The following is a 71270-nucleotide window of genomic DNA, read 5'->3' on the forward strand; positions in this document are numbered from 1 at the left end:
GCCTGCGCGCAGCCGGCGTCCATGAGCGTGAAGTTCTCGGCTGGGTTGTAGGCGAACGTGACGCGGTTGGCAAACATCTGCCGGCAGAAGGTTGGCGACTCCGGGTCGCAGCAGCTGAAGGGCACCTCGTTGAAGAACAGCTCGCAGCGTTTCCGCGAGGTGGCCTCGGGGTTGTCGAGCTGGGCCACCAGCGCGCGTTGCGCCATCGGCGAGCCGTAGTGAATCAGCTTGTAGTAGGACTCGTTTTCGGCACTGAGCCCCAGCTGCTGTCGCCCGAGCAGGTTCATGTAGTACTTCTGCTTGTAGGTGCTTGGCCGAAGCCAGTCTGTGAGGTACCAGTCGGAGAACCCGGTGGCGCCGCAGCAGCGGAACTCCTGCTGCACCGTGTCGATGTACTCCTTCAGCGCCGGATCGTACAGGTAGTCCCACATGGCGCTGGCGAACGCCGCGCGGTACTGACGTTCCAGGCGGCGGCCGGCCGCGCGCGACTGCTGCTGCTGCGCGCGCGCGATGAGCGCCGCCAGCAGTGCCAGCGTCGCCAGCTCCGCCACCACGTACACGTAGCCGAAGGCGACCGCACGGCGCCGGTAGCGCCGGTTGTGTGAGCGCGACAACACACCAGCCAGCAGGCCGAGCGCGCTGCTGGCGACGGCGGCGCCGCCGGCCGCCGGCTGCGTGGCCAGCGCGGTGTCCGGCGCCGGCAAGGTGACGCCGCCCGGCGCGCGCGCCAGCAGCGGCGCGTGGTCGACGGCTGGGCCGCCACCAACCAACGACGAGCAGACCAGCAGCAGGCCCAGCTGGCTGCCGGCCAGGCTGAGCAGCACCGTCAGGAAGGCCAGCAGCTGACGCCGGCGCTCCGATAGTGTGATGGACGGCAGGCCCAGGCCGACGCGGTACTCACTGTCGGTCGCCATCGGGTGTGGAGGGGCCGCGGCGTCTCACGACCAACTTAGACGGCACCTGCTCCGCGGCTACTCGCTCGGAATGCTAGTTCGTAAGCTCATTTTAGTAGACTTGATGAACTGTATTCGTCTACGCTCTCTGTCAATGCATAGACACTGGCCTCGTTGGATGGCTGGCTGTTCTGCCAAGAGCCGCGTAAAATCCTCGTTGAAAAAACTGTCTCGATCATTAGTGATGATTATACCCACTCATGGTCCACCAGCTCTACATATATATCACTCGCTGGTACAACCAGGATGATATGATATTGCATGAGCTGTCAAAAATATATAATGTGAGTTGCATTTTCGCTTTCCTGTTGATTTTTCATCGTCCGTTTTGAGCTTTCAGACATTCCACGTGCATAACGTCGTGTTGGGTTCGATGTTCTAATAACGCCGAAAATTTTGACACATGTTAAGGCCACTAGGACAAAGTAAATATGGTGCATACGGTGTTTCGATTTGTAGTCCTTGCCGTTATGCACCCATGTAATAAAGGTCGCTTTTACGGTTACATCCGGAAAAGTGAATGCCCATCTTATAAACCTCCACGTAGCCGTCATGAGATCAAATATTGGCCCACGTCGCAGACTTCAGACTGTTACCTCACGCAACGACCATGCACGAATGACCTGTCACGCAGACTGTCCCCCCCCCCCCCCACACCCCAAGGACAATAGAATGTACAATGGTTGGATACGAAACCCGCTCTCAGGAAATGAGCAACCTATGTTCAAATTGGCTGAATGTTCGACGATGCGGGTGCCGATCAGAGCGCCAGTGACCACGCCGCCCGTCATCGAAGTTTGGGAAGTTTTCTCATGCGCCGGTCGCCGCCGCCAACCCCGGCCGCCGGACCCCGCTCGTCACACCCAGCAGCCGCCGCGCTGCCCACACACGATTGGCTCAAGTAGCTGCGATTGATATCGACCGTCGATCGCAGCTGGCACCGGCATCGTCCGCTGGTGCGTCGCCGTCGACAGGACCACGGGCCGCTGGTGAGGCCGGCAGCCACCGCTACCCGACCACGGATCACGCTCGCCATGCTGAAGACCACCGCACCGCCCAAGTCCCCAACCGACACCATTGGCTGAGTGTCGCCGACTGGTATTGATTGGGGATCGCAGCTGGGAAGGCGAGGCAGCCACTTGCAGTCGGAGCTGTACTGGGCTCCGCCATGATTCGGTCCTTGGGTTCGAATTGCCCATTACAATCATGACTCGCTGCGGCATCCCCACTCTCGGCCGCCGGTCCGGTCAGGAAGCTCCATCGCCGTTGAAACGTGGAAGCCTGCGCCCAGACCAGCTCGTGTTGGGTGCCCGGGGTATGCAATCATTAATGCCGTTTTCCCCCTTTGAGCTCGCTGGTTTCACCCGTTTGAGCTTGCCAGTCTGAACCCTTGAACTAAGCCGTTCTCTAGAAGTGTATATAAACATTATAAATGTCTTCTATACCAGGCGGTCTGCGTGTGTGTGTGGGTGAGGGGGATCCTGTTATGCCCTCTCCGTATTGGCATTTACTAGGCGGCCTATCTTTGGTTCTTGGTCTATGTAGGCGGTCTCATGTCTGTTTTACGAGACGGCTATTCATTACTTGTGACTGGTGATCTCTGTGTGTGTAATGTGAGAAGTTCGTTTAGCTCAGGTTGCTGACATACATATCTGTGCCTATAAGTAATCTAACTGAGATGAGAAAATCCCTGCTGGAAGGAGCTCTAATAGCATGTGCTCATAAAGGTGAGTCCGTATAAGCACGCAGAGTATTGGATGTCAACGTCGTACCGATCCGGATAGACCCGTTTCGGACGTGCGTCATTCGTGTGTCACGTGGCGCGTGTGCTTCTGAGTAGACCAATGGTGTGTGCCGACTCGCGCACCTCGTGTCGCACACGGTTATCCAAGGATGTCTTTTAGATTATGATAGTTGAACTCAGCCACGGTGTTAATTAGCCTTTGTTACGCTTTGTAAGGTGATTCAGTCCACTTCGAAGTCACCGTGGGCGCTAAATATTCTTTCGCCTCTTCAGATGACGTGTTTTATATTTCGCTCGCCCTTTTGTATCGTTTCACCACGTTCTGGACGGAGCTCCTTCAATTGTATTAATTGCTGCGGACCATTGGCCTTTCATTGCGCGTAGCAATTGTGAATTGACATGGCGTCGGTCGACTCCATTGCTGTCAATGTACCGTGTGCTGAGAACGCCTCTCTCTCTCACTCGCCAACCAATCTTGTCACTGATTCGGAAACTCAGTTGTCAATCCTCCTGGTGAACATGCCCCCGACAGCGCTATCAGGACTAGCAACGCTGCAGCAGCGCGTCGCACAAACATTTACCATGGAGAATAGAAAGCAGTATCACCAGGATCACCCGCAACTAAACACAGCCTGACGGACTTATTAACTGATTAATATGAGCGGATTTGCAGCACAAGATCTGCGCAGTTCGAATCGCTTTCTGCGGCTTGTTTCCTGCGGCAAGTCACCTTGCGACGGGTCAAGAAAGAAAGCAACCGTTGCTGACATACATGTATTGTCAATCTCCACAACACGGCACAGGATAATGAACATTACGCACCACAGGAAATAACACGAGGCGACGATAAGCACAAGGTCCAGGAGAGCCCGCGGCCGGCCCCGCAGAGCACCCTCACAATGAATGTTTCTCGATGGCACCTGCGCTGGTGCAGGAGGCGCACATCACACAGCTGGCTCCGGCCAGCGGGCTAACGAAACTAGGGTCGGGGTCCCGAACCCAGGACCCTTAAGGGTCGTTTTCAAGTCCCGGCTCGGGTTTTTCCTGTGAAATACGCACAGCCCGTCCGCGCACGGACAGAGCCAGCGGCGCTGCTGCGACTGGAGGCTTGGGGGCCGAGGTAAGGTGATAAGTTCTGTGTTATTAAATTAATGTCGTAATACCTGAAATAAAGTTTATACCGCAACACTGCTAAGAATCTGCCGAAACGAAGAACATCAATGTCATCTGGAATCCAAATCGCACGTGCATGAGTGATAAGTATGTGTGACTGCACTAGACACGTTACGTAACTCAATAACGTGTGTATAGTCAAAGTTAGAGGTATAACGTGTGTAAAGTCAAAGTCAATAACGTGTGTAAAGTCAAAGTCAATAACGTGTGTAAAGTCAAAGTCAATAACGTGTGTAAAGTCAAAGTCAATAACGTGTGTAAAGTCAAAGTAAGTAGAGTTGATAGGCAGAGGTGAAGGAGCGTTTGCAGAATGATTGTGAGTCGACGTGTACAATAACCCTGAACGCGATACACCGAGACCACGTATGACAGCGCCGCCTGCCCGGCAAAAACGTAAGCTCCAGCTACACGCAGAGGGCACTGCCGTCAGCCGCATGTCAGCCGACTCCACGGGCCGCCGACAGACCCGGTCCAGCGGTGCTACCATGCGGGGCGCGCGGCGAATCGTGATGGTCCTGAGATGACCCAAGTCGATCGTCTGTCTTTGTGGCGCAGTCTGAACGAGGCAAGAGGAACCTAACGGGGAGAATGCCTGACTGCCATCCCACCTCCCCATCCATCGTCATGGAGAGTCTCCACTGGACTAGATACATCAGCTTCCCGGGTGATATATGGAAGAATACGAAGCATGATCTGGCAAACATCCATCATACCAGAGATCGGCCGCTATGGACAAGTCTAGAACACTACGATAAATACAACGTCTTAAACATTACGCCCGCCACGGATTGCTACCCCCATCTACAGCAGAGCGCGGCAGGCGGCGGGTACTATGAGAGTTGAAAACTAATGTCGCACCTTCCCCGGGGAATGCCAGTACAGCCAAGGCATGTCTCCACAACAGTGATGGACCCCGCCACAACTGTTTCCACTCGCTTCGTCATGCACGGCACTAAAATACTTGCGATCACATGAAGCCCGTCCGCTTTCACACGCTCCCACCCCCAAGCTCGTCGGCAGCCGTCCAATGTCATGCCCATCTACCCTGAACCTACGTCGCCTGCTGCAAGCCGGCGAGGCCCCCCGCCACCAGAAGATCACAGTATGACGAGTGGCCGGACGTCCATGTGTGCTGTGACGAACTGAACACAGAACCCAGCCAAAACGCGCTGGGCCGCGGTCTCGCACTAGGACAGATGCGGCGAAAGAGCCCGGACATGCGGAAGACTGTCCAGGAAAGCACGCTTCATCAGGTCATTCACTTTAAACGCAGCGCGCTGGTGTGGACGAGTTGCTAGCTGACTGACGCAGCCAAAACACTGCACTGCTAAGGACGCTGAACGGAAAGTGTGCCTTTCTGCTCCACTCGGCAATGGAGAGACTCTAATGGAGATAGAGAGACAGAAATGGAGAACTCTAGTTACCTGAGCGAGGCAAACGGGGTCCTTCCTCACTTACATGCCGTCCAGGGGAACATTTGTCCCCCGCGTCCGTACGTACGTCCCCCGCGGGTACACACTGCCCTGGATTTCAGAGAACTGCAGAGGCGTGGGAGAGCCCGCGGTCTGCCATCTGCTGGGCATGAAGAGTCGCAGTTCGTTCGCCCCACAGCTCACGCCAGCCGAGGCAGCGTTAGCCACATCCAGCGATTGCACATCCCATCTGACAAGCCTTGAGAGCCGGGAGCTGACCTCAGCCCTGCCAGAGATTCCGTCTGACATCGGCCGCGCTCCGGTGGTACAGCTCCGGCGCAGCTCCAGCTCAGCACCGGGCAGCTCCCGCGCTAGTGCCGATGCCAGCACCGGTCGCGCTTCGGTGGCGTAACTCCAGCGCAGCTCCCGTCCAGCACCGTCTAGCTCCAGCGCCGTCTCCGGTCGGTTACGCCGTGTCCTCAACAGCCGTGCACGACTGGCCCTCGCGGCGCCGCCGCGAGATGGCGCGCATCTCACGCCGCAGCACCCAGCCCAGCGACTGGAACGGCCGGCGGCGTCAACGGCGGCACACCACACTCATGAGCGGTACGCGAAGACGCCCGCGGCTGCCTACGATATGTACAATGCAGTGCCGCTGTAATCGGCACACAGTGCAGGACTGTGAAGCAAACAGAAAACACAGACAATGCAGGTAGCGGCCGCACTCGCGCTGACGTAGAATTGGACGGCTGCTCATGGACAAAATAAAGCCAGGCCGCCCAGAAGTGGGTTCAATTCAAGAGCAAGGAAGAGTGACTCCATGCCAGCAACCCCCACACCATACAGGTTACACAGCCCTCCAGGAAATGGCCGTGGGATGCATTAACAGAAGCCTGAACCGTCGACCCGCAGGCCAGATGGCTGCAGTCAGCTGGCTGACCAGCTGAACACGGGGAGAAGGCGCGGGCAGGACACTGACCACGACAGCTATGGCGTCCGAGCACATGAGGATGACGAAGACGCCGGTCCAGTTGTCACCGCTGGAGGCGGCGCCGGCCAGCAGCGGACCGAGCGCGGCGCCCACCGAGCCCGTGCCTGTGGCGGGGTAGCGCTCATAGACCGCTGCGAGGCGGACACCCCCGGATCGGGTACTCGGGGGCTTGGCCAGGAGACCGCCACGCGGAGAAGGGCGCTCGGAGACCGCCACTGAGGGTATCTCACGAGACCAGAATCGTACATCGCCGATCGCACGCCACTTCAGTCGTGTCACTAGATCACCACTTGAAACAAGCTATTCCGTTAAGGTCATTACGAGGCCATTCAATTGATACAGGAATACCGCTCAGGAAGTCACCCGCAGACAGTGAGTTGGAAGTCACACGACCGAAACAGAGGTTACAGAGCATCACAACAGCTCCACAACCTACCTAACACCCTCGCACGACGTACACAGCTTGAACACCAGAGCACGGCTCCTCCGTTGGCGGCACATCTCCGCCGTCACCGGCGGCCGTAACGTGACGTGACGGTGACATACCGTCGATGATGGATGTGACGGTGGCCAGAGCCTTGGCGTTGCCGCGCAGCGAGGTGCCCAGGTCGGCCGACACGGCCGTGGTGATGAGCGCGTACGGCCCGTTCACCAGCAGGCCCACCACCACCAGCAGCAGCATGTTCAGCATGTGGCTGTACGTGGCCACCGCCTGGTACACGAACATCTGGCAGGGGCGGTGGCTCGGTCACTGCAGGAGTCAGGCAGCGAGCGCAAGGGCACATCACGGCGAGGGCGGCGAGTCCAGCGTCGTCCCCGTGCATCCCCTCCATGCACACGCCCAGCGCACAAACATGCGGCGAGCGCCGGAGGTTCCAAAAGAGCAGATGGCGCGCTAGCCGCCCTCTAGTAAACGAACACGAATGTATGAACGGGTACATGACCACGAACATGCCTGACACACGCGGGGACCCAGTTACACCAGAGCGTGAACCACCCACCGCCCAATGTACCAATATCTGATAACGGTCGTATTACACGGTAGTTCCACAAGAGCAGATGGCGCTCTGCCTGATACTGGTCACTGCCTGATATCCGGCCTGTCCTACATAAAGTCCTGATTATCCCCACGAATATCATCACGTAGCATCCCCATTTCGTACCTAACCTTTCATGAACCGATGAGGGAGTGCAAAGGAATCAGCCCAGGAAACGTTCCTCCGGTGGCAGATGTGACGGTGGGAGGTGTGCTTTAGGAATACATGAAGCTGGAATGTCCGGCCAACTGGTCTGACTATTCGCATCATTTGATCACCGGTTTGCGAGAGGTTTGGCTACAAAATCTGGAGAAAGTAGAGCCGCCTTCTCATCGAAGCCAAGCCAGCTTGGCCTCAGGGCCGCCCGTCGACCCAATGGACGCGACCACGAGACGAGACCGATGCGGCACCACCACCCCCGCCCCCCCCCCCCCCCCCTCCCTCCCTCCCGAACGTGCACAGATGTTGCCACCGGTGGCGGCGTCACCGGTGGCGTGGGTCACAGTCACACGCAGCAAGGGGTCGGGCGACCGTGACCGGCGGCCGGGCCGACGGCAGCACCGGGTCCGGCATCTGTTACCATGGGGATGGCGATGATGAGCAGGCAGACGCAGACTATGCCAGGCGCGCCCGTCCAGTCGTTGGCCAGGCCGGCCAGGATGCCGCCCACGATGCCGCCCATGTCGAACAGGGTCGACAGGTTGGCGCTCTGACTCGGGCTGTACTTGGCTGCGGGGTGGAGGACAGTACCGAGCGTGACCGGCTGGCGCGGAGGAGCACGCGAGCCCAGCGGCAGGCGACAGGAGTAAAGCACTACAGGAAATTCGACGTACCCTACTCCTCCGCACGAAATTCATCACGCGAGCCCAGCTGAAACTTGCCTATCGCAGACAACGGGCGTTGATTCGTCCTCGTTAGCTATACAAGGCCAAAAAAGACCGGTACAGAACAGACAGGCCACACCGAAGTGGCGTCCGCCCGACCAGTTCAGCTCGTCGATTAAAGGCAACACAGGCAGTCATTCAGTTTCGTGTTTTCTTGCGTTTCAAAAGCTGGCCGTAATGATACCTCCGATTCCTGGGCGGTAGTGGGACAGCCTGCGCACTTACACCACACACACACACACACACACGGCCATGAGACTGATAGTCGGTGGCACGGCGTCAATGACGCTGAGGACCTCTCAAGGGTGCCCCCCCCCCCTCTCTGACCTTACCTGCCGAGTGTAGGTAGCGCGGCAGCCAGTAGAGGAAGGTGTAGCTAACCAGCTTGGCGAAGAACAGACATATGGCGAATGGCAGCACACCCTGTCAACACGGCTTCCGGTCAGACAGAGTGAGGCCGGGTCACGCTAGGTCACGCTGAGTTGCGCTGTGTCACGCTAGGTCATGCCGTGTCATGCTAGGTCACGCTAGGTCACGCTGGGTCACGCTGAGTTGTGCTGGGTCACACCGGGTCATGCTGTGTCACGACAGGTCACGCTGGGTCACGCTAGGTCATGCTAGAGCGGGCTGAGACAGGCTGAAAATGAAGATGTGGTGGGAAGGGGTTGTCCGCATAAGACTGGACCACGGCAGCTTTAACTGGATTACACCGGATTGGATCTGGCTACAACCGGTCGTGGTCTGCTTGGGTGCACCCTCCATGTACTGCGCGGGCGCTCTTAACGCATCCGCGGGTGAAAAGTGATGATCATGCCATGCCTACTATCTAGTTTGTCTCAGATAACATACCTGAAAAGTATGGCCTGTCCCAAGCCTCATGGAATTCGATCTCACCTCGGATACGTTGGATGAAGTGAAGTGTGCAGCTGAGCATTGCTATTTAAGTCAAGAAACTCTAGGTAAACTTACGCTGCTCATAATAGCAAAATAAGTGTGCACAAAGCTACAAAGATACATTTTGTGAGCGCCGCTGTCCCAGCATGTTTGGCTAGACTTCTCAGCATAGGACGTCGCGCCGAGAACCGTGTCTGAGCGTGACGCTGTTCTCGTCACGCGTCCTTCACGTGACGCTGTTCTCGTCACGCGTGCCTGGCGTGACGCCGCTGACGGGACATCGTCCCTGAGCGAGGACGCACCGGGATCCTGAGTGCCCTGAAGAAGCTGATAGCGGCCTCCGCCTGGGCCGTCGGCGGGTCATCCGGCTGCTTGGCGGCGCCCTCGCCCAGCCGCGAGGAGACGTCCGTCTCGGAGCCGCTCTCCTCTGACGGCGAGCCCTGGGGCAGTTCACACACGGGTCAGGTCACACACGAGTCAGGTCACATGAGGGCCAGGTCATGCAGGTCAGGTCACACAGGGTAAGTCGCACACGGGTCGGGTCACGCACGGGTCAGGTCACACACGGCTCAGGTCACATGAGGGCCAGGTCACGCAAGTCAGGTCACACAGGGTCAGGTCACGCACGGGCCAGGTCTCATGCGGCTCAGGTCACACACGGGTCAGGTCACACAAGGGTCAGGTCATATATGGGGGTCAGGTCGCACATGGGGGCCAGGTCACATGAGGGCCATGTCACGCACAGGTCAGGTGACACACGGATCAGGTTAGGCGAGGTCAGGTCACATGGCCCCGGTCAGGCATGGATCGGGTCGCGACTTGCATGCGCGTATGTTCGGAGTTTATTGCGTTTTGCGTAGGTTTACGGGGCCCAAAACGACTAACCAAAGCATATAGATTGTTTCCGTACCCGCGTGTTTGGAGCACATATAGCAGCATGCATGTTGAAACGTCGGGAAATAATACAATATCATAAGCTGGTCCTACTCAGTCAACGTGTCAGCGAAAGAGTGGCAACACCACCGCTGAACATGTCAGTGCCTTCACTGACATGCCGGGCCTGTCAGCTCAGCTGAGCACCTCAGAGACAGCCCACAGCGATCAGACAAGAATAGCAGTAACAGTCACAGCCATTCGCACGAGCACTCTGAGCAGTAAACTGTGAGACCAAATCCTCCACTCCTAATGTGGGGTGGCGGTAGTGTAGTGGTTAATGCATCTGCGTTAACCAATGCGCGTCTGGAAAACCAGAGGCAAGGGGTTCGATTCCCCGCGGTGCCCACCCTTCTTGCCAGGGTGAGAGGCAGGTGACGCCATATAGCCTCAGCAGCTGAGTGTGTCGTAAAGCCCCAATGACATGACACCCACTCCTAATGCTTCGCTTGACTGTCAGCAGCCAGGCCCCGCACACTCACCTGAAAACGCTCCGCCGTCGGCAGCCCCGCCCCTCACACTCACCTGGCCACGCTCCCCCGTCGGCAGCCCCGCCCCTCACACTCACCTGGCCACGCTCCCCCGTCGGCAGCCCCGCCCCTCACACTCACCTGGTCAATCAGCTCTGCCAGTTCGTCGGCCGATGCGGAGGCAGCCACGGCCCCCACGTGCCGGCACTCGGTGCTGCCGTAGGCCTGCAGCAGCCGAGCGGGCAGCGCGACCAGGCGTCAGCGGTGGATCACACGGCCCACCACACATCGGCAGAGGGACGCACGTCCATCGGACGTCAACAAAGAGACACGTGGCCATCTGACGTCAACAGATGGTCTACGATCCATCGCATGTTTACAGATGGTCACAGGGTCCATCACACGTCAACAGAGGGCCACAGGACCCATCGTACGTCAACAGAGGAACACACTGTCCGTCGGATGTCAGCAGAGGGACACACTATCGATTGGAAGTCAGCATAGAAACACACTCTCTATCGGAAGTCAGCAGAGGGATCCACGACTCCATTCGACGTGAAAAGCGGAACATAAGCAACCTGACATACATGGCAAGACGCAGTTCCTACAGGCTTCCTTATCGGGTCACGATGCATATTGGACGTTAGAAGAGGAACAGACAGGCCAGGCATGGGGGTAAAACCAGGTGTCTGGCTTCGAAACCGAATATGCAGCGCAAGCCAATGAAATGAAACCGAATTTGAAGCCAAAGCCAGTGGTTTTGAAGTTTAAAACTACGATGCCGAGGCCAAAGCAAATGGACTCGTATTTGAAAGACGTGAACCCTGTCGGAAGTCGGTGGTCTTAACGTTTCTACTCGCGAAGCCGAAGCCGAGTCAACGGTTTTGAATTTTGGAAACGCGACGCCAAAGCTGAGCCCATGCATTTCAGTAACCAGACCGAAGCCGAAGGCAAGTCTACTGATCAACAATGTCTTGAGAAACCGAAGCTATTTTTGTGTCTCCGAAAACTGTGTGGGCTTACACAACAGCATCAGGGTTTTGCGGAGCGATTGAAACGAGGCATCAACACTTGGAATGAAAAATTCCGGACACCGTCCTAGTCTTATGTTTTAGTGCGTGCACAACGTTCTGGACAGATAGTACTTCGCCGTTGTCAGGCGTTAGTTGGTCCCAAGGATGGCAGGCTGTTTTCTGGCGTTCACCCACGCATGCGACCCATCCCAGAAAACTTGTGCCGCATATTGGAGCAGAAGTCGTAACTGCAGTGAAAAAGATTCTCTTGACAGAGCCGAGGTCAGAAATTCAACATCGCATGCAGGCGAAGGCGGGCCAAGACTCAAAACCTGCTCTGAGCCGAAGCGGAAGCCGAAGCCGGCTGTCAAAAACGACGCAGAGCCGAAGTTGAAGCCCAGGTCAATATTTAAAATGCTCCGAAAACGATCCACAAACCGAAGCCAGCTGAGAAAAAATGTCCCAAAGACAAAATCAAAGCCAGAGCCATTGAAGGAAAGCCACGGGTTCGCAAAGCCCGAGCTGAGGCCAGTTTTGCTCCCCAGATACAGGCAGACAAGCGGCTGGAGCCCCGAAAGAGGCTAGGATCTAGTAAACATGGAACCATATGGGGTCCGAGATCCACCCTTGGGATCCCGGCACGTGTCTGAATACAGGTCGCCTGGCATCGTCAGCACGGCATGCAACGGCTTCCTCTCGTTACAACTGTCAGCACGGCATATCACGGCCTCTTCTCGTTCCATGGGACGCACGGTACATTGCGCCTCAGAATTGCGCCTCAGCACGGTACATTGCGCCTCAGTATCCGCCACTTCATCAGGCGTCAGCGGAGGGCCCAGCAGTCAAGCCGACATGAGACGGAATGGACGGCGCTCATCAGGCCTATCGCTGCTGCGGCAGCCGGCAGCCGCCGCGCTGTGCGCACTGCTCTTAGTCGCACGCCGACAAACGTGACCGGACAGGACGGCGGGGGGAGGGGGCAGACATCATATACTTGCCACACCACACGCTGTTGCAAGTACCGCACTTAAGGGTACATCTGTGTAACTTTCTCATAGGTATATATATACATATACATTGTGTGTGTGTGCGTGTAAGGTGATCGTAACGTTCATTACGCACTGAAGATTAGCAAAATAGCAAAGGAACGATGCGCAGATTGAAAACATGAAGCAATTCACAGGCAAGACAAAATTAGGGTGAAAATTTCAGCACGAATGACGACACTAGCTATTCTCACGAACGAACTGCTGTCCTCATTCCTCGAATGATTTCTGGCAAATAAGTACACATGAAAAACTCCAATAAACAAGGGGCACATGCTAGCTTTGTCAAGTCAAAGGACCCTACGCGTTGATAGCCAAACCAGATATGCGACCCAAAGACGCCGGGCATAGCAGCAGACCGGGCGACGAGAACTGGGTCAGCCTAGAAACATAGGCCAGACGCACGCCAGAGCCTCGAGGCATTTCCGATCGTTCTATATGCAGCAGCGCGCTGGGTATTTAACGCAAGGCCATCGGCGGCACAACAGCGCCCTGACGGTACGAATATCATATATATATATATATATATATATATATATATATATATATATATATATGTTATCCATCGAACTCCACTTGTGAACTACCGTGTGCTCCCAACCAACAACCGCCGCGAGAGCACAGCTGCGGGCTCTGCAAGCGGTGCTCCCCTCGGGTGCCGTGCTCCGCGCGCGGTGCATCCAGCACCGTGCCAGCGGCGCCAGCTCGACCGGCCAGCCGCCGGCGGCAGCGATGGACCACCAGCGCGCCACACGTCACGAGAGGTCGAGGCACTCACCGACAGCTGGCTCATCCACCCACGCCGGCGAGGCCGGCCACTCAGCGACAGCGGCTACCCCTCCCGACAGCTGGTCCCCTCCCCCTGGGGCGGCTTATCTCTCTCCGCCTGGTCCGAGCTATTTCCGCTACTCCGCCGTTCGCGACAAGCTCCATACGCCGGGCGGCTGCGCCGCCGGCCCAGTGCCCCCCCCCCCCCCTCCCCCCACGACCCGCTGTGGTGGGCAGCGGCCAGAGCGGCACAGCGACGGCCGGCCAATCGCCCGCAGTGGATGGCAAGCGTGGGCGCTGTACGGGCCGGTGAGGGGCCACCGTGGTACCCAGAGAAACAAATGATAACCGATGCGCGGAGGGCTTCTGGAAAATGTGGACAAAACCAGGTCGCGTTGAAAGCAAGCTCGCATGCAGAAGAAACATGAGAATAGTGCTTTCGGACCGGAATTCTACGGCCGAACTCACAGCCTTGCATCTGATTTGATATCTAGCTGGAATGCATTGCGACGAATGATTACGCGCGATAGTTGCACAAGACGCGACCACAAAAGAAACAGTTCGGTCAAAAGATAAATAGAATTTAAGGTTAGTCGCCTTGGGCAGATATTCGTCTAGCGTGACGTGTCTCGACGTCTTAAGCCATGGAAGGTTAGTCGCCTTGGGCAGATATTCGTCTAGCGTGACGTGTCTCGACGTCTTAAGCCATGGAAGGTTAGTCGCCTAGGGCAGATATTCGTCTAGCGTGACGTGTCTCGACGTCTTAAGCCAGGGAAGCGTCGTGCAGCAATCCGCTCATGCTGCGTACACAAATGATCCTTGTGACGTCAGAAACGTACACTGACCACATATGGTAGATTTTACATTAGCGGCACGTGTACGCGGATCCTGCCATACACAATACGTTGGTCACATGCCGGCAATGTTACCAAAACGCGACAAAAAGAAACAAGTACTGCCCTGTCTGAAATCACCTTGTGTCTGAAACAAAACGTTCCCGTTCGGTTTCGAGCCTTTTGACCGAACATTTTGCGGGGATGGCTTTGGGTTCAAAGCGCCTGCCAAGCATAGCTTCTTGCGAAGATCCCCGTCATTGGAACAACGTCAGTGCAACAAATTAACGTGGTTTCAATGAACAACGGGTTGCCGCGGCGGCCGTCCCGTGCCAACCTAGCTTTCCTACCCAACTGTCATTTGACCGTCATAGACAAGTCCACCACCCGCGGTTTTTGGGATGCGCGCCCACGTATCCGCCTCATGCAAGGGCGAATGAGCGTTCCCACTCTCTGCCGCCGACGTGACCACAATTACTCGGCATCCAAAAGCCCTAGGGGTACTAACAAAGACCCGGTGTGTGAGTTGATAATGCAGGCGGATGTTCAGACCCCCCAGCGACACAGTCATGACTGCAGGAGATCAACGAGCCGTTCATACAGGACACACAGCGCTAACAATGACGCAGACCACGAGACCGACTGCATGGGTCCGGTTGCACACGACGGCAGCAGCGTCCCTGTCGTGCCAACGGCGCCACGCCACAAGTGTGCGCGGCAGCCGCAGCCGCGGCCTGCGTCACGCTCGGCGGTGCGCCGTGCAGTCTGTGTGGAGCGGGGGAGGGGGGGAGGGGGCAGCTGAAGCCCGCGAGCGCCGCGTGACGCCCGGGGTAAGCATCGCCCGGGCCGCGACAGAGGCCGGCTGTGTATGTCCGGCCGGGACCAGGCAAACGCGGGAACCTTCGCGGCTGCTGCTGCGGCTCAGGTGGACCCGGCCTCCGTCTCGCCACACCAAGCACCGTAGCAGGTGGCAGGAGTCAGCGACCAAACGTGATTGAAGGGGGTACGAAGGAAAAACAGGAGCGTGACAATGCACGGTTCAGGGCCGCAGATAAAACCGCCAGAGCTTAACATGTTCCTTAAGTGGCAGGTCTACCAAAAATGTTCCGCTCGCTTGCTTTTCTACAATAGGCGGAGGACTCTGACTCCAAAAAGCAGTTTTCAAGCCCCAGAAAATACAGCAGAATCGCGACATTTTCACTCGTGCGCCTTATCTTTGGTCGTACTACTGTCGACTAGGCTGCTGTCAAACGCATGTACGACTGGGAGACACGCACCTCCCATTGGGGCCACGTTTAGGCCATAGCTTTGCATGATTATGAGGGCATAAAACAACAACAGATATCAAACAGAAAGATATAAAATGCATAAGAACATTGTTTATCCTCACATGCAGCTCACACAGCAAAACGCCCAAACGCCCTCCTCCAGCCGGATAAAAAAACCGTGCGTCTGGCATGTCCTTAACTTACAACCAGTGCATCAATCTGTGAGTGGAGCTTGGCTTCCCGCCTGTGTGTTCGGCGGCGTCAACACCGAGAGAGTTCAGCGCGTGACACCCATCGTAAACCATAACTTCACCCCCTCCCCCCCCCCCGGACTGTTGACTTGTATTCACAGGGAGCGGCGCGGGTCACAGGACCTCACTGCCACGCGAGAGCTTGTAAGTCTGTCTCCCGTGACCCGGGCAGCCTCAAACATAGGCGCCGAGTGAGGAAGCATCCCGCCACCATGCGCGCGGGCGACGACAGGCACGGCACGGGGATAACGTTGGAGGATAGTGTGTTGCGGAGGCGGACCGGAAACAGCGCTGGGTAGGTCACACAGACAGCGGCAAGAGATCAATCATCCGATACTGCAACGACGCAAGCATTCTGGAGCGGGCCCTGACCGTGCGGCATTCCATGGGACACGCGTGCAAAGCACTGCCCAGGGTGGTGCAGTCCGCATCCCCACGCGGTCATGACATGCGAGCCGCGGACATTTTTGGCCAGTCGCGCGGCGCGTGTAACTGCCAAGGCCATCAGCGGAGCGACATATCGCGTCATTCGGCGGGGGGCAGCCGAAACACAACGGTGGCGGTTCCCGGTTCGCGTCCTGGCGGTTACAGTCCTGCATGCAGCTGTAGAATCGCGGTGTCCCTGTTACACGACCAGGCGGGGCGGGTGAGGCGTGCGGCGTGCGAGCTGGGCGGTGAGCTGAGGGCGGTGAGCGGTGGGCAGTAGGCGGTGAGCGGCGGGCGGTGAGCGTGCGACGCGGGGCCACTCACGGCGGCGGCCGCGGCGTCCACGCTGGTGAGCGCCTTGCACTCGTCGGCGCTGTCGTCGCTGCCGGCCGGGGCCTCAGCCGAGTCTAGCAGCGGCTCCTGGCGGCAGTACGGCTGGCTACCAGCGGCGGCCGGCGCCGCCCGACACGCCGCTCACGGCCGGACAGCGGCCGTACTTACCGGCGGCCGGCGCGGCACACGCGCCGAGCACTGGCTCACACGGCATCACGACGTCCCGCAGCGCCTAGTATAGCACGAGCGACTGACGGGGGAACGTTAGCTTGACGCCCGCGCCGACACATACAGGTCAACACGGTGGAGGCGTGGAGAAAGCGGCTCTGGCGCAGCGAGGTGACGGGCGGTGAGTACGGCGCAGAGGGGAGGGTATGAGATGGAGACCGCGCAACTCTCGCAGTGCAGTGTAAGCAGCCGAATAGAACGCCACCGAGTGTTTCAAGTGACTGAACACGCTGGCCCTGCCACTGCACCGGTCACCTTCAAGAAGCATGCACCTTCACCACAAATCGCTTTTAGTTTGTTACCCAGCATCGCCAACGGAAATTGTATGCCGCTGGCACAAATTACTGTTCACATGGGTGTAGGCCGTTCATACGCAACATGCAACCAAACACGCGTACAGAAAAATCGTTTCTTTCGCCCGTTTTTTAAACCTGATGTCGCCAGTAAAATGTCACCTCCCGAATTACCTCATATGAGTTCGTGCGCGTACACAGAAAATCTGCTGGAATTTGTGATGATTACTCCATGTTGATAATCTATGGACGCTGACGAGAGCATTTCCACGAATTCCGAGCGCCTTTGCACAACTGTCCCGTTCGCGCTCCGCAACGGCAGCGTAGGATGGCAACCGTAGCAAGCGGACAGTACCTCCAGGATCACCATGGCAACCGGGCCGTGTCGGGGACGCACTCCTGCTGCGGTTAGAAGGCATCACGGCTGCTCCGGCCAGGCAGGAGGGCGGTGGCCTGGACATAGGGGACACGGGCCGCGGGCTCACCTGCTCCGGAGGGTCACAGCCGGCCTCGCTGGGGTAGGGCGTGAGGAAGAAGAAGTCGATCACGCCCACTAGCGCCAGGAAGGCACCTGAGGACAGAGGACGCGCGATGCAAGATCTGCACGAAGCACATGCTCCACATCAAACGGCGCCCGACGGAGCCTGCAGAGAGCACTCGAGGGCAGCGGCCGATAAGCCATGCAAGATCTGTGTCGTGTCCATTCATCGCCGCAGCACTCAACCAGGCATTTCGCAACACCCTAGCACCGTAGACGAGCGTGTGGTACGAGTACAGAAAGCAGGCTGTACGATACAGCGGTGTGGGACAGCAGTAATAGCTCGGCACGGACACCACAGTTGCTACGCCTTAAACAGGACTCTGCACTGTTACCGTCATAGAGCATCCACCCTGATCCCCAAGCCCCGACACATCGACAAACGGGCCCATCCATCCTCATGACCTCCTGCAGCCGGAGCATCGGCCCCGCGGGAGTCGAAAACATCACCGAATTCCGTCGCGATCAGCCGTGTCAAGTCAGCAGGCCCCAGCCATCTACGCCGAGGCGGTGTCATCGGCCGGACCCGACGACTGAGCCAAATGGAAGCCTGCTCCGGGCATGACGCTGACGGGCAGCTCGCAAGTTCTACACTGTAGCATTAGCATTCAGTCTCACGTATGTGTGACATCGATACACGTCGCTATCTTGTCGTTTTAGGGCTTTGTTTTCCGGAAAAAGAACCACGAACGAAGAACCGCAAACACTAACGTTCTCCCCCGTTCCGCACCAAATGGCATCAGGCCGTTTATAGCATGGTTTTGCCCGGCCTTCCGCCAACAGGAGCGCCCTCGTGTGTGGCATTGCGTCCGCCGGGACATAAGAGACGCATGCCACCCGCTGCGGCCCCGGCGGGGTGACAGAGACCTGGACACGGCGCGGCCACACCCGGGGCGCCTGGCGGCCGTGACCCGGCCTTGCCCCCGATCCAGATACGTTCCCTTGTAAACAGTGGTGACAAGGGCGACGCAATACTCGTGGCTGCCACGTATCATAAGTGACGTGCGACTGGAACTCGCAGCATTCCGTCCCGTTGTTCCTTGGCATCTTGTGGAAGGTTAACATTCGTGTTCAGGCTGGGTCGCGAGGAATCTTGTGCTTCGTCAGAGACGGCCCATTCTAACCGAATGCATGCTAAATACGCCGGAGTGGATCAATAGACGCCCCACTTCAGTGTGCGTGGCGCTCCTGATGCGACCCTTTCTTCCGCCGGTGGTTTGGCCCAATTCCAAACAATACCGATGGCGCCAACTGCGGTCCGTCCTGAGGGTTCACCCTCGGGGGAGAGGGGGGGGGGGGGTGCAGAGACTTACCAGGCACGATGAAAGAGAGGCCCCACAAGTTGTCTACGAAGGCGGAGGCCATCAGCGAGCCCAGGATGTTGCCCACGGAAGTGTGCGAGTTCCAGATGCCGAAGATCAGGCCTGCCGGTTCGAGCAGGCGTTACAAAGGCGCGGCGGGCGGCTAGGGCTCGGCCCCGGCCCGCGACGGCGGCCTGGGCCCGGGTCCGGCCCCGGGCCGCGGCGGCGGCTAGGGCCCGGGCCAGGCTCGCGGCGGCGGCCTGGGCCTGGGTCCGGCCCCGGCTCGCGGCGGCGGCCTGGGCCCGGGTCCGGTCCGCGGCGGCGGCCTGGGCCCGGGTCCTGCCCGCGACAGCACACGTGATCGCCAACAGTGTGGGGCAACGGGCGCCGGGGCGGCTCCACCCGGGTGTAGACGGCCCACCCGGTGTGGCGGGGTGCCGTCTCCGTGTCAGGAGTGTGTGCGTCTCACCCCGTTTGCCCTTGCCGTTCCAGTTGCCCATGACCGTCACAACGCCGGGCCAGCCGCTGGCCTGGAAGGCGCCGCAGGCTATCTGCGGAACACAGCAGGGCGACACGAGGTCACGGGATGGGGCGGGCGGCTGCGGGGGTGGGACGGGCGGAGGGACAGCCGCTGCAGAAGTCATTTACTCGCACCCCAATCACTCAGGCGATGCTCGCTGCAAGGGTCTGAGCAAAGTCGACATATAACAGACTGCCCTGTAGCCCGCAGAGAGCGTGAGTCATATACAGTTCTCCAGAGATTTGACGGAATCATCCCAATACACACTCCCCACCCCGACCCCCGCCACCCAGACCGCCGCGCCACCGCGACCCCTCCCCCACCCCACCCCACCCCGACGCACCCCCTTCCCCCCACCCCGACCCCCCGCGCCTAACGTAATGCGTGTTTGGTGGGCAAACTTACCAGCAGGGTGCAGGGCAAGAAAGAGATCAAGTTCGCCGCAAATGGTGTACTAAGATGGCAGTTCGACAGTACACAAACTGCTGACCCTATCACGAGCATCGATTGAAGAAATTATTGCCAGTGTGTCCAAAGAGCGAGGCAAACATACGATGTGCTCACTGGCAGCTGACGTGTGCCGCAGCACGTTCATAACAGCGTGCGGTAGCCGACAGCCGGGTGTGACAGCGCCGCGGGGGAACGGCGGACGACGGGGAGGTTACAGCGCGGCTCGACTGGGAGGAACGCGGGCAGCTCGACAACACTCCGTTTTACGTGGCTTGTGATCAGGTACATGGTCACAGCAGGCCTATATTCTGAAGATGTGAGCGTGTAAAACTTATCATGCAGACACCGAAAACGTAGTTAAACCAAGGGGACTACTTCCGGAGAAAAAGTTGGATCCAATGCGCTATTTTATCACAAGCCTGAAAAACGTACCAGTCAAAATGCGTGAGGTATTACCTTAATTTTGTCAACAAAATCTGGCATAATCAGAACACACAAACCGCCTCCTAATTGCTTTGTTTAGCAGAACTTTGCCTTGTTTCACCCGTCAGCACCGATCCAAACCCAGACCACCCCGTGCTGTGTCACCACTCGACACACGCCGTGACAGTCACACGTCAGCAACACCCACGTCTTCCGCCACCAAGACAGTAATAAAAACGTCATACGAGTAAACCGCTAAGCAATTCGGAAGCACAAGGTAGCGGCTAACATCAGGCGGCATCGGGACGAGCGCAGGAGCCCGGAGGTCCCGCGACAGCCAGCGTTCTCCCGGCCGCAACACCCGCGTACCTGCACAGCGATGAAGTAGGTCAGCGAGTGGATCTTCCAAAAGTACGCGAGGCCGAAGGCGGCCGTGAAGGAGGCGGAGAACAACATGCCGGCCGTCATGAAGTATCGCAGGTCCATGCGGTCCGCCAGCATGCCACTGTCGCGGGAGGAAGACCGTCGGTGCCGAACGGGCGCGCAGGAAAATATTGCGGCGCAACGCCGACCCCAGCCCGCCGGTGGACGTGTACGTCCTTCATACATACGTTGATAGGGAGCTGCGGCGAACACGGTACGATAAGGCTCTCAGCCCGGGAGCGTTTTATTGGAAATTGTGGCGGCCGTGGTTGGACAGGGCAATCAGCCTACTGAGCTATGTTGGGACGCGAGAAAAATACCTTGCGTATACATGTACATTTAATTCCTTACGAGCGAGCCACGGGGAAGGAATAGGCAATTATCGCAGAGTCTGAACTCCCTGCAATATAACGCAGAAAATGCGAAAACGTTGCTGCAGTACAGTCTGTCGGTCTGTTCAGTTCCGGCCACTCAGTTCTCAGTCAAGTCGAGGTGCCCGCGTAGCGCTGGAATATCCGCTCACACGCGCAAGTCGACCCGGAATTTTCCCGGCGAGATTCTCTTCAATTAACACTATTCTCTTCATTGGTGGTGTCAATCTACGCTTTTGAAGTCTATTCAAACAGGGCACACTCGCACATGCAGTTGGTATCACAGGAAGTCTTCAGTGGAGGCAGAGCTGAACTACCATACGTTTACCAAGAGTGACAGACTCAGACAAAATGAATGGGAACTGGAGAGGTAAGATCTATCGAAACACGTGCCTGTGTTCTTTTTTTAAAAAAATCATCCGTGAGCCAAATGTGTTGAAAACTGCGGCATATTGCCTCATTCATATGGTATCCCTCTTGTTGAAAGGAGTGTTCTGCCCACGCCTCAATAATGCTGCTTCAAGACGTCTCTAATGAGAGGCAAGTATCACGACGACCGACGACGACAAACAATACGACTGGTGTCAGAAGATAGACAAAGAAACAATCCAGTTGTCCGTTGTCTGTTTGGACGAAAGGACACATGCGGATAGTGCTTACCTAAAGAACATCGCCACCGCATAGCTGAATAGGTACGACGAATCCAGGAATCCGAGCAGGGTGTTGGAATCTACACCAACTGCGGGCAAAAGATGGCACGATGGTTATGCAGGAGGTAACAGCTATGCTTCTTGACAGCTCACTGTACGAACACTAATACAAGACGCACGTCTTTTCAGAGAGCGTACTGCAGACACTCCTAGGGGCTTGCTCCAGTTCCAAAATCTACGAAACACTGATTCACTAAAATTTTGTTATGACAGCAAGGAAACTCAAATGGTAAGTACAGTCAACACCTTCGATCAGTCAATTTCGTCAGCAAACCTAACTTTTACTTGAAATCGGCATGCTCGATGCAGACAAGTCTTACCCGCTGCCGCCAAGTTTGAAGGCATATCACTCAACTTCACACGAAGCTAAACATCGCTGTCACGGCCAACGAAGGCCATGTCGCAACCCATGCGTTGTTTGCGACATGAAAACTACCCCGACAAGCTACAGGGCGTTAGACCTATATTCCCATAAGGATCAACACAAAAACGACGTGTGGAATCCTGACGTGAGGCAGCGGGGCTCAGCCCTGAGGCCGACCACCCGTCACACGAATCCTGCACAGTGCGCTGCTCCGCGCCCCAGCCACCAGCGTTACACTCCGCAGCGAGGGGACGGCCGATAGCTGACCCCCGGTCAGATGGAGTGACGCCGCGAGGCGGGCGGATTCGCAGCCCGCCGACGTCTCATGCCGGGAAGCACGACGTGATCGGGGACATATCGACGACGAAATGGGATTTCCTGACTCCGTTCACGTCTTTTCTAACAATTATTTAAAATTCTAGGGAGTGGTTGCTCCGATTCGTCTCTCAAACAAAAAGTTGCACTGCTTGGGTGCGGCGTGGTGGGAATCTGTCTTGAAGTAGTTACCCCGCTGGCCCCTTCCACAAGCTCCACGCCCCCCCCCCCCCCCCCCCCCCCACACACACACACTCCCCCCGCCCACACGACTGCACGTACCGAACGGCTGCCAGTCGCACCAGTGCGGGTCAGCTGTGGCGTTCACCCCCGGCGGCGGAGTGTGGCCGTCGCAGTCCTGGTTCAGCACGTTCTTCACCACCGAGATGGGCTTGCGCGACGCGTGGAACGCCGCGTAGGTGACGAACGTTAGGATAAATATCAGCCATTTGAACCTGGCGGTTGGAAACGAAACGGTAGAAACAGCGACATGGGCAGAAAAAGCTCACGTATTGCGTGACGCTGACGCTGTTGTGAGATGGTTTCGTACATGTATCGACACCTGCATTCAGTTCCTGGCTCAACCCCATCCAAACGTAAAAACCATGTGTGCGTCAGTGTAAAAGCAAGAAAGGCCTACACATTTTGGTACTTCGGCATTATGAGTTGCCACACGCCGGAGTATACTTGTTTCATGTAAACCTGCTACATGTATTCGTTGAAGTGCACAGTTTGTAGGCCTCGGGAGCGTAATGCACGGCAGCGTTAAAAAACAGCTAAAATGTTTATTGCTTAGATGGACGGTGTTCCGTTATCACCTGGCTTATCAAAGATCGATAACCGAACAAACCAACTAATGACGTACGTGCACACGACCCACACGTGCGCGAACACGTGTGCACGCGCGCACGAGTAAAACACACAATGAGAGGTGGCATTCTGGCGTCAAGACCGGTGCCAACAGTGGCTCCGTCGTGGCTACGCGAATGCAAAGGAGGCATCACAGTTTTTAATGCATTTCTGTCCATGCAAAATCGTAGTTGCAGTGTGAAATACACAAAAGTCGGATAATATATCTTCTACGCCTCTGTCCTCCCTAGTGGCGTAGCCCACGGCTCACGCGCTTACTGCGACCTCCTTAATGACAATGTTTTAGCGGCAGTCGGTTTTTAGCGGCAAGACCGCTTAAATTTATCCCCACACATATACGTACGGCCCCTAACACTGTTGTTCCCTTTAGCCTCAAACACCATGTTATATAATGGTGGGCATGATATACCAACACGGCTTTAAAATTGTGGGGTAAGCGAACAACTTGTTTCATTTTGAAATCGCGCGGCAAACTGACCTTCGCTTTGCCAGTGTCGCTAGTAATCGCTGGAATACAAGCGACGCAACCATTTGGGGAACCGAACCCATAAACGCGTTGCGACAGTCAAAGGATGGAACCTTTGCCTTCAAAACTGTATCGCCATGGCACGCGCTCCGAGTTCAACATCATCCACCATTTTTATTTAGTACATATCTTTCCTAAATGTGAGTGTAGTGCAATACATCCTTAAAGGCGTGCTTTTATACGAACGCTGTCAGACAACACGAGTTCGCAGGTGGGCTTGCTGTCAGCGTAACAAACACACAGCTGCAGAGAACATCGGTTCCGCGCAGCTGCACTGATCCAGCCTCCCGCTGACCTCAGAGCCAAGGGAAAGGTCGCAGCGGCTGCGGCTGTGACCGTGGCTTCTCAGACATCAGGCGTCGCCATGGCAGAAGTCGGATGCCAGGTGAAGACACCACTCTCTAGCAGTACACCAGCGCGGTCTGGTCTCATACTGACGGCGGGGACCCCATCGGCGGCCTAATCAGCCGAGCTGACTTATTACAGGTCGTCCAGTTACGGCGTCGAGCAACGAGGCTTTCCCCATCTACTCCACAGAGGGTTCCCGGTGCTGCAAGACCTCAGGCCGCTGCATAAGTAGTATCAACTATATGCTTTGCGAGCGTCCTGTGACTTTGTGAGCATTCTGTGATTTTGTGAGCGTTCCATCCTGTGATGAGTAGCATGCATTACACTTGTGTGGTTGCTGGCGACAACGCGGAAGGGCGAAGTTCAGTTCATGCTTTCAAAAAAAGCTTTCGTGTACAGTGCGATTTTAATGCCTTGTTTGTATCTGCCATGGTTTCCGACAAATGGCGTGACATTTCGGACAATCGCACCATCGCATATTCCACATTCAAAGCACCACCCCCGAAAATGAGCGAGACTGTAGATGCAACGGGGACGGCCTCTCGAACATATATCGCGTCCTTTCATCTGATACCTTGTAATTTTCAGTCCGCTCGGATCAAGTAATGTCAAATTCCATTCAACTATGTCCAGAGGTTCTAAAAAATCCGCATTGTGGAGACTGTCCAATTTTGTACACGATTAACATAATTGCTCTAAAATTAGTTAAACTAGAGCGCTCTTCACTTAACAATGATAACAAATCACCGAAGACGGGGACTATTAATTACGACAATAACAACCACGTATATGTGATCAGTCATGTGCTCCCTCGTATATGTCAAGACGTGCGGGCCGCGGGAGCCTGCACACCTTCGATATCTTTGTCCGGGGTCACCTTCGATTTACGAAAGAATTCCTCTCAGTAGTACCACGGATAAAAAGGTAGTTGCGGGTTACCAGGTTAATATAACATTGAAAGGGTCACTGAACAGACGGCACTCGTCGGTTGTGGGACCGTCTCACTATTTTCAAACGAGCGCTATTAGTACACCATTCTTTATGACATGCTCATCCAAGGAGATGTTACCACGCCTTCGTCTAAAGAGCGACATATGCTTTGACTATGAAGCGTGCCAGACGTTTCATCTGGTATTATACGTGGGCTGTCGCTGCGCGTCGTCATCGGGGACTGCAACGCCTGGTGTTGCCTTGCACGTCGGACCTTCCAGTATTCACAGTATCAACAATCGTAAATACACAACTGTAACAGCTATCCCTATTGGCTATCGCAGACGAATGAGCCTCTGTCTGTATACATTGGGAAATGTTATAGCTGCATGACTGATAACCTACCGAGGCAAGCTAGGCTTGTGCGTGCGTTCGCTGCAATGTATTTTGGATGTTTCGACATTTCGGGCATGCTTCGAACATCGACTTGAGAAACATACCGTTTGGGGTCGTACTACGCGCGTGTTTTAGTGTACGTAGGGCGATGTTTCCAATGTTTAAGATTTGCAAGTAATTAAGGCTCATTTGAATTCCTGGTATCGTTTTTGCTATTCGCTGTTCAATGCAGTCGACCTTCACTGACATAATGGGCCACGCAGGATTCGGAGCACGACACTGGTTGGTGGCGGGCAAATTAAGTAAGGCCATTGCTTCAGCATGTCCAGCCTGCGACACTGGAAGGACACTCAAAAAACGATACAGTACAACACAGCTCGTCTTCACGGCAAGTAGTCATACCAGGAGAGCCAAAGTCAAAGCTTCTTCTGCCATTCCTGGGCAAATTCCAGAAGTTTGTGGAAGTTTATATGAAAATGATGCAAATTAATTAAGGATACAAACTGTCTCCTTACCTTTGTGACTTGCATTGGAAGTAGGGCAATGAGTACACCTGACTCAATCACACCCTAAAATATCAGGACTATTGGGCAAGTGGTTGCAACTTACCCTGGGGCCATACTTTTTTATTTCAGAACCAGCTGTAAGCATTCCAAGTATCATCAAGCATGAAGTTCTTGGTTTTAGCCAGTTATACTAAGTAACTTGGTAAGATTAGAACCAGTTATATCTGCTCGCAACAAAATAGCCTTCATGAATGGATACATGTTATTTGTTCAAACCACTCAGGAGAGAGGCTATAACCATGTACTTAGTGCATTTAAATCACCACCCCTGCAGCCCAATTTCATCAACAGTCTGTAGATTGTACATATTTATAACTGAGGTATCCTGGCATCCCATGCATGGCTATCATTTGCAAGCATTGATAGGAGCACCCTTGAAAGCACAAGGAAATTTTCTGTCTGGTTGGAGAAATACACCAATGACAGAATGTGCTGCAATGACTGTAGCATCTTCTGAGGTGAATTAGGGCATGCATTCTTTATGGAATCACCTCAAATAGGTAGGTCCAACATGCTCTTTAAGTTCATCTTGGCATTGGGTGCCACACAATCAAGAATATTGACTGTTTTCAACAATTGCACATGATAACATCACATTTTTGTCTTTTTATTGCATTGAGATCCTTCTTTGAATATGGCTTTACTTTTTGCAACAACCTGAAAATGAATACTTGCAATGGATTCACAGAGTATAATGAGCTACACAATTGTCCACTATGGATACTCCTTTCAGCCGGGCTCTCTTCAGTGTTTGCCATAAACCCCTAAAAGTATGCTGTATAAGCATATTTTCTGAAAAGTGAGCCTGCATGTATAATGGAAACTCATCAGCATCTGATAATCCCCCAAACGAGCTACACAGAGATTGCCAGATGACTCAGTTTGGAAGACAAATAAATGTAAGATCATTATAACAAAAATTCTATTTAAAAATCGGGTAATTTTCGACACACCAAGCATGTCACGACTGATACTTAGTGTGTCAAAATGTACGAGAATATCATCATAAGGAACACTGAAACAAGAAAACGTCATAGAAGACGTAATATTGTACCATATGGTAGGATTTGGATGGGGTGAGGCAGTCAAGTTACAATTAAATGGACCGACGCGGCACACGGGCAGTTATTTCGATGCAATAGACAGCTAAGTGATTATCGGCGGGCATGCAAGACCTCAGCCTAGCCAGATATGATCAGCGAGGGGACTCATGGGTCCTACTCACGTGATGTTCCGGGCCTTTGTATTATAGCCGGAACAGCATCCAATTTTATCCAACAGCCATATGCCGCATGGTAGGTTTGACATCACACGAAGATGTCCTGTGCCAAACCCGCGTAGCTCGGAGCTCAGGCACCTCAACCGCTCACGGCACCGCCTCCCACCACCGGGCCGCGCCTCCAACTCGCCGATTTGGTGCAGACGGCAGCAAGCAGCCGTGGATGATTATTTACGGTGCGCCGTCTGTAGCAGAAGCGCCAAGATGAGAAATCCTTGATTGAATAACATTAATCTACAGTCACGAGTGTTTCCCACTCGTGTGCTTTGAATCATGTGGCTGACAACATGAAAATTTATAACAACCGACGGGCAATTCGTTGTCATCATGATGTTGGTTCCGTGCGCTCTGCATGCATGTCGCTGCTGATGTCTTACTCGCCGCCTGTATGTCTTTGCTTGTATCTGTTTTACACTGGCCTGCCTTTCCTGCCATGTGGATGGCATGTCCATGTGCACCTTCGAAGAAAGCCTTTATAAGATAGACTAGCTTTCAGCAACACTTATTTAACTTACAGCATTGACAACTTTTGTATATTTCACAACTGCTGCTTGTTGTCACAGAATAAAATATGAGACCCGATAAGTCTGGCACGGACCTTAATGCAAGCAAAAAGGTCCAAGGAATTGAAGCACTGGCACAAAGACAGGACAAAGACACAAGACAAAGAAGACAGATAAAGCTTTCAAACTTTTTAAGTCGATTTAACAGCACAAAAAAGAACATTGAACAGCTACCTGTCTCCGAGGGCGCATGACTACACAAATGGATGTGCACCATGCATTTTGACCGAAATAAAAGCAACGAATGTTTTGCTCAGCAGTGACAAGTTTATTTCTCGCACAACGAGACTGCAGTGACATTTGAGCGCTCATTCAATGGCAGAACAGACACAACAGCGGTTAAAGATAAAGGTAGTTATGAGTACTCTCACATCGATCACATCGTGATTCTGCCGAAGGTGCTTCCTTGATGATGACAACAAGAATCCTGCCAACACCATCTCGGAACGCTACAACACTACCGCTCTAATGCCCATGCCTTTTGGGCATGGACATCGTGGTGACCAGTCGGAACGAGGAGTGATTCCAGCACGACGGGGTGACACCGCACACGGCGCGGGCTTCACTGTTTTACATCGTCGCATGACAGGAGTCACCGGAAAGGTTTCCTCTGAATTTGCGGGAAAAACAACAGAAAAAAGAGTGAGCGTCCCTGTCGTGACAAAACCTGCGCGATGCTCCGCACCGCGCGGCAGCAGCCAAAGTGGCCTCAGCGTTAACATGGTCAAAGCAGCCCCTGGCACTCCATTAAAGGGGCGTGACGACGTGCGTCGCGCTCCCTTTTTCAGAAGTGGCCGAACTACAGCGGTGCGGGTGGTAGCTGGACGGCATCTCACGATTCCATACTACCCCCGCCCCCCCCCCCCTAACGATCACGTCTTCTCAACTAGTTTTCCAGGCGGTAGAGACCGTTGACCGGATCTGCGCCACGGATCCGCCACGATTGCCTCACCGACCCCACAGACCCACCCACCGGTCCCGGTATCGCCACGGCGCCCGCCAATACCACCGCCTGCCCCGGCGGCGCCGCCATCTGCCACCGCGACCGCCAGCTCCCACGCCGCCAGCTCCAGCGCGGCCGTCGCCGACTCCGTCCACAGCGTGTCCGCCGGCTACTTGGGCGGCTCTGCCCGTGCTCCAGCTTGCTCCAACGGTGCTCCAGCTGAGTCCACCTGCGGCCCCGACAGCCGCACTGTGCCCTTCGACGACGTCGGTCCCGTCGGCTGAACCCGGGACGGCCGTGCTGGCGGCTCCCGCCGCCACCAGCTGATCGGTGGGCCACGACTACAGGGCGCTCTCGGCGTCCACCCGACCACCGTCGCGCGCCCGCATTTCTACGGGCCGCCATGATTGCCTGCCCACACTGCGTCGCCCATCTCGAACGCTCTGGACTGCTTTCCTGTGGGCTCTCACTGACCCTGCTGCTGCTCCCTGAGCTTCTTGTCTGAATCGGGCCGAAGCGGGACCGGACGGGTCCGAACGTTCCGCCCCAGTGTCACATCCGCTGGCGATCGTCCCGCTGACGCGTGCGGCGCCGCGCGGCAAACCGGTAGAAACTCCTGCAGCCGGCGCGACAGCGAGCCACTGTCCCGCAGCGCCGCCCTCAGTCCGTTTTGGCAGCCTGTACGGCTCGTTCCGCGGCTCCGTTGCTGTCTGGGTGGGACCGCGTGATCCTGATATGCTCGCCATTAACTCGGCGGAATGTGTGGATGTAAACTGAGGACCGTTGTCCAACACCAGCTGCCATGGGATGTTGTAACCAGCGAACGTTGCCCGCAGCTCCTGGATCAAGCTCTCCGTGCCCGTTTCGCGCAGCTACTTCACCATTTCGTGCAGCTGTCGTACACCACAAAGAAGCTCGAGCCCTGGAAAGGTTCCGCGTAATCCACGTGCACACACTCCCACGGCCCTGCGGTAGGTTCTCACGGGTGCGATTCGCTGTGTGGCGGCGGGCCTCGCTTCTTTACGCAGTCAGTGCTATTGCGCGCCAGGCCGTCCAGCTCGGCTCGCAGTCGAGCCCCGGCCACCACACGAATCGGCGCGTCAGGGCCTTCCTTTTCGAGCTTGCCAGTTGTTCGTGCAACTCATGCAGCACTCCAGCTTGGAGCCGCCGCGGGATGCCGGCACGCTCGTCCCACACGAGGCACTCGCCGTCAGTTGGCAGCTCCTCCTCGCGCCGTCCGCAGGCCGTCAGCGCCGGCTCGACGCTGCCGGGCCAGCTAAAACGCACGAACACTCATCACCTTTGCCAGTACCGGGTCGCGTCACGTCGCCGTAGCCAGCGCCGATACCGTCAGTGTAGGCACCACCCCGCCCAGAACCATCAGGCAGCTGCCGACCACCGACTCCCGTTGATCTCCTTTCGCTTGCTACTGGTGCCTGGCAACGGCGAGACGCGACAGATCGTCGGCCACGTGCACTTCTTGAGGCCGCCGCAGGCCCATTGTGTACGAATTCGCGGTCAGCTGAAGTCGGGTACAACCGCCGGGCTCGGCAAGTTCTTGCTGGGGCTCAGGATACGGGAGTGTGCGCGATTATCCACCACGAGCGAGAAGTGGCGCCCGTAGAGGAATAGGTAAAATCGACTCCGTACGACATCCCCCCCCCCCCCCCCATTCGAACTGCGCGGACTTCCTCTCTGTCGCTGTCAGAATCCGAGCCGCGTACATGGCGGACCTCTCCGCTCCGTCCAGCGTCACGTGCATCAGGGCCCCCCCCCACGCCGATCCTACTGGCGTCTGTTATCAGCTTCAGTGGCAGGACCAGGTCATAACCGCTGGAGCATCATCGGGCTCGTCAGCGTGTCCTTTACCTTTTCACCGCTGCTGAGCACTGCCGCGTCCACGTCCCCAGGACGCATTTCTTCATCAGCTCGTTCAGCGGCGCCAGCACCGTGGACAGACCGGGCAGCGGACGTCCCAAGTACGTGATCGAGCCGAGCAGTAACCTCAGCTGGATCACAGCTTGCGGTTCCTGTGCCTTCAGCACTGCTGCTGTTCCGCTGTCCGTCGGCTGGCGCCATTAGCTGTCACTTTCCAGCCCAGGAAATCGACCTCAGGCACCATCAGCTTGCACTTCTTCGAGACCTGTTGCAAACTGTTGTCGCATGTTCCTGTTCGTCTTCGCCGAAAGCCAGCAGGTCGTCCAGGTAGCATCTGCAGTCTGCATCCCTCCCGCCCTTTCAGTGATCAGTCCCTGGCCTTCTGGAACAGGGCTCCGGAACTGGCGATCCCGAACACCAGCCTCTTCATCATGTACTCGCCGCGGTGCGAGCTCACCGCCGTCTTGACCTGTGAGCTCTCAGTCTCGCTCCATCTGTTCATAGGCGTGTTGCAAGTCCACTCTGCAGAACAAGCTTGCCGCGGACCCCGGCAAACACGTTCTCTGGGGACGACAGCGGATGGTTCTTAGTGATCAGCTGCTGGATTGTCTGTCACTTGTAGCTCGCTGCATGAGTCTTCCGTCCTCTGATAACTTCGGCGCCGGTACCAGCGATGCACCCCATCTGGAACTCTCTTCCGACGGGTCGCTCTTTTTCGTAATCCCTTCACTGACCCACCGCTCCAGTTCTGATTCCACCTGCGGTAGCAGCGCGTACGGGACCGGGCGTGGGCGGTAGCCTCCGCGGCGTCACCCCCCCCCCCCCCCCTTCCCCCCCCCCCAACGACAGGTGTGCCGCAGCGCCATCGTCCCAGTCCTTCAGAGAACACCTCCGAGTGCGCTGTCCACCACAAGCGCCAGAGTCCACTGACCATCCCGCTTGGCGGATCCGGAAGGTCGAATATTGGTTCGAGTCGGATTTCCCGCAGACAACAATGTCTTAGAGGAGGGCGGCGTCCGGGCCGGTCGCCCACCTCTGCGCCGAGATATTTCCGCAAGCCACGTGTTTCATCCTCGACGGTCGCCTCAGCCCGGAGCGGAGCCACTTGTCCAGTGAATGACCGGAGCTTCAGCTGCGACGTCCTCAGGTGCAGCCCGGGGAGGCTGCCAGCTTGAGACGATCGGCGCCGGTGACGCGGTATCTACCATCATCTCCGCCGTCCTGCCGTTGATCGTTGCCATGACCAGCGACAGCCGGTCCCACTGGCCAGGCAGTAGCGGCGACATCTTCAGTCACCTTATCTTCTTCAACCGAGGCCACCTGGCCGTGCAGCGGGCCGTCCCTCTTCATGTGGTCCGTGTCGCCACACTCGAACAACGCCTGGGCATGGGTGGCGCGTTCCAGCTGCCTAACTCCTGCGTGTTTCTTTCGTCTTGCCTGATGTTTTTTTTTTTTAGCTGGGAAGTCCGACTTTTTGGGGAGGGGGTATAAACAGCGCTGCTTTATTTAAGATACGATACTTTGGCTTGAATTTTGCGTCGCACCACATTTTGCTCATAAAACTGCATGGCATGACAACACTAGTTCATCTCGACTAATATTGGTATGGTACTGAGGCTAAAGACAAGCTGCTTAAATCAACCACAAAAGGTATGTTGTCGAACAATGGTGTAGATCAGTTTGTGGTAGTGTAAACATGCATGTGCAATTAATGGGACCACCATGTGCAGACCAATGGTGTAGATCAGTTTGTGGCAGTGTAGAACATGCGTGTGCAATTAATGGGACCACCATGTGCAGACCAATGGTGTAGATCAGTTTGTGGTAGCGTAGAACATGCATGTGCAATTAATGGGACCACCATGTGCAGACTGATTATTAAAATGCTGTTGTGGCCCGGCGGCGGGCGAAAATATTCGTTTCATAGATGTATGTTGCATTATGGAAGCAAATTTAATTCTGTTTGGCTAGTTTTTCATAAGCATTGCAAAGCAATAAAAGAACAGTGTTTGGTAGACACTTTTCTTGACCATGAAAACAATATCCCCGCGGCGAATGTGGCGGGGACATTTGCATGACGGTTCTATGACTGATACATATCTGGTTGGTATTCAACTAGGCAGCGCAAAATAGGCTGCACAAGTTCTTCAAATAGGCGGCGTGATAGGAAAGGTATCTGTCGTGATTGCTCATCCTTTTTTTACTAGTACTCGGTACGCGTCATAATATATTTCAGGCTTAGCCGACTGTGTTCTGTGCAGCTTTAGCGTCATGCCGTAGATCGTGTGCCAGGATTTTGGTGCTCAGCTGACCTGTCATCTTAACGTCTTTTATTGAGTGTCTACACAGATTAGGGCATTCGCACGCCTTTGTTTGTTTGTTTTACTTACGGCATTCCTATCTTTTTTCCATATATCCTTTCTTTCCTTCGCTCACCCGTGATCATGAGCGCAGCTTGAAACATCGAGTTGCCTCGATAAAGCCGGTGGTTCCTTGATAACCCCACACAACTAATGCCTCCTACTTCCATACCACATGCCTCTTATACCTCCTATACCTCCCAATACCTTCTAGCATACCATCCTAATACCTCCCATCATATACCTCCCAATAATATCTTGTTGAACAAGGACGTGGTTTATCAAAGGTGCAATATTGTTAGAGTTAGATCTCCTATCTCATATTCCCGGAGCTCAGTGCATTTCTTGTTTAATTCGAGCGTATTCTCATTCTCTTATTCAATGAAAAATATCGGTGTTCGTACGTTTCCATAACTATGGTTGAAATGGTGGACTCAAGGTGAAAGAAGTATTTTATCAGCGTTGTTCAGATCAACTGTGACAACTAAATCAAGTATGTGTTGTGACTAAGCCTGGCACGAGGCGATGACACAAAGTGCGGCTCACGACAATGACACAAAGTGCGGCTCAGAACCATGAAGAAATGTAAACATTGCCAACAAAAGGTACTCTTTTCAACCGACCAACTAGTGTGTTATGTGAGGCGTAATCCCTCACACGCGCACTCTTTTGGAAATGTTCTGCATGGATAAGCCATGTAACTTGGGATGCGCTGCGAAACATTCTGTTTGTCTTTTTCCCACGAAAGTAACGAACATCTCAACGTGTTTGCCAGGAAGCCCTTTTCCGCTCCACGGGTATGCGGCTAGCCCTGCTATTTGCGAAACTGAATGAGGCCAAATCCGTGGTGTTCCAAGCTTCAGGCATGGCTTTGCAGGCAGCCTTGACATAAAGCATATAGCTCGCCTGACAACCGCATTGCGTTACCAAAATCATATATGCAGAAAACATGCCTAAAAACTGTAACGTCCGTCAACAGAACTTCGCCACACATCGGGATCCAGCGCCACACATCGGGATCCAGCACCATCTGTGCAAACACCAGCCGGGGCAAAACCCACGCTCTTCACCCGCCCACACCCCGCCAGATCCGTCACCCCCGCGCAGGTGCGGCCCCGCCCGCGCCCCGCTCGCGCTGACACATCGCGCCCGCCCGCTAAATCAGGCCGCGGGCGGTATTCCTGGCGCTGGAGATCGCGTCGGGTGCGCGGCGGGCTGCTCGGCCGCCCGAGCAACATCAACAGACGGGTGCCGAAGGCGGCGCTGAGTCAGCGTCGAACCTTCTCGTCGGTCCGTCGGAGCCGGACGCTCAAATAGCGGCGCCGCGCCGCCAGCCGCCACTCAGCCGCCGCCGGTTCCAGCCGCAGGTGTCCGACGCTCGGCAAGCGCCCAGACCCCAGGTGAGTCCATCCGACGCTGTGTGCCCAACGTACTCACCCGGCTGTGTGCAGGGCCCAACTCCTGGACGCCGCCTGCGGTTTCGAGCGCTGGCATCTGTCCTCTGTGCCGGATTTCTGTGTTGGAAGGTCAGCATCGTGATGTGCTATTACGACTGAGTGGAGTTTTTTAAACTTGAACTTATTTCATCGTTGTTGTTTGTCCTCGTTATTACCAAAATCAAGGACTGTGGCCCAGTAAGCGTTTCCACCAGATGTGCCTTGTGTCAGGTTAATCATGTTGCGAATAAATGGACTAAGGTTTTCATAACAAACAGCTCCTCCTGATTGAAATTGATGCCATAACTTGTATTAGGCCGCAGCGTTAGGTATTGATAACATAACATGTATTAGGCCGGTGTATAAGACAGACACTCCAGGTATAAGCAGCCCTCTCTACGCAGAGCCGCCATGTCGGTGCCAATGTACTTCGACGATCCGTTCTTCGACGACGCGCTGCGCGACTTCGGCCGCCACCGCACGCCGCGCGTGTTCGACCAGCACTTCGGCATGGGCGTGCGCCGGCCCCACGTTGACGTGGAGGACTACCTGCCGCTGCGCTCCAGCCGTCGCTACGTCACTAGGCAGCCGGTGGTGCTCCACAGGTGAGCGACCGGCCGCTGCAGAGGGGGAGGGGAAGGGGGGAGGGGGCGCCGACGTCAGGGACGCTCCGGCTGGATGACCGCGGTCACTGGTCACTAGCCGCGCGCCATGGCTGCGAGAGCGGCGATCACTACTGGGATTGGGGCTGCTGCTACTGTTGATGGTAATGTGCTGATGATAGCGATTACGCTTAGACGAATGCGCTGCCGGACGGCGAGGTGTTCGTTGTCATTGAAATTTAGGGAGGTGGCCGACATCGTCGGTGGGATTTCTGTCGACCCGGCCCATTTGACTGAGTGACTGCCTTGTAGGCAAAGCTGCAGGGGCTGCTGTGTGGGTGAGGTCACTTCGGCGTTACACTTATCTTACTACCAAGTATGCATCACCACTTCTAGTTAGCCCGTTCCAAGACGACTTAACACGTTTCTGGCCTCCCCAGGCAAAACTCAGGCACCTCGGAGATCGTCAACCACAAGGACCGGGTGGAGATGAAGCTGGACGTACAGCACTTTACACCAGACGAGCTCAAGGTCAAGATCTCGGACGGCAAGGTGGTGGTCGAGGCCAAGCACGAGGAGAAGGCGGACGAGCACGGCTGCGTGTCGCGCCAGTTTACGCGCAAGTACGAGCTGCCCGAGGATGCCGATGAGGACGCCGTGGTGTCCCACCTCAGCAAGGAAGGTGTTCTCACCATCACGGCGCCGCGCAAGGTTCCCGAGCAGCCGAGCAAGCCGGAGAAGTCGGTGCCGCTCAAGGTGGACAAGGAGGAGAAGAAGGCGGAGAAGAAGTGAGAGGTGTTGTGTCCCGGACCTGATGGAAGGACCCTGAGGGCGGTAAAGCGATTTGGGTTGTCACTCAGCGACCGAACTTGATATTCTACGGCGGAAGCTCGTGGTTCACATCGCAGTCTGGCATCACTCTGCACCGGTGCCAGTGCACAAGCCGTCAGATCAAAGCAGTGATACACCGCCTGTGACACATACTTGGCACTTGCAGCCGATCGTAAATATTGATAAGCTGTGTGGATGGCAGGACTCGGCTGAGAAAATGTTTGTAACAAGCGAAAAATGTGTTGCTTTCGTTAAGGCAGACGGAAAAATAAACAACGGAGAACCAATGCAACGTAACTTTGTATCACACTTGTTAGATCATACAGGATATTGGTCGACAGCGCAGGTGGGGCAAACGTCTAGTAGTTCTTCTGTAAAAAACAAGCGATTTTATCTGTTCGGTCTAATTTCGTCTAAGACGAAAGAGAAAGCGTTAGTAACAAATTCAGACTAAGGTCATTGCTAAATGCATACGTTTAGCGACAAAAAGTTTGTATGAACTATTAAGGAAAGGCGATGCAATCTTAAAAATTGATATTCGCCAAATCAGCAATGGAGGTACAGTCGTGCTGGCAATTGTTTTACAATTACATTATGTCTTTGTAAGAAGGAACAGATGTGGTTGCTACAACAGATGGAAAACGAGCAGTTGACAACCATTGAATCAGGGGTGGAAAAAATGCATCTTGTGTCGCCGGCCGAATTTCTGCGACCAAAGTTGTCACCAGTAGCTTAACGCGATGCCATGGCAATAAATGGCAATGACGTCCACGCCCAGCAGCGTAACCAGAAATCGGCGTACCATCGAAAGCCTCTTTTTTCATCGCAACTTGCAATATTATGTACACAACCGAGACGTTCATTCATATAATATCATTCAACGAGTGCCAGGATATCTGTTGCTGCGAGGAATGCAGGTACACCGACTCTTCACCATGGGGTAGTTTAATCCCAAAAGCAGTCTTCCTTCATCCTCGGGACCTATCGTGTCCTCACGTTAATGTTCGATCTACGGCTGAATTTGCTATCCTCGACCGCGAAAAAAAACGGCAAAGGACCTCGACAGCCAGGGTAGCTAAGTACAAGACAAAATTCCAGCCAGCGGCAGGTAGTACTGAGGGATGACGTAAAACATGCAGGCCCCGTCGAGGCCACGTCTCCTTATGGAAACCACGTGTTCAACCCGACCCCAACCATCATTATGCTCTCCACCATACCTAAAGCATGCTCCAAGCCTGGCCAAGCCAAGTGCGACTTTCGATGCGCCACAGCAATTAAGTTTGAAATGGGGTTTTAGGCTGCCTGGAAAGGAAGGAGCAATATATTGGGTTCAGGGTTGGGCTCAGATTGAGGTGGAGGCCACTTCGCAAGTGCTGGGCAAGAGGTAGTGGGGCGTGCTGGAAGAGGGATGCAGCAGGGTCGCGGAAAAGTGGATCACAGAACTGATTTTACTGTTACATATATCGACTATTTAAGACTCTTGTCATGCTGAGCAAAACGCAAAAAAACAGCAAATCAACAAAGACAATCATTTGCGGCTGCAGCCCACCTGCAGAAGAATGCTACATGCTTTGACGAACCAAAGGTACCAAAATTCCGAGCTCAGGCTTAATGATTTCCCGTGGTTTGAACAACAAATGTCTCATATTTCCACCAATAAGATACCAAACAGCTACCGGCGATCCGACGTCTCTGTTACCCTTTGCGTACAGACGTTCGTGGAAATATACGGAAGGTCATGCAGATATCAAAGGCTTCGAACTCGTAATGAGGTCCTGGGAGGATCTTGGGCTCTGAGAACTCAGAGATCGTCTCAGGGGTGGGGGGGGGTGAGGTTGAGGCCATCGCTTGCCACTACCCCCCCCCCTCCCCGTTTTTCTTACCTGACATGATGTCACAATCAGACAAGCTATTGTTTTCTACCAGTGTGGGCTACATTGAAATTATGCTGCCCTTCCTCCCAACCTGTACTTAATACAAATAGTAATTATGTTCAGGGTTGCATCAGAAAAATGTTTCACTTCAAAGTCAGCAAACACAATACAGATATACATTACACTTGCATTTATGCCAATGACATGCTCACTGGTGGAAAGGTGCAAAGAACTTGTGAAATAAATGAGGACTGCAGAATGGCTCATTTCCAGCTTTACCTGTTAGGATAGGGGTGCTACCATCATCAAATACCCAAAACTATTCTGAGAGACAGCCCAATATGGTCTTCTTTTTACTAAACTCATAGCAATAGGACCAAAATCCCGCAAAACCTTCTCATATTTGAAGTAAGCTATTGGCGAAAGGGAAGTGGCAATGAGATCTCAACCCCCCCCCCCCCCCTTCACATTGCCTACACTTTTTGCACCTCCTTACTCCTCGCCCCTCATTGCCTCCTCACTGCCTGCATCATTGGCTGTCATATCAGCTGCCAGAAGGCAAGGTTAATATTGGGAAAAGGTTGAACTGGGAATCATTGTCATTTCAATGCTAACAAAATATTCATGAAATCATTTCATTTCAAGCAGAGGCATAGTTTCAAAGATATATGGAAGCGCTGAGCAGTGAAAAACTGTGCTATCTTCCACGAGATGTGCCTCTCTCCCCTCATTTTTAACACTTCTTTACAAACTGGATGGGGAGGGCTGGGGGCCTGCATTGGGTAGAAGCTAGATACAAATCCTGATTTGAACATCTTTTTGGCTAGTAACCATCCTCAATCAGGAACAAGGCAACAATAGCGTAAATTGGCACTTCAGAACCACTCTCGCCTCCTGTCATTCCCTTCCCTGAGCAGTATCATCAGCGGTGCCGAGCCCCCTGTTCTCTTCAAAGGGAGGAAGGTTCGATGCTTGTAACTGCTACGGTGAGTCAACAACCTTTTCTATGTCTTGAAAAGTTACTCTGATCATATAATATAATCACAGGTCAATTTCTACCTTCCTTGAATCATTTCGCCGATTTTCCCTGAACTGTCAATCGGTGAAGTCAACAATGGCCAAAAGTAAACCCTGGCTAAGTATTCATGAAACTGCAGTGCGAATGCCGCCTGCATGGCCCCGGTGTATTGCGGGTCACCGCCAACCTCACATATATCAGTGGCATCACAACGATCCAAACATGCTCTTGCAGCCAAATAAATCGCAACATCCAGATCTTTCCCAGCATATCTACTGTCTAGTCTGGTACACTGAGAGTCAGGTATCAAAAACGGCGAATCGGCCGACCGGCCGAGCCGTGGGAAAACACTGATTTGTTACCGAACTGTCATCGAAGCAAGCGACCAACTAAAAATCATAGAATATTTTTTGTCACCGGCCTGGAATGGAGCGAAAGGAATATACCATGGGGTCACAGGGTACGGTAAAGGGTATTTAACGGCAAGGCTTGCTGGTGCTGTGGGGTGAAATAGATTACCATTGAAACTCATATAGGGTTATGGAATGTGCACTGAAAGGTTTTGTCGTGGCCGTCACCAAAAATTGTCGGTAAAAAGCAATTTAGGCACAAAGCGTCGCGTGACAAGATACGTTTTTTATCGCCGACCTTATCGGCCAAGTCGGCGAGTTTTACCGCGGCTGCAACCAATGGTGGCACAGTGATATTCAAAAGGTTCTTACAATTACATTATATGTTTGCGAAAAGCGACAAAGGTACCGCTTGTATCTCGCCAGTTGGGAAACAGAAGGCGGGGCTCTACGGCGGTAACACCAATTTAACATTTTAATCGACGTTGGCAGAAAGTTGCCTATCTGTTTCAGTCAACACTGCAGGACATCCATGTTATTCAGACAGTTTGCCTAGATGGAAAAACTTTTGTAGCAAATACAATTGCCGTCACAATACACGGAAACTTTTGCGAGGAGAGCGCCTGACCTCGAGGAGGATCGGGCTGGATAGGAGGGTTCATGGTTAGCTATGTAGGGAGCCGCATCTAGATGCTCTTCATAACGCACTATTTGTTTTCTGTGGTGGGGCCTCCTGATGCTGCCGTTTGGGATTCTGTAGTCAGCAATGCAGAAACGGACATTTTCAACGGCCTCAAATTGACACCTTCACCATGCGTCTGAGGGCCAAGCATTGGCTACGAGATAAGCACAGTCTCGTTCGTCACTCTCGAATGTGCACCTACGAGAAGACCTATCGGTGGCATCAGAGACAATCCTGAACAAAACTCTCTAGATCCGGTGACATTGTTGCCTGGGCACGAGCGCGAGTGCGCGGTCGTCCGCGTCGGCTCGTATTTTATCGGTACATATATATCACCCGTTCCTTTCATGGTCGAAACGTGTTGTTTCCGTGCCATTCTCTCCTTGCCGATCAAGGTACCGCGCTTCAACAATAATTTCAGTAACTTTTGGCGTCATGCAAATGTCTTACTTTACTATTAAACCAACGCTTGCGTGCAATTGTCATCAACTTGGCTTGCGCACGCAGACGGCGCCCCACTGTTCAGATCCGGTCTCATCTGTAATATAATGGTGTCGTTCTGCTGGCTTGACCGCACGACAAATTTCACAGCAGCCAGCTGGCTCAGGCAACAAGCAACAGCCGCATTCGCGCATGACAGATGTGCGTAAAAATGTACGCTACATGATTATGGCTGGAACCACCAAAGTGACCGATGCATTTTGTAATTGCCATATTGATGTAATTCAGAATTTAGCTGTTGTGGAAAGTATGTCACTTGGTTAATTGATGAACTGTTTCATTTAAAAAGGCCATCCAAGTTCAGCGCTACAGCATATCAAACCTTGAAAATATGAACAGAATAGCAGACGAGGCCCTACGCCATGCACTCAATGACCAGCATGCGTCATCGCTAAGATATGCAGGGCTATCAAGGTCAAAGCCACGTCAGTTCCAGCGCCAAAGACCGATGAAAAGTTATGTTACTGCACCTTCAACGATGTCGATGTCATTGCCATGGGCGCTGTATCCTCCGGGGTTGTCGACATGCTGGGCCCTCGGACGACTTCTGATGCTCTGGATTCGCACCTTGGAAGTAAACGGCACAAAGCGTTCCGACCTAAATTAACCTCAAATGGCAGAAATGTGATAATTTCCGTGGTTTTGCAGAGAAGAAATTTAAGCCCATTGGATTGACATGACAGACAAGCCAAACAATTTTCTTAATGGTCTGCATCCTTGGAAGTGCGATCAAATTTGGAGCAAGCTCAAAAGTCTTGGCACGGACCCTTCGCTGGCGAGTGAGAGAACTCTCATATTTAGTTACCGCTATCGCCATTATGTCCGCGATAACCACTCGGAGCCGAGTGAAGCGTATAACCACCGTATGAATAGGGCTGCGCGCGGCCCCAGTCCGTTAGCCGCTATAGTGACCGCCGCGCGCACGCGCCATCCCAACCCGCGGCCGAACGCTTCGCAGAGCATAGCACCCGCATCGGGTCATCTCCGCCGAGGTGACCGGCGCCGGGTCGCGCCTCCCGTCCGTCGCTGACCGCGCTGTCCGCCGTCTTCGCCGCCGTTACGCTTGAGTAGCTGGGCAACGGTACCGGGCCGGCGCGGGACGCGGCGCCGCCAGTTTCGCGCGGAGCGTGTGCCGTCCCGCAGGCGCCGAGCTGGTGCTAGCGCCCGAGCCGACGTGACACAGATGCAGTCTCGTGTCGGGGGCGACTTTGGTACCGTGTAGGTCGCCGAGGGCGTCGCGTCCTGGCGTGTGACGCTCGGCTGTTCAGGTGCCACGGACACTGCTCGGAGGTACGTCTGCGTATGTAAGCGCGTGGTCTCGGCTTGGCGTCGAATTTATAGAGCTGGCAGTGCTGGCAGCTTGTCATCTGGCGCAATATGAATGCATCAACGGGTGCATTGTGCTGTGGTGCATTACCTGACGCGAACTTTTTTCTTCATGGGAACTCCATGGGCATGAGCATGTCATTTAAGTGGTTACCGGTCAAAATTGGTTACGGATGTAACGAGTCTATGAAAACATGCCTCTCGGACAATCATACCAACGGCCAGTGAGCAGGTGGTTGTTGCGCGTTGTTTTATCTAAGCTCGACGTTAGGGTGCAGTCAAGGGCGCTCGCTGTTGAAACAGACTCCAGAGCTAGTGTACTACGGACAAATGAGCCATATGCAGAAAACAGAACAACTAATGTGGCTCGTTGAGGCCATAGATAGCGTTTAACTAATTTGCATGCGTTCAAGCTTTGCGTAAATGGATTGTCAATCGTAAGTAGCTTCAGAGAAAACCAAAACTAAGCAATGAGCCTCATAAGTAATTCGTGGGCAAGCTTGGCATGACTGACACTCTAAGCGTATCGTAAAATTTGTATAAATGGCTACTTCGCAAAATGACTAGATAAGCCAAAAATATTCTAAAATTATTGGTCTGCAGGGGCTTGCGCTTGGAGTCACTTTGGCCGTTTACCTCTCTCCTGACAACAATTGCTCTGGATTAAGGGACGACTGTAGATTAAGGAATTAGTGTGAAAGAGTGTGCAAATGTACTAAGATCAACGTGCTTTTTATATTTGATATCGCAAGTAAGTTATTCTGGGCGCGTTAACGATTCTTGAAAGAGCCAAGTTAGATGCAATGGATCTGTTACGAGTTTGGCTGTGTAAATGTCTGAATTGCCTGTCCGCCATAATTCATAAAATGACTCAGCTTTCCATATAATTCCTTCGATATCTTGACCGCAAGCAGAGAGCCACCAATGGAGAATTACCTTTTCGTCTAGCCCCACCCACCCTCTTCCTATCTGGAACTATCCTACCGTTTAGCACTTTATGATGGATGCGCTACACTCTCCACAACTCTTTGGACTGACATTGGTGGCTATTCTTTCGATAGTTAGTCTTGAAATAGTTCCCAACCTCCTCATCCGCCTCTCTATTCTTCTGCTTATTCCATCCTGTATTCTCTCGACGTTCCGGTTGTCTGGGGCACGCCGCATGCGCCAGCCACGAATGGGACGCGGGGTCCCGTGGTGGAGACCCCCGTCCGAGCGCCAGCGCACACCCCGCAGAGGGGTCCCTGTGCAAGCTTAGTTTGGGCTGTGGGGACCCCAGGTGCATGTAGCTTTGCCTCACCCTTCTACTTCTCCTCCTTCCCGTAGCCCTGAAATGGTCGGTGTTGGCCGAAAGGGCTCTAATTCTAGTAACCAAATAACCAAGACAAGCTGCTCATCAACTGCTCTCATCTCAGCTCACTTTGAGCCGGTGCGTCGTCGTATGCTGGCTGTGGATGCCACCATCACAATCGCACATGGCCGTGCGCAGCACCGCCACTGGCATCCCTACGCTCCTCAGCGACGCATCGACGCATCCCGGCGAAAGGCTGCCATGGGTGACGTCAGCGTGTGTGTGACGTCACCGCTGCAGTCGGCGTCAGCCGTGGGCCACTGACCGGGTTCGGCCGCCGCCGGAAATCGAGGCTAATTCCCCGCTCGCAGACGGCGCCTATTCCCGAGCGTCGCGTTGCACAGCTGCGTGACGCGCTGCGTGACGTGGTGCGTGACACATGGCGTACCGTCACGCGGCGCGGCGTGCGGAGACGTCAGGCATGCCACGCCGCGTGGCACAGATGCCGTGACAGCGCCTGGCAGGCTGCCAGGCGGGAGCGCATTCGCCGTCGTGACCAGCCGCTCACGGCCGCCTGCGCTGTGATCAGCCGCTCACGGCCGCTTGCGCTGTGATCAGCCGCTCACAGACGCTTGCGCTGTGACCAGCCGCTCACGGCCGCTTGCACTGTGACCAGCCGCTCACGGCCGCCTGCGCTGTGACCAGCCGCTCACGGCCGCTAGCGCTGTGATCAGCCGCTCGCGGCCGCTTGCGCTGTGATCAGCCGCTCACAGCCGCTCGCGCTGCGACCAGCCGCTCACAGACGCTTGCGCTGTGACCAGCCGCTCACGGCCGCTTGTGCTGTGACCAACCGCTCACGGCCGCCTGCGCCTGTGACCAGCCGCTCACGGCTGCCTGCGCTGTGACCAGCCGCTCACGGCCGCTAGCGCTGTGATCAGCCGTTCGCGGTCGCTTGCGCTGCTTCGCTGCCAGCGGATGGTCTGACTATTTTGGCGCATGGCGCCGCACATTTTGACGCCTGGCGCCACATTTCTGAGTCAAACATGTGCTCATCGCTTTCCGACTGTGACCGATGAAAATCTTGTCTCGGTCATGGCCGACGGTATGTGGTTGGAGGGCAACGCGTCACTGCTCGGGATAGTGAGCTTTGGCCTTACGCCAGATATATATGGAATGCTGGTTTACCATGCTACGTTCGCTTTAGTTTTTGGTGTCGGATGCCACGATTTTGCATTATTCAAGTTTCAAGTGCATTTGTGAGAAGCATTATTCACATGTCTTTATCGAAACAATAGCAGGAGTGAGTTCAAAATTACCTGCTGATGATCCCACTAAATTTTTCAGGCCTTTTTTTTAAACAGCAAGTCACAGTTTTTACAGGACACCAACATTCACGGGATTAAACAAAGAGCGACTGCCAGCCATCACTACGATGCAGTGCATATCTAAGAATTAGAATACGCGAAAATACGTGCACATACAAACGAGTTGAAATAAACATGTGTCATGCATCAAGTACGCGAACGAACGTAATGCGCGTACGCGCGTGACATTTGCCTTGGGAAATCGAACACGTTGTTAAAAAATTAAAACTGCGCGTACAAGCTTGGGAGAACGACAATAAGCAAAACAAGCATCTGATGAAATCTTTCATCTTGAAGCTTATGTACCCGGGTGGTAATATATGCCATTATGCAGGTGTGGGTTTTAAAGGGTTTGCACGCAAAGAAACGGGACTTACGAAATTAGGTGTAAACCGTGTTGAAAACATGGGAGGGACGGAGTCTATGTCGGGGAATTCATGCACCCTATTCGTTTGAGATATTATGAACATCTGCGAGACGCTAAAGCAAAGCAGGGTATGTCCTCTTGTGTTTGTTTATTTCTGCTTTGTTTGTATATCCTTTCGGTGACCATTTTGTTGCTTAACACACACAGGCTGACATCCAGGGGGTATGGACCCTTTACCCTTTTCAGAGTTTAAAGTCATCAACAGAGCACAGGACCACCCAGACAGGAAAATAGATGAATTTATTCTTACAAAAAGTCGGCGACCAAACGTACAGGGCTCACCATGGCCGATCATGCGAACACGACATGTGCGATGATGTGTGGTGTGCGTAGCTTAAAATCGTGTTCATGTGTAAGTGATGTCTGACGCGTGATGCGCGATGCCTGTTTAGTTGAAGTCGCTTGCATGTCTAATTGATGCGTTACGTGCGATGCCCGTTTACTTCTACTCGCTTGCATGTTTGAATGAAGCGTGATGTGTGATACTTGTTGACTTGAATTTGCATGAACACGTATTTTTGCGTATTCTTATTCTTAGATATGTACGGTATCGTAGTAATGGCTTGCAATTGCTCCTTGTTTATTCGCCTGTATTTTTGGGTGTCCTGAAAAAACTGTGGCTTGATGTTTCAGACAAAAACCTGAAAAATCGAGTGAAGTCATCGGCAGGCAATTCTGAATTCATTTCTGCTATTGTTTCGATAAAGGCATCTTGCCGAAATATCAACCCATCTGTATCTCTTATCTACTTCGCTTTATCACGAATACTTTTTTGAAATTATTTCATCTTATTTTTATAATATATTACCATGAGTATTTCTTATTTTTAGCCGTCAATGAATAAGCCGAATTGTTCACATTTAGACACGAGCACGACGATTCAGAGTAGTCAACTTTATCAGGACATGGATTGATGCAAGCCCCGCGGGTGTTTGAAAAACGTGACGGGACCCAACGCGTTCAAGCGCGATCAGAATGCACTTTGAGTCGGCCTGGCGTCAGATTGTTTACATACACTGACCTGAAAATTGCAAAGTTTGATCGTGTCAGGTCAGTGGCCTATGACTTTGAATTCAAAGCTCTGCATCGCAAAAAATGAAAACCGACGCTGCTCGACACATTCAGAACTATAAGTGTATGAGGTAGAGTATAAGCGTATAAGAGTGTAAAGTGTATGTGAGTGTGTAAGAGTATAAGTGCTTAGATTTTTCTTGGAGAAAATGAGCCTACAGGAAACAGCATTGTTTTTTTGTAGCACCACGGCAAGCAATGTCACACCCTTCCTGTTCATTTAACGCCTGCATTTCCAGTGATTTCTTATTACGCTCTGACAGTTCTGCAAAGATGTGATTTTAGCACGGTACTGGGATGGGACATGGACGCGGGTAATGGTGTCTTCGACGTGGCAGTGCATTTGTTCATGTCCATTGCTCCGAATACAGGACGCAAACGCTGTAAATATTTAATATGTGGGCCACTTTCGTTTCGAAGGGGTTTTAGCTCCCTCTTTGCAATACGGACCAAATCAGAGCTTTTTTAGCATGTCCGGCCCGCTTATGACTAGGGGTGCATACACCAGAAAGGTCATCAATGTTTCGAAATCTTCCATCTAGTTATCTGAGGACAACGTCGCTTCAATTCAAACCTTGAATATTTCATGATGTTGGTCCTCCAGCCCGATATATGATGAAACACGCTGTCCGAGATACATCAATGATGGTGTTAATTATCAAAGTAAATACGTCATTACGTCATGGGAGGTAATGAAATTACCTCAGATGACCTTGTGCTATCCCTAGAAATGAATGGTGGCATTCTTTGACTTGCATTATCGACAAAAAAGATACTTGACCACTTCTACAATCCAGCCGTGAGAGGTACCTGAGCATGACCTGATTATTAGTTGGAGATGTTCTAAGGACAAAAACACGCTTCAAATTGCAGATATGAAAACTGTGCTTTAGTAGTCTGAATGTATAGTCAGCTGTAGGGCGCCGACCCTTGTTCTCTGTATTGGGCGCCATGGGTCTAGCCGAGTGTTGGCGAGAAGGCGAACGATGGATTCAGCAGCCTATCAGCCTGGGAACACCTTTGCTCATTCCCTTCTTTTACGTGGCTTTGGATGAATAAAAACGGCAGCAAAGACCAAACATTCCGAAGAAAACACCACAGGTCTGCAAAAACGGCAAACATCCTGGTGGTATTACATGAGCCGTCCTGGTTGTCTCTCCTGGTCGTCTTACACTGTCCATCCTGGTTGTCTGTCCTGGTCGTCTTACACTGTCCATCCTGGTTGTCTGTCCTGGTCGTCTTACATTGTCCATCCTGGTTGTTTGTCCTGGTCGTCTTACATTGTCCATCCTGGTTGTCTGTCCTGGTCGTCTTACATTGTCCATCCTGGTTGTCTGTCCTGGTCGTCTTACATTGTCCATCCTGGTTGTTTGTCCTGGCCGTCTTACATTGTCCATCCTGGTTGTCTGTCCTGGTCGTCTTACATTGTCCATCCTGGTTGTCTGTCCTGGTCGTCTTACATTGTCCATCCTGGTTGTTTGTCCTGGTCGTCTTACATTGTCCATCCTGGTTGTCTGTCCTGGTCGTCTTACATTGTCCATCCTGGTTGTTTGTCCTGGCCGTCTTACATTGTCCATCCTGGTTGTCTGTCCTGGTCGTCTTACATTGTCCATCCTGGTTGTTTGTCCTGGTCGTCTTACATTGTCCATCCTGGTTGTCTGTCCTGGTCGTCTTACGCTGTCCATCCTGGTTGTCTGTCCCGGTCGTCTTAGATCGTGTTTAAGACTGCGGCATGCATACACTATTACGCTTAACACCTTGTAGCCCCCGCGAGTCGTTTGTGAGTGTTTTACCGGGAATGGCGTGTGCATCTCCACTCCAACTTCAGATATGCTGAACCTCTGAGCTTAAAAGCAAAAACCTGATTGCGCCTTGAGTTTTAGGCGCAACCAGGATTCGAGTCATCGCCCTCCGTGCGGAAACCGAAGGCACCAGCCACCCTACCAACCATCACGACCCTCAGATATGCATGCCATTGTGCATGCAGTTATATGGTGCGAGCGTGCTAAGTCATACGATTAGAGTATTATTTTGATAATCATATTACCACAGCGTACTAAACGCATAGCTGCATTTGCTCCTGCTGCCTGCCCGCGAATTTCCAGTCGAGGTTTGTTGAGCATTGTTCGGGCCTATTCATGCCTATTTTTCGTGTAACTGGGTTGTAAACGCAAAGGTTTTGCCCATGCTATTTTACCACCCCGTTGCCCTGTTCCTGGAAAACAGCGTTTTTTTTAAGGTAACGATCCGAATGCCACAGCATATAAATGGGGTAGTGACTGCGGCTGGTTCACGCTTCTGCCTCTGACGCAACGATCTTGCAATAAAGACGAGCAGGTTCAGCTGTGATGGATATATCAAATATATTTATGGAGTAACCCAACGTAAGATTTTACACCCACGTGTACTGCCAAGTGTGCTCTTTAGACGAATAACGTGCGATCCGTTCCTGTCGCTGCCTTTCATTTCATGCTACCGTGACCGACTGTTCTAGTGAGATGCCAGGCTTTTACGATGCGTCCTAGTATTCACAGTCGAGAGCTATTCGGCACTCGCCGCGGTACCCTCACTGTTCTTTCTACCCGACGTAGCGCAGATGGCCGCGCACGTTCGTGGTGCCGCACTCAAACGCTGTACCGTAGCATGGCCCACCGCGTGGGACGTCGGCCTTTTTACGCTGTTCCGCAGGGACGACCTAGTCTCGACCGCAAGCGTCCGTTGTCCATTGTCGCGTGTTCCGTTGTCCGTTTTTGTCACGCGGAACGGGAAGCCAGGGCCAGTCGCACGCACGACAAGATAGCTGGCTACCGTTGTCCGTGGGTCATTGCAGACCGCGGGGACCTTGTCGCCAGTGAAATGATCGGAAGTGTTTGATTTCAGACACCATGGCTTTCCGTGTCAGCACGCTCCTCCTGCTCGCCTGCCTCTTCTGCGCCGCCTCCTGTGGCGTCATCGCTCGCACGCCGCTCGCTCGGCCCCGGCGGTCCTTCGACGCCGACTCTCCAGCACCGTCAGGACACACGCCGGCCGCACCGTCGCTCGACCGCCTCGCGCCGAACCCCCGAGACCGCCCTGCGGACGCGTCGGGCAGGGCTGAGCGCGACATCATCATGCCGGCGCCGCAGAGGAGCGTCGTGGGCTCCGCGCAGCCGGCCGGCAACGCCCCGGCGAGCTGGCCGACATCGCCGCGGCGTGCCGACGCCAGCGGCTACGTGCCCTACAACAGCCTGACGCTGCTGAAGCTGCGTCCGCCGCCCGAGACAGATGCGCACCTGCTGTGGCCGTACTTTGCGATGCCGCCGGCGAGCCGCGGAGAAGAGGCCGCCGCCGGGCCCAAGCGGCGACACTCGGTGCCGGGCTCAGCGGGGACGCCGCCAGGTGCTGTGACAACGCCTGCAGGCGGGGTGGAAGATGCAGCGACGACTGCGACGGAGGTGCAGAAAGGCGCAGTGACGACTCCGGCAGCCGTACGAGAGGAAGCGGTGACGACTCCGGCAGCCGCACGGGAGGAGGCAGTGACGACTCCGATAACCGTACGGGAGGAAGCGGAGACGCCTCCGGCAGCCGTACGGGTGGAAGTGGGGACGACTCCGGCAGCCGTACGGGAGGAGGCAGCGACGACTCCGGCAGCCGTACGGGAGGAGGCAGTGACGCCTCCGGCAGCCGTACGGGTGGAAGTGGTGACGACTCCGGCAGCCGTACGGGAGGAGGCAGCGACGACTCCGGCAGCCGTACGGGAGGAGGCAGTGAAGACTCCGGCAACCGTACGGGAGGAAGCGGTGACGACTCCGGCAGGCAGTCGCGACAATGTGACCGCCGACACAGACAGTCAGGGTGGCGTGGCAATGCATACAGTCGCGTCTCTTCAGACACCCACAGAAACGGCCGGTGGATACGGCGGGCCGACGGCGGCAACCTCCGAGGCGCAAGGGCCAACGAGCGATCGGCATGGTTCGGCAGAAGACCGGCAGGAGACAGCAACTAATGAGCAGGAGATGCCAGATAATCTCCAGAAGATGACGGACAAAGGAAAAGTGACAGTCAATCAGCAGGGGACGCCAGTCAGTCTGCAGAAGATCACAGACAACTATCCGCAGGCGGAGGACGATCGACAGGGAGCGACTGGTAAGGAGCGGGAGGCGGCGACCGATCAAGAGGCGACGGCAGCTGATCAAGAAGAGAAACGACGCTTGGTCAGCAGGGAGCGTCCGTGGGTCAGAAAAGGACAACATTTAAGCCCTTAGCATCGAGACTCGACGGATTCTCATCGAGTTCGGCGGGAGACGTTACTTCGCAGGCGGAGGATGTCGCCGACGAATCTGTGTGGACGTCGAATCTGCTGTGGAAGGCAGGCGTCAGGCAGGGACGCCAACTCTGAAAGCAAGACCAACGTTGGGAGCTTCCCCCGCAAGCTACACCACTGGGGGTCCGGAGAATGTGACGCAGGTCACGATGGGGGTCGTCGAGCCTGGCCTCGTGGAAGTTAGCAGGGGCACGACCGGACCAGGATCTGTGTCTAGCCCACATGAAGAGCACGGGGAGCTTTCCATATCGACCGAACGTGGTGATTCTACACTGACATCAAAAGTAGAGCGACAGGATGTGAGGGTCACTCCCACCTCCCCTATAGAGGCGAAGGAGCAATCTATACGCCCAGCTGAGGCTGCAACGTTTTCGAACAGCTCACAAGACCTCCAGAACACTACGGGAGCAGTCAGTGCACAGGAGGAAACAATGCAGGACGTACACGCTACATTTGCATCAATGCCAGATCCGCACCACTTGTCATTAGAGGATACACAGAGTATGATGGCTCACGCGTCTTTACTGGACGTCGTATCACCTTCACAATCCACTGTCCTAGAGACAGAGCATCTTTCCCCAGCTCGAAGTGGCCAAGAATCTCATTCGGCGGATTTGAAATCGACTGCAACTCATCACCAGACCGCCACAAGTGACAAGAATGTCTCAGCGACCACTCAAAAATCACTCGACAACCTGTTGGGCGAGCTGACATCATCGACCACAACACCTTCACCCGCAAGCGCGGACGTCCTGTCGCGCAGCAAAGCCGCATCAGGTCCCGGTCACCCCCTGAACAGTGACGGATCGCAGCGCTCCAGCAGCGCGGACTCTCCGGGTGTTGAGGAACGGTCGCGGCAGGACCCTGCCTCAACCGGAGCCGTGGTGGGCTACAAGTCTCACTCGAGCCGTCCGCTTAGTCTGCACCAGATCGAGACGCTAGACAACGTTTACGACTACTCTGACGACTATTTCTACGAAGAGCTGCAGCTGGGCGAGGGAGATGAGCCGCATGGCGATGTTTTAGCCCATAAGCCCATGCTGCAGGTTCTGAAGTGGCCCTACACGCAGTACTATAGTGGCGAGCAGCAGCGGAATAATACTGTGTTTGATGAATACGATTATCCCTCTATTAAGGCCGCTCCTGGGTCAAGTGTGCGGATAGAAACTGCCACAAGTGCTTCAGATGCTCCGGGGTCAGATGCAGAAGAAAACGTGCCAAAACTCGATCTGACGGGCATAGTGGAATCAGAGCAAGATGCGACAAACAGCTCTTTTGATGCAAGCACGTATGTGAACTTTAATGAAACGGACGTTTCTGGATCCAACAACTCGAGTTTCGCTGCCTCAGTTCAAGACAACTCGATTGAGCACGCTACGACCCCACTCCAGAATGAGAATGTAACTCCACGTCCACTATCTTACACTCACACCCAGTTCATTGGCTACACTCCGAAAACCACGACACCTGCTCCCATGCTGTTCACCGCTGCCGCAAATGTCACAGAGCCCAGCCAAAATCCTCCAGGCACCGGCATCTACTCAATAAATCTGCCGTGGCTCGTACAGAGCCTGCACCAGCACGGCGAGCAGCGACCACTCAGCACCGTAGCGCCGTCTAGCGGCACCTCCGCCAGCGAATCTCTGGCCACCACCCGCTCCCTCAGCTTCTCCCGCCAGACGAACCCGTACCGACCGTCGGCAGATCTCCTGAGTCTGCTGAGCGGCGGTCCTCGCCGGAGCACGCCGGCATTTCCGAGCGCGCCGGGCGCGAGCACGCCCATGCTGACGGTGCTCCCGTCCGACACGGCCACGAAGCCGGAGCGCTACGGCGGCATCATCGAGACGGACGCGACATACGACCACGAGGAACGGCCCGTTCGCCTACCTCGTCAGCAGGCCGCTCGGCGGCGCGGGAACGCGGCGACCCGCACTGTCGAGCGTGCAGCGGCTGAGCTCGCCACGGCAGCCCTCGCCGTCCTCGGACGCCACCTCCAGCGCGGTCGGTGGCCCGAGCACCTTCTACCTGCAGGCGGTCAAGAAGCAGGGCCAGACCTCATACTCGGAGTCGGCCGGACTGCGGCGGCCGGCGGCGACCACGCCGATTGCGCTTTCACCGCCGCGGCCGCAGCCCACCTGGCCCACAACCCCGGGCGAATGGCCCACGACCCCGGCCCATTCGTGGCCCACGACCCCGAGCCACGCATGGTCCTCGACCCCAAGCCGCGCGCGGCCCACGCCGCGACCGGCGCCCGCGTTTCACCGCGGCACGACGCGGCCACAGCGGCCGGCGCCGAGCGGCGCCACGCCGACGCATCAGGCTCCCACGACCGCCGCCGGCGCCGAGTTCACACTGGTGTCGCAGCCGAGCGCTTCAGACGGGCCGGTGACGCTGCGCCCGCTCAGCTGCGTCACCACCGGCTCGAAGACCGTGTGCGAACCGAAGCCCGGCGCCACGGGCGGTCCGCTGCGACCGCGGCCGACCATCGTGTCGCGGCCCGAGCTGGCGCCGCCGCCAAGCACGTTCCTCAGCGAGACGCGGCCACAGGTTATCTACCTCGACAGCCCGCTGCTCGACGAGGACTACCAGCTGGACGAGGATGAGACGGGTGAGCTGCCGCGCCCGCTGTCGGGACAGACCGGCTCGTGGCCGGGACTCGTCACCAGCGGCGGCGACCGCGTTCACTTCACATCGACGGCGAGCGGGTCGGGTGTGACGCAGTCGCACCGGCCCGGGTCAAGTTCGCAGTCGGCCGTTACCGGCGGCGACTTTGCGGCGCTGTTCGGCAACCCAGGAACGACTCCAGTGCGGACGGGCACCCACGGCTCGAGCGGGCCTCAGCACAGCGTCACGATCAGCAGCCACGGCATAACCGTGCACGGCCCCTCGCTGAGCACTTCCGGCCGCCCGTCTTCCTCCTTCAGACCGCAGGTCACGACCCCCATGACCCCGCGCCCTTGGCCGACGCGCCCTTCCTTCTTTCCCAGCAAAGCCAAGCCGACCCCAACGCACGCATACCCGCATCATTCCCACTCCGATGGTGGCGACGGTGAGACGGTCAACACGCCGATACCACCGCTACCTGCAGACGGTCCCCAAGCTTCTCACGAAGACGTCACCGACGTGCACCTCAACAGCCACCGGGAGCCAGGCGAGCAGCACTCGTACGCCGTCGTCAACGTCTGGAAGAAGGTCAGCGGAGAGCTGAAGCTGGTCGGTCAGCAGCTGGTGCCCGTCGACCAGGTGCTGGCCACCGAGCTGGACGGCGGTGGCATGCTGGGCGCTGACCAGCTGCCCAGCCAGCTCATCAGCCAGCTGGCCGAGTCACTCAACCTGACGGGCCTCCGTGACGCCACACCGGGACCGACTTCAACCCCGTCTCCGCCCCCCGGCCCCCGCGAGGCCGTTTCCAACTCCACCCCTGACTCCCGTCAGGCCGCTGCCTTCCACGACTACCTCCTCTTACGAAAGCTACGAAGGAGGGGGCCAGCCGGCAGCCGAGGATGCCCCTGTTGGTACACCCAACCGAGTCGTCGTATGTCAGCTACATGCCTGCAGGAGGCCACGAACCATCCGAGTCTGGTTTGGAGGCTCATGGCAGCGTGAACCATCGTCCATCGCAGCATCACACCGCCCACCCTCAGATAAATTATCAGCCACCGTCCGATCACGGATCTAACAACCAGCCTCCAATCCACCACCAGACCGACCATCAACCGCCAAACCACCATCAATTCAATCATCAATTACATAACCATCAACAACCAATAACTGCTAATCCCCCACTTCTTCGGGCCAACGCAGTCTTCGGCAGTGACCACGCCGCGCTCGGTGACCGGGTTCTACGACAATCTGTTGTTCAAGTTCACCTCCAGACCCGGCTTTCTGTCGGCGTCGACCACCACAGAGGTCCCGCTGACGGCGGCCACCTCACCCCGCCCGGCGGCCGTCCCCGCCCACCTCTCGCCGTTCCCCCAGCATGGCCTGCTGCTGAACATACCAGGTCACCACAGCCAGCACGTGGGCGGGTTCCCTGTGGGCGTCTTGGTCCACCCTCAGACGGCAGGTGTCGCAGACGGCGCTCAGGACTCGACGCACGACGTGCTGAAGCCGCAGCCTTCAGGCCACGGCAGCGCTGGCCGCCCGCCGCCGGCGGGCTCTCCGTCGCAATCCTCCGCCGAGCAGCAGGGTGCGCTGCCAGTCGACGCGAGGCCCACGGAGAGCTCCTACGTGAGCTACGACGCGCCCTGGCTGCCGCTGCGGCCGACTCGGCGCGGCCGCCGCCGACTGCCGGGGGCGACGAGCTGGAGGTGGACCTGAACCACCGCGTGACGCGACCGCTGTCGCCGGAGATCCTAAACCTGCTGCAGGAGATCCAGGCGCAGCGGCCAGTGGGTGAACCCAACCAGGAGGTTATCACCAAGGTCACCAACGCCAGCCTCAGCATGCTTCCCGCCGAGGTGGTACAGCTTCTGAACCAGATCAAGAAGTCGCCGGGCACGGGGAATCTGACGCTGTTGTCGCTGTTCGGAGGACAGCAGGAGGGCAGCATCCAGTTGAATGGGGGCGAAGGTTGGTGTCACGAAAGGATCGCTGGGCGTTCGAGTCAACCAGTTCAACGTCAGCCAGGACAGCGACACCGTGCCGTACGGCACCACCCCGCTGTACACGGCGGAGAAGGGCACAGCTTACGCGCCTGGCGGTCAGGGTCAGGGAGTGTCCGGGGTCATGGATCTGCTGCAGCCAGACAGGTCTACCACCAATGGGTACACAACTAAGTCCATGTTTAATGACCCAGTCGTTGACAACGCCAGCTATGATGCGATTTCTGAGGGCACAGATCGTAGGGTGTATGGAGGTGTTGGCAATCCATCTCTAGATGGTGTCTCCTCCGGGTCCCGTGCAGGTCTCTGGACATCCCATAGATTACAAGACGCAGGCAATGCTCTTGCTCGAGGCCTTAAAGCATGTGCAGGCTCCAGGCTCTGACCAGAGCCCCACTCATGTCAAGCCCTACCTCAGCGTCGTGCCCGTGGGAGGGTCCCGTCCAGTCGATCTGAAGCCCCTCCTCCAAAAGCTGTCAGCTCAGGAGGGCATCCTCGCGGTCCACAGCACCAGCACTCAGCCAACCACCAGCTTCCAGCACAGCTACCCCAGCCAACAACACCCGAACCCCTCCGGCGCTTACGACATCAACACCGGTCAGCACCAGGGGGCGCCTCCAGAGGCGCTGGCGCTCCTCCTGCCCACTCAGCCGCCTAAGACCTACATGGAGGCCGGCGGGGCGCTGGCGACCACGCGCCGCCCCTACCGGCCCCTCAGCTCCGAGAGTCAGTCCATCCTGCAGAAACTCGGCGACCGGCTAGGCATCGACAACCCGCAGCTGCTGGCCGCGATCTTGCTGTCCATGCTGCCGACCGTGGCGCTGGCTGTGCCGGTGCTCGGCCGGCGGCGGCGCAGCGCGCGCCTCGAGCTTGACAGCCTGCAGCTGATCGGACTCGACATGCAGGCTGAGCTGCGCGACAAGCACCCCGCGCTCTTCTCGCAGTTCGAGCGCTTCGGCCAGAAGATCCGCGACGAGCTGGCCAAGGTGGACCCGCAGCGGCAGCGCACGCAGACGGCGCAGCAGGAGCAGCAGCCGTTCGCCCTCAGCGAGGACTGGCGCGCGGAGTACCAGGGCCGGCAAGCAGGTGGACAAGCAGCAGCACACCGATCGGCTGGTCACCTGGCTCCGGCGCGTGCTGTCCGTGCCAGCCGGCTACAACAACCAGCTGCGGGAGGAGCTGCTGGGCGAGGGCGGCGCGCCAGAGCGCACCAGGAACAGCTGAGGGCGCCTCGCCGGCGGCAGGCATCAGCGGGAGACGTCGGCGGATGCCGGCTGTGAGTGGTGCCGCAAGCTGCGCTGGCCGCTGTGGACTGAACACGACGGCGCACTGGGCCGGCGCCCCGAGCTGAGCGGTGTCTGGATCGGCGCAGGGTAACGCGGGGCAGGTGGCGAGAGACAGCGGGCCCGACACGGTGAATGCTTGGCAGAGTCGGTAGTCGGATCCTAAGGTAGAGACACGCGCGAGCAGAGAAGCATCGCGACCCGCTGCGACCGCAACCAGCTCGATGACTGGGTACCTCTGACCGGCGTCAGCTCAGGGGCGCTCCGTGCCTGGTCATCGCGCATCGGTCGGGGAGCGCCCGCAGCGAGCCCAGCCGGCCCGGGGTGCGGCGACAGGTCGCGCTCGTGCCGTGCTGGCGTGCCGTGACGCTGCGCACGAGAGGCGGCGAGCCATGTCTGCCGCTGACCGGGCAACGGGACGGCACGGTGACCCGCGGTGACCCGCGTGCTCCTCCGAACGGTCCCGTGACGGATGCGTCATCCCTGGCTGGCCACGGCGGGACCGCACCCCTCTGCACTGCGCTGACTGGCCCGTCTGGCCACTCAGCAGTCAGCTGATTTCCACGGGCTGCAGCGAACCCGGGCTAGCTCGCGGCGTGTGTAACTGGGCTTGCCTGTGCACGTGACTTTGTGAGAGCGTGAAAGACTCTTGCTGCGACGTGGAACGGCGTGTGATGGGCTGTTGTGCCTTGTTTTGGGGAAGGACTGCGGCCGTTTGTCGCTAATGACTCACCGACATACAGTGTCGATGTCCGTACACGCGACCAGAACTGTGAGTGGACTCTATTTGGTGTCACAGGCGCGCGTGTAACATAAGTATTGTTTTTGGTTTTTGAACTGTGGAGGCTAGTTTGTGTGTCCATATACCTGAATGAATACGTGGTCTGTGAGTTACCAGCGAATCTGCGTTACATGAGCCTGTCATGACAAATGTCTTTATTATATGTTCAAAGAAAATCGTGTTTCGGGGATTAGGGCGCTCTCTTGGCGTATCTACGATTTACAATGATCCGACTTCCCGAAAGCCACGATTTCTAACAGACATGAGGTATCACATCTATAAACGCTATCTATAAACGCTCATCTAACCGTGTGTTTCCATGGAATTTTATGTCTTTTCCGCAAATTACCCAAGCGCCGCAAGGTATGCTCACCTGCCTTATGCATGGGACACATATAGGAGTCCTAAAGTACATAGCACTGTGGTGAAATGTGTGGCATCTTTCCAGAAAGCAAAACAATACGACGATAATAACAAGAACAGTGATGCCCAACACAAGACCTCTACTTAGCAGGGCAGTCTGATGCTGGCAGTTTGATCGACGAACTGAGCTCTGCTACACGTGAGCTGAGCAGATTGCTGTGACAGGGTTGTGGAACACGAGCAGCCAAGAGTGCGGAGCGCTTGACTGGCGCTGGCAGTTTGATCGACGAACTGAGCTCTGCTACACCTGAGCTGAGCAGATTGTTGTGACAGGGTTGTGGAACACGAGCAGCCAAAGGTGCGGAGCGCTTGGCTGACGCCCACAGGTGAGAGGCTGCGTTTCAAGAACTTTCTGATATTGGTGCAGGAAAGATGTGTAATGGATGTTTGCGAAGCTGTTTGCGGAGGAACTTGCGGAGTTTTAATAGCCAGGCACTGAAATTCTGAGGCACAAGCCGTCCTGTGCCCCATTCCGAGTGCGTTGTCCGCATAGATAGTCGAAACGTGTACGTTTTTTGGCATTACAAGAACAGATTTTCGACTTGATTTGCTGGTCATTAAATTCAAGTGACTTACCCTGCCTTTTCTCTCATTTTTATTCGTTCCCAGTTCATCATACCACAAGGACACAACCTTCGTGCGTAGTCACAGGGCGTTATTGCCTTTGTCACAGAAGCCTCCATAACATCAGGGAGTGTGTCATACCATCGGCACATGCCAAGGAATCTGACATGACTCAGCAGGACCCGGAAGCTATGGGGCCTGACCTGCAGCATGTTTTATTCGTCCCGCCTCAGTGGGTTTCTGGTACAGGCGCGCAAGACAGCGTTCCTGGCATTCAGATTGTGAGGCGATGCAGCATGTCACTGCACAGAAGCGCGTGCGTTTGCATTCGCTCGTGCTTCAAGCGCTTACCTGTTAACCCATCAAAGAGGCGTTGTGTTTCAATTAAACATGCAGAGCGACGCGGCATATTCTCCCCAATCGTTTAGCACATTTATTGTACCAGAAATAACATCTTCATGTTGCATTTTTTCCGTGGTTTTCGCCCGATTATGAACTCTGCGCAAAGCGGGTACGCCACCCTGGTATTCTTACCTGCGCGCTGCCTTGGTGCCGTGTCTGCATCGAGATTCGGGCCGGGCTAATGCCAGGGGCCAGCCGGCCGTAGCCGACGTAACCGCCTATCGGCCGTAACCGGTCGTGCTTCTGCCAGGCATCCCTCTCAGGCCACCGAGAGTCCGTCTAGACCCGACCGTGAGCCTGCAGCGTACTGTGAAGCTGGCTGAAGCTGACTGGAGTGCGGGCTTGTCTGGAGCCGACTGTGGGTCTGCTTGAAGGTTTTTGTGAGATTTTAGCCAACCGTGAAGCGGACTGGACAGACTGCGGTTGTGTGCAGTGATCTGCGAGCTTGTCTTGCTCGGAGAGGGAGACTGTAGCGAAGTGAAGCTGACTGGACAGACTGCGGTTGTGTGCAGTGACTTGCAAGCTCGTCTTGCTCGGAGAGGGAGACTGTAGCGAAGTGAAGCTGACTGGACAGACTGCGGTTGTGTGCAGTGACCTGCGAGGTTGTCTGGATCGGAGAGGGAGACTGTAGCGAAGTGCTAGCCAAAATGGAGTAGACTGTGAGTTTGTAACAACTGGAGGGCGGCCCGACTGAAAATATGTAGCCGCCTGTGAGCCTGCAGCTAACTTTGAGTGTGATGGCGACCGTCTCTGACAATCTCAGCAGGCTATGGTTCTTCCTACCAGTCGCCTTCAAGCTCCACTTAAAGTGACTTCGAGCATCTTGGCAGCGCCAGTGAGTTCGTCTGTAGCCGCCCGGTGATCTGTCCAGAGCAGACTGCGAGTGCGCCGGTGTCCGGCTGTGAGTCTGTCCAGAACCGCCCGGTGATCAGTCCGGAGCAGACTGCGAGTACGCCGGTGTCCGGCTGTGAGTCTGTCCAGAACCGCCCGGTGATCTGTCCAGAGCAGACTACAAGTACACCAGTGCCCGGCTGTGAGTTTGTCTGGAGCCGCAGATGGATCTGTGCAGCCTCTCGGGTCACCCGTCAACCCGCCTCTGGGGATGGCTGCCGGATGACGCGTCTGCGCGTGGGGCCGTCCGCGTTTATGAAGCGGGCGGCGAGTGTGCCGGGCGCCCGCTCCGGCCGGTCCGTCGGTCTGGCTTCCGTCTCGCGGGCGGCCCCGGCTTCTGCTGTCGCCGGTGACAGATGGGCACAAACAGCACCCGGTCGGCGGCACTGGCGCAGACCGATCCCGTGACGGGGCTGAGCGTCGGTAGTGGCCCGGTGCTGTGCTGCCTGTGACGTCAGGGCTTGTGAGACAGAAACGAATATTTGTGAGTCAGCGAAAACGGCCGTCCGGTGTCGGGCGAGAACGGGCTGGCACCGTCCGACTGCCGAATGGTGTGAACAGTTTGGTAGCTTGTATGTGACGTAAAAGAGCTATGAAATAATATAGGCTGAATGACCTGCTCGCCACGTAAAGTGCTTGCTGCTTCACATGTCCCGCGTCACATGAACGCAAAATGTCTGCCAAATGTCTGTGTCTGTGTCAAAATGTCTGTCAAATGCAGTGGACAATGCCGCCCCGGCATGCGAAGTCAAGACCTGTGTGGTCGGTCGGATGGAGTGCGCACCGTCACGTGTACTCTGGCTGCTGCCTGTCCGGTAGGCACACATGGAGCGCATGTAGCATGGAGTGCTTACCGACACGTGTGCTGTCTGCTGCCTGTCCGGTGGACACACATGGAGCGTATGTAACATGGAGTGCTGCTTTACTCGCCGTCCCGCTAGGTTCATGGCCGTGGACGTTATGGGATATGAACATGGTTGCATGGAGGATGGAGAAGTTCACCTGTTTGGTCATGTGGAGTATCTGCTACCTGTCTGCTCACATCGTGTGCGAACTGCCTGTCTGTCCAATCGCGGTGCGAATTGCCTGTCCCGCCACGTGCCGTCCGACCCGCGACCACGTGCCTGGTCGTAGCGAAGTCACCACCGCCCTCACGGCCGCGTGTCGGCTGTTCCCCATCCCCCGCGCGGCAGCAGTCGCGGAGCAGCTGATCTGGCGCGCGCCGGCCGGCGCACCGTTACGAGGCGGCGCGGGCGGCGGCGCCCGCCGGTCGGCTGTGCCCGTCTCGCTTGCAGAGCGTCGATGGTGACCTGCACTCCGCCGCCGGTGACCTGGCTGACCTTGACCTTCCATGGGGCCGCGTGTCGGCCGTTAGTGGCCCTGGCTGCTGCTTTTTTACCACGCTGTCATGTGATCACGTCACCTTAGGTCCAGGGTGCAGCTTTCCAAAATATGTTGGGGAGGGGCTGTGAAAGAAGAAACGGTCAAACCTACCCTGAGGATACGCCCAAAAACGGGTTCATTGCTGAATTTTGCCCGAATTCTTCTCAGAGTTGGGTGGCTGGAGCCCCCACCACCAACTTAATAGAGAACTACACCTTTGCTGGGGTCCACGTATGTATGGACCCTGCCGCGGTGGGGACGGAGGAGACAAGTCACCTGCGCACAACGGTCGCCAAGTAACCTAACGTGTTTTCTCTCAACAGTGTTCCGATGGGGGACGATCAGGTCGATTCTCTTATGTCCTCACGATAGTTGTTGGTATGTGGAGCTGCAATGGGGCAATACAATTTGTTCAGGAAATTCGCATCATTGTATATTATGTTTGGGTGCCCTGGTATGAAACAACGTAGTTAAAAATTGTCTTTGTGTTCCCTCGGCTCGTGTTGGTGGCTGCTGCGATTCTGCTCTTTGAAGGATTTATCCTGCCAGATCGTTGCTTCTGCACGAGGCCGCCATTGATCTGGTGACGATTAGGTCGAAATCGTCGCCAGATCAAGCAGTTTTATTATCTAACGGGCCCTTTTCAAAGTTTAAACGACGGCTTAGCAAGTTTAAAACGATAGAGCTGAAAGTCGTAAACGTCAAATTCGCAAACATTTTTTTTCCGGCAAAGGTGCCTCCATTACATATGCCAATGTGTCATGACTTACATATCCTCTTGAAGTAAGCTTCATTGACTAGAGAGCGTCCAAAAAATGCGTTACTCGTTTTTGGCAATATTTTAACCCTCTCTCTCCCCTTCGGTTACACAGTGGTTACGCTTGGCAACCCCCTCCACCTCCCATGCTTACGCTAAGGCGTAACGTCCCATTCGAAAAAGATAACGAGCATCTTCCTTGTTATGAGAAAAAGCCAACCGTAGCTAGCTTCCAAGATAAATGCTATGCTTTCTTAGATTTCACCGTGATTTGCCATCACACTTGAGCATAAGGATACGCTGTCAAAAACATTTCTGTCTCTTCCTTATTACACTTCTGTTACGCCCCAGCACCGCCAAACCCTGCGGATCGCAGTCTTAGACGGCTCCCTTCCATGCAAAGGCCAAGGCGAATATGTATGCTGGGTGGCAAAGTTATCTGCTTCGTCTATAGCTCACGCGGCGATCGAGACCTAAAGAAGAGAGAAAAAACAGGGCCTGATTTAACTCGTGCTTAGCGGAGTCCAATACCACACAAGCGCGTTTTTCCCTTCGTTAGCAAGCGTCTTGGAGCTCCAGTTGATATGCCCCAGGATGCTGTGGAACCTTTTATTTGGTGGTGCTGATCAGCACAGAGAAAAAGTTAATGTTGTGTATTGTCTTCGCCAATGAAATTCATCGTCTCAACGCAAAGGCCGATCATACTTATAATCAAAACCCGATAAGTCTCTTGCGGGAAAACAATTTTGCTCCCTCAGGAGAAGTTTTTGAATGACGAACGTGTGCTGAACTAGGATAAAGGACGAACTGGGAGAATATGGTGAAAAATGATAGGAGATGGCACCGCAAAAGTAAAGTGAGTTATCACTAAATTATATCCAAAAGATCATGCAGGAAGTGAACAGCGATTACTTAACTGTACAACAGATTCTCAAAATGGCCGCAAATATTTTACCTCCAAGGTAGCCATCCACCAGAAACTGACAGAAGCTGCCAATCTACAGCAGATGACGGCTGCCATCTGGCTGAAGACGGAGCGTGTAGCCGATCATGGGCTTCCGAGCCTCATCTGGCTCACATCTGGCTGAAGACGGAGCGTGTAGCCGATCATGGGCTTCTGAACCTCATCTGTTCAGCGACGAGGCTCACATCTACCAGACTGAGACATTTCATTAAAGGGGTAAAGACTAAAAGCAGCCGGCATCGGGCCTCGGAGCTGCCAGTCTCGGAGCTCCGGAGGGGCCTGCTGCACAGCCCAGAGGTGACGGCATGGTACGCCATGAGTTCCAGGGCTCTTCTTCCAAAAGCCCAGATGTTTCCACGGCCACGCTAAACAATGAGCAGTACGTGGACATCCTGAAGCTTTTGGAGACAGTTGGAGCAAGAAAACTCTGATGGCGAGAGGGGAGAACATCTCCCTTCCGTCACTCGGACACCATCGCCACCCGGGGAACTGGGTGAGAAGTCCGATGCTGCTGGGTGATTTGTTGTCAGCAAGTACAGCATGGTTTATGCGCCCATATACCAAAACTGAGATAGGTCGCAGAAGACACGAAAGTCAGCTCCTATGTCAACTAGGCAAGAGCCAGTGGGACTAAATATTTTAGTGGAAAAAGGACATGTTGAAAGGGGCCGAAATGCATGCTAATCAAGCCTAGATTTGGGATCGCCTAGTTATCACCAGTCGTTTCATACGCGATACGACTTCTTTCAGAGAGTTTAACCCATTGGGCGACGCTTAGCACGCGGCGAACGGGCGAGGAGCTCAGGGCTCCGGCTAATATTTTGCAAGGATTCGTTTACTTATTACACGGCGAACGGGTGAGGAGCTTAATGCTCTGGCTATTATTTTACAAGGATGCGTTTACCCATTGTATGTGTCCACGAGCCGAACGAACAAATTCGAGTTCTGATCACTACCGCGAGTCGTTTGAATCTATGAAATGCGTCGATTGGCTCAATGCGATTACCATGGCCATTACCACTGCAATTACCGTTTACCATTCCCATGACCATTTACCATCCCAACTGCCCTTACATGCCCTACGCAAGTGAACGTGAGGTCATCTTCAGCGCATCAGGATACTGCCCGGCATCGTATGAAGCGACTTGGCTTACCATGTCTGGAGGCATGGCATGATGACAGGAGCCTAGTTTCCCGTGGGGGGGGGGGGGGGGCTGAACAGTGAAAAATGGCTCAGCCTACAGTAAAAAGACGTCAACAAGCGGGTCCTTCCCCGAATTTGGCCCACTTTGCTCTCTAAAAGTTTGGTTCTCAACTTTTGGGGGTCTTAAAATTGGGGGCCTGATCTGAGCTCGGTTGTTTCGATTTGGACGATTCATTGGAACATAAACACTTCTTATTTGACACTTAGATCGGGTCTTAAGGTTGTCAGTTGGGTGCAGCTCCCGGAAACCAAAGTACGGTATGCGCCAAGTAATTTAGCATACCGTTGTGTTAACTCGTCAAAATGCATAACATGCAATGCTCTCGGTGACTTAAGAGTAGCCGATTGTGTGGGGCGACCGTGGCCTGCGCGTAAGCCGTGTTGACAGACTTATTTCGTGTTCGTGTGTGCTACACATGTTTTGTGGAGGACGTCATTTGATACCGGCTCGTGACCGTTACGCCTAAAATCAGATGGCAGCGTGACAAAAACGCAACAGATTAGAAAAGAGAAGACAGGGAAATTGAGCACGCATTGTACTATACCCTTCTTAAAAGCCCTTCTTATCACCTAAACCCATCTATGTTCTGATACGCCCGCAAAAGTAGAGAAAGGTACATCGGGGATTTCAAAGTCACCCAAGCGTTCATGAAGTCATAAAACGTCATTGAAATCCTGCTTTTCCATAAGCCATGCGGACATCAGGGCCAAGAATAATATAATTGTCGAGGCGTTCATAGTTGGCATTCGTGAACGCGATTTCCAGAGATAACGGCGGCCAGTTTTCTCTCAACCCATATTGTACAAGGTATGATGATGTAATAAAAAATGACACTTAAGAGCATATTTACTCAACTGAATTGCACTGCCTAGAGCAGTCCTATCCGCTTAAAAAGCACATAATTATTTATAAGTGAGCTTATTCCATCCTTTTTTATGCTTGCTTAAATATTTCAGTATGTGAAACACTCCCCATAATAAAGCAATATATAATCATCATCACCATCATCATCACTATATTACTAAAGGAACAGTGTGTGTGTGTATTCGTCAGTAAACCTGCAGGCCAAACGGTACGGAGTTTTTGCATGAAATTTGCACACGACCGAGATGTGCCGGCTGCGCTTGACAGAGTCGCGTCAAATTTTCGCATGTCACAAAAATGAGCGCGTGCCGAAAAAACGCCCAAAATCCCATAGGGTTAACACGGGCGACGCCAGTTTTAAGAGGACGACAGGCCGGCGGTCCGACACGCCTCGTTTCCCGGAGCCGTATCCCGGTAACCAAGGGTTGCAGCGACGTGAAACTTGCGCAGTCCGATAGCGCATGGAATGGGCCATCCTAATCGGGTGAGTTTTTGCGTCACGTGACACGTGGCACGTGCACACGTGTTGACAAGTTGAAATCGGCCGTTTTTGACGCGGTTTTATGTTTACCGTTATATCTCGGCACGCAAAGAAGGTAGAGCTCTGAATTTTGTTTCCCAACATTAACAATTGAAGCGGATACATTTTTAGTGTGCATTGCGGGTTTGCGCAACACACCGTTGCGCTGCAAATTGCATTACAAGTTGCAACGGGCCGAGTTTTCAAAACCGAAGCTGAATACAAGCCGCTACCGTCAAAACTATGCGTCATCTAGCGTTGAAAACTACAAAGCGTATCGGCCGATCCGTCCTGTCTCTGATGCACCCTTTTGTTGACAGCGTTTTAAAAACTGTCGCTCGTAAACGGGTCTAGACTAAGGGGCTGCATGACGACATTTTCGCCGCGACGATGGCAAGTTACTGCCCGACTCCCGGCGTACGTCCTAGGCGTTAAGGGTTCAAATGGCCGCTCGCGCGGCGGGCTTTCGACTTTGTTTAGTCACGCTTCATATTAAGGAGCGAGCATTCAGACGTGGTCTAGGGCGGGGCAATACAATACCTGGGGCCTTGGACGTGGTTTGGGTCTGTCCGGTAGTGGGCCGGTGGAGGGGTCGTGAGAGGGTGCGGTGTGGGTCTTGGCATGGCGGTCGGCGGCGCGCTGTGCGTTGCGGTTGTCGTACGCGCACAGGCGTGGCCTTTGTTTCCCAACATTCACAATTGACGCGGCTACACTTTCAGTCGCGTCGCCGGTTTCTGCAACACACCGTTGCGCGGCAAATTGCACGACAACTTGCAAGATGCCAAGTTTTAATAATTGAAACGATACGGTCACACGTATGACACGGCACGGGATCACAGATGGATTTTGCTCTCTTCCACGGGTTTGCACCTTTTGTGCCACAGGCACCTATGGCAATAACACACCCGGCATTGGCGCGATTCAATGATGAATGGAAGGAGCGAGTTGACAATGTTTGGTGACGCGTGCCACGTGTCATGGCGCCCATGTGTTGAACTATGGATTTATACAATTTCGGTCTTTTGAGAGGCTTGCACGTTTTCGTGATATGTCAGAAACTAGGGAATAAAGTGGACAGCGACTGGCATGCTTCGATAAGTGGTCTAACGAGCGATCACTGAAACGTGTACGATGCCACTCTCCACGTGGCATGACACGTGAACATTAGCTGTGAAACTGTATTTTGCCGATTTCGTCCATTTTTACGCTTTACGCGGGATGTCCGCTCTTATGGCGCGTAGTAACACGAGACTGGCATGCAGCGATAGGCCATTGAACGGGAAATCCCGTGGTCACATGTGTCACAAGTGCGGCGTGGCATGTTGCACGTGGCGGGCACACACGAGCCAGGAAGATGGCTTTTGCTCTTTTCCACGGGTTTACACGCTTTGTGCCCCATCTCGGCACTCAGGGCACGGAGGTACTGGGGAGTGGCATGCATTTCTAAGAAATCGAATAGATAATGGCGTTTCATGAATTGTCATGTCGAACGTGCTGTATGGATTGATGGGGAATCGGACAAACCATCACGTGGTATAGATTGTAGCGCCACGTATGCACGAGCCAGAAAAATCTATTTGGCCGCTACCGACCGTCTTCACTGTCCGCTACAATACAATGCCGTTGAATGCGACGGTAGCGCGTGCTGCCATCATTCAAAGGTGGACAGTTGATGAAAGTGGCAGCAATCAGCGGTCACGTCCCAGGATCAATCACCGATCCCATGGAATAGGTTTGCCTGTGTTGCAGAGAGGGCATGCCAAATGCGCTCTCTCCTGCCGGCGGCTGCTAGAGACCGCCGGTACCGCGCGTGGCCTGCGCCCGAGTGTTTTTCAAACTTACCGCGATATATCGGCAACCAGGGCACCTAGGACCACGATTCCAACTGCAAAAGATGCATAATTAAAATTTCTATTTTTTTGCATAGTGCAGTGAAGCAAGCGCGCAAGCGCTTGTCATTAACTAATTCACATATCTTCCTTCAGAACAAAAAGCTCTGCTACGTGTCATTACGCCCTTCGCCGCCTTCATCCAGACATGTTCTTTTTCAAGCCAATCAAACAGTCCTAACAAGGCCAGACGCCGGATGCGTGGGAGTCGCGCTGCTCGGAAATAGCTCCAGTCGCAACTGGCGCAGTTCCGGTGCTGTCTTGTGACGGCCTAGATAGTGAGAAGATCCTCTGGCCCCGCACGTGGCAGCGCCCAGGCGCGCAGTCAGATCCTTGGCAGGGGGGGGGGGGCGGAGCACAGGGCTGACAAAGGGCCTCTGATAGTAAAAGACCCCCCAAATATAGCTGGATACGGCCAATTTTTTATGAGGGGATGTTTTCCTTGCTGTTTTTTACTTTTACCTTTTAAAACTGGAATGGAGTCAACACTACCGTGACCGGCATTCCACCGTGAAGCCGTGACCGACGGTTGACGAAAATGATGACGCATCTGAAACAGTCACATCTGAACGCTTTATGACATCAAATCATGCATTTAGAAAGCATTCCTGGCGTATATTCCAATTGTGCGATCTCAGATTGGTGATAAAAATGGGTTGGCCTTTGCAGCGCCGCGAAGTGGTGCTGGTGGTAGAGCTGACAGAGAAGAGGAAAAACCTCTATTTGTCGTGATGCTGTAATTGTTTATCTGTCCAGAGGACAACCCGAAAGTGGTTAGAACGATACGCCCAGTCTAATTTCTGAACGATACGAATTACTTCTTAAGAACATTCGGTCTAATTGTTTTACAACGGTCGCTCTCACGCGCACGGTGCCCGCTACGTGTGTTTCTTGCTGTGGCCACCGCCGTTCAGGGTTACGGAAACTGCAGCCCAGGACATCGCTGTCCCTGCTACCGAGATTGTGGGCGCGCAGGCTTAACCGTTTCGATGTAATTTGTTTCATTGGTCGATTTTGCAAAGGTATGAACGTTTTCAGGCAAATATGGGATGACACTGCTTGTTTTTAGCCCATTTCGACCCGCTCTATTTAACATTAATAGACCCATTATTTCTTTCCGGGAAAGGGACCCTCCTGGTTAAAACACTAAGGGGCACAATGTCGTTCCCGGTCAAGCGCTGAAGGGCCATTCCGTTTCACCACGGGGTGTCTTCCGGCTGCCCTTTTGACGACGCGGGGCGGGATCCCCTGATCGATCCGGAGGCCCTTAGAGGGATACATTATATCACGTTGGTATCATTTATACTCACATGGCGTTTACATTGGTATCACATATAGATAACGATAAACTTTTTAAGTGGATAAGACTGCTCTGGACAGTACAATCCTGTTGAGGAAATATGCTCTTCAGTGCGTCATTTTTTATTACATCATACCTTGCACAATATCGATTGAGAGGCAACTGACCGCCGTTATCTCTGGGAATCGCGCTCACGAACGCCAGATATGAACGCCTCGACAATTGTATTATTATTGGCCCTGATGTCCGCATGGCTCATGGAATGGCAGGATTTCAATGACGTTTTATGGCTTCATGAATGCCAAGGTGACTTTGAAATGCTCTCCCCGATATACCTTTCCGCATTTTCGCGGGCGTGCAGCTCAAAAGAGACCAGTCCGAAGGTCTCCCCTCCATGAGCGGGAGACCTACGGACTCGCCCAGTTGATTTTGGATCGACGCAGGAGCCTTCACTGAAGCAACAACATTCCTGATGGCCACAGAGGATCCAATTATTGGCACATTTGGCACATTGGCACAACTTCAGTTTGGGTTAACGGGCCAATGATGGAATTGGGTTAGAGAGCCCACCGTTCGGTAGTGGGTGCTCTGACTAGCACAGGACCCTTCCATTGCCTCTATGTGGGCACTCATTATAAAATATCATGTTTCTTTCCTTGTCAGAGGGCCCCGACCAACTCAAAGAGGCCCGCTGTTATTCGGAGTCCTGTCGTCGTCCCTGTTGAGTGACTTTTCCCCTGACTGTCTCGAGGCCTCTTATTAACACAGAATGCCCTGTTTCTCAAACTCAAAGCTCTCTGACTGTCATTTGAGGGTCCGCCGCCACAGACCGGGGCGCCTTAATGAGACTTTGACCAATCCTTCGTGCCCTTAGATGCTCCAATCAGGTTCTTGATCGTCGCACCCGGTGAGCCTTCCAGGTTCTTCGGGCCTCCTCGAACAATGCCTCTGGCTGACTTGGAGCCCCTTGCCAACACAGGGCACTGTAGGTCCCTGTGAGACGCTGGAACACTGACCAATGTAAATCAGTGATTCCGGCTTTGCCTCTGTCATTTGCCCAGGCCCATGCCGCCACGGAGCCGACTGTGTGTCACTGCTGGTGTCTGGCCGACATATGGGCCTTGATCAGCTCAGAGGCTCCTGATCAGCGCACGGGGCCCTCTGGCTGGCATTAGATTGCCCGACCCTGCGGGCGGGAGCCCCTGAATACAACCTTCCAGGCCCCTCGGGCCGTCAAATCGGACCCTTTACCGCAAGTCCCCAGCTGCCCTTCGTATCCTCGAAATGTATGGGGAGGGCATGTGCTCTCTGTGCCTCCCCGTGCCTGCGCTATTGGCGGCACCTCAAGGCAGTCTATTTGCCACTCGCGACATTCTACAGTCGCACGACAGACCCGTGACTTCGTCACAGATGTCTCCTGCGTCTGTATGTGTGTAAATATATGCGCCAGTTGCTTTGCGACGAACGAAACAGGCCATGCTTCCCAGCAAACGTGACCCACGTGTGATCAACGTCGTTGCTGCCGATGCCGATGGGCGGCTATGATTGCACGTTACAGTGCATCCGGTTGTAGGCCACTACACTGAGTTGTGGCCGAAGCCTTCATTTACGGTGCACCGGCCCATGGGCTGCAGCACCGCAGCGAACGTCTGACTGTGACGCCTTCGTCAGCAATGAAGCCTATCGTGAGTCACTGCAGTAGGCTAGTGTGTAGGCCTCCATGGATGATTTATGTTCTAGAGCATTTTCAATGCATTACAGAGAAATTCACGAGGAAATGTAACGTGAAAATGCGCCACAATTCGAGCGAAAAGTGGGCAGGTTTCCCGGTACAAGTCTGGTGGTCGGAACAGGCACTACAAGTTTGTAATACAGCCGCTAGGACCAACTAGACCCGGATCGGGGCGCCAGTGTAGCGCAGCAGGGACGTGGGGCGTCAAGCGTGGCAGGTTTTGTGACAGCAGTCATCTGAACCTATTTTCGAAGCCATTAGCCAGCAATGCTCCCGTGACCCCGGGTGATCTTTGCTTCAGGCATATTCAACGTGTGCTTGATTTAGGTTGGAATACATTCCGAATGCGATTCAAAGCGAATGAAACCGAGTGAAATCATTGGCTGTGTAGAACTGGAAATAAATCCGAATCTGACTCCAATGCAAAACAAGTTTGTAGAGAAAAAATAAAGTTAGTAAATGTATTGCGTGCTATGAAAAGAAGTGGTGGAAAGCCATTATAATGTATATATATATATATATATATATATATATATATATATATATATATATATTACACAATATGAAAGTAGTTATTGCGTGTCTCAAAAGTGCGTTAGATGATAGTGTATGACATGTCGTAAGGTATTCGTAATGGTTGATGGTTGGTCTGCATGCCGTCTAGAGTCCGTGTCGTAAAAAGCGCGGTTTCAAATGGCAACTTGTCTACACAACGCTACGTTTGCCACCCACGGCTATGCAGCTTTGATCATAGTGCAAATGGTATGCCGGACGCTATTCCCACTAAATCGAGCTCATAAACAACACGATGTCTACAACACTACTTAAAACAAATACTCCAGATGTATATGATTCAAACATGCATCATTCAAGCCATATTCACAACTCACATCCATGTCTAGATCCTGAATGCAAGATGCACCAATTGAGTGAGAACTGAACTGGGGATGTGGTTTGTTCTGACGATTGTTGCAGTGCACAACGCCGTATTATAAAAAAATGAAGTATCCAGGCACCCGTCCTCGGGAAGGTCAGCACAGACATCGGCTGATCACACATATTAGCTTGAGACGTTTGTGATCACAGGCAATCATCGGACGATGCACGGAACTCCGATTATCGTGGAATGCATTTATACGAAAAGCACAGAACCACATTCACATACGCCTGCACCACACCCGCTAAGGCATCCTGTACGCACAACTGCCTTCAACATCAAAAGACAGAGACTTTTACCGATTACTGAAATCTGTCCAGGCCAGAGCCACAGTTTCGTCGGGCCGGCCGCCTGACTGGACACACACTACACATGCATTAGCTCGTCACCCCGGATTCCTTGGAACGGGAATTACAACTGGGTGGCTTGACTAGAGGTCGAAAGCCAGCGAAAAGCATCCTATCACCGCTCATCAGACTCGGTAGCGTCCTATCACCGCCCATCAGACTCGGCAGTCTGCAGTCTGGCGTTCGACCGATCCAACACCGGGGAACCTCTTAGCGCTTGACTTTTGCTAGGCTTAGGCCCGAGGGCGCAGTTCCGCGAGATGAGTTGGTGAGGCGCTAAGCGAGCGTTTAATCACCATGTCTAAAAACGTACATCCTAGCGGT

At 54.4% G+C, this 71270-nt stretch overlaps 3 protein-coding genes across 3 annotated transcripts in view; 1 reads left to right on the top strand and 2 right to left on the bottom strand.

Moving 5' to 3' along the window:
* Nucleotides 1-3453: 3453 nt before the first annotated feature.
* On the bottom strand, nt 3454-27360 carry LOC119093280 (glucose-6-phosphate exchanger SLC37A2). The gene is made up of 15 exons (XM_037216219.1): nt 27227-27360; nt 22648-22820; nt 21637-21715; nt 20552-20687; nt 19259-19340; nt 18802-18912; nt 17436-17521; nt 16421-16516; nt 10633-10716; nt 9391-9528; nt 8527-8617; nt 7891-8039; nt 6820-7000; nt 6262-6377; nt 3454-5841 (listed from the first exon to the last, which is right to left on the bottom strand). The coding sequence occupies exons 1-15, from the start codon at nt 27307-27309 to the stop codon at nt 5749-5751; spliced, it is 1698 nt and encodes a 565-aa protein (XP_037072114.1). The 5' UTR covers nt 27310-27360; the 3' UTR covers nt 3454-5748.
* Nucleotides 27361-34338: 6978 nt separating this feature from the next.
* On the top strand, nt 34339-36190 carry LOC119093899 (heat shock protein Hsp-12.2). Its single transcript, XM_037216908.1, has 3 exons — nt 34339-34424; nt 34865-35065; nt 35503-36190. The coding sequence occupies exons 2-3, from the start codon at nt 34872-34874 to the stop codon at nt 35852-35854; spliced, it is 546 nt and encodes a 181-aa protein (XP_037072803.1). The 5' UTR covers nt 34339-34424; nt 34865-34871; the 3' UTR covers nt 35855-36190.
* A 34286-nt stretch (nt 36191-70476) lies between these two features.
* Nucleotides 70477-71270, bottom strand: part of LOC119093445 (uncharacterized) — a 6856-nt gene continuing 6062 nt past the window's right edge. Inside the window, exon 4 of the mRNA XM_037216399.1 lies at nt 70477-71270. This exon is cut by the window's right edge and continues 381 nt beyond it. The gene's annotated coding sequence lies outside the window, so the exon portion shown is untranslated.

Source organism: Pollicipes pollicipes, unplaced genomic scaffold, assembly GCF_011947565.3.
Source record: "Pollicipes pollicipes isolate AB1234 unplaced genomic scaffold, Ppol_2.1 Scaffold_4002;HRSCAF=4701_pilon_pilon_pilon, whole genome shotgun sequence".
Taxonomy (NCBI): domain Eukaryota; kingdom Metazoa; phylum Arthropoda; class Thecostraca; order Pollicipedomorpha; family Pollicipedidae; genus Pollicipes; species Pollicipes pollicipes.

What these genes read in the sequence shown, in the direction of transcription:
- LOC119093280 (XM_037216219.1), bottom strand. Translation starts at nt 27,309, where the DNA reads ATGTCAAACCTACCATGCGGCATATGGCTGTTGGATAAAATTGGATGC. An exon ending in GTGCGACTGGCAGCCGTTCG is followed by an intron (nt 21,716 to 22,647) that starts GTACGTGCAGTC and finishes TTTTGCCCGCAG; the next exon opens with TTGGTGTAGATTCCAACACC. An exon ending in CCTCTCTTTCATCGTGCCTG is followed by an intron (nt 17,522 to 18,801) that starts GTAAGTCTCTGC and finishes CTCTGTCCTCAG; the next exon opens with GTGCCTTCCTGGCGCTAGTG.
- LOC119093899 (XM_037216908.1), top strand. Translation starts at nt 34,872, where the DNA reads ATGTCGGTGCCAATGTACTTCGACGATCCGTTCTTCGACGACGCGCTG. An exon ending in CAGCCGGTGGTGCTCCACAG is followed by an intron (nt 35,066 to 35,502) that starts GTGAGCGACCGG and finishes TGGCCTCCCCAG; the next exon opens with GCAAAACTCAGGCACCTCGG.